Source organism: Oncorhynchus keta, chromosome 14 (genome assembly GCF_023373465.1).
Source record: "Oncorhynchus keta strain PuntledgeMale-10-30-2019 chromosome 14, Oket_V2, whole genome shotgun sequence".
Taxonomy (NCBI): Eukaryota; Metazoa; Chordata; class Actinopteri; order Salmoniformes; family Salmonidae; genus Oncorhynchus; species Oncorhynchus keta.
Genome location: NC_068434.1, coordinates 53,742,211 through 53,803,158, shown reverse-complemented (window position 1 = coordinate 53,803,158; position 60,948 = coordinate 53,742,211). Strand labels below are relative to the sequence as shown.

Sequence of the window (60,948 nt, the reverse complement as noted above, 5' to 3'; positions counted from 1 at the left end):
TCTGTTGCAAATTGGATGGAAACCTTCTCTGATGCCTTGAAGTGTGCAGTTATGCATAATTGATATTGGAATGCTGTTCCCTTCATTCAAGGTTTACAAAATGCCATCATTTAATTTCCCTATCTATCTAATAATATATGCCATTAAAACTCAAACGTTCATTAAAACACACATGCAGGATACTGAATTAAAGCTACACTCGTTGTGAATCCAGCCAACAAGTCAGATTCTTTAAATGCTTTTCGGTGAAAGCATGAGAAGCTATTATCTGATAGCATGCAACACCCCGAAATACCTGAAGGGGACGTAAACAAAATAATTAGCATAGCCGGCGCTACACAAAACGCAGAAATAAAATATAAAACATTACCTTTGACGAGCTTCTTTGTTGGCACTCCTAGATGTCCCATAAACATCACTATTGGGTCTTTTTTTTCGATTAAATCGGCCCATATATACCCTAAATATCGATCTATGAAAAGTGTGTGATCCAGGAAAAAACACAGTTTTAAAACGCAACGTCATTTTTTAACATTAAAAAAGTCGACGATAAACTTTCACAAAACACTTCGAAATACTTTTGTAATCCAACTTTAGGTATTAGTAAACGTTAATAATCTATCAAATTGATCACGGGGCGATGTCTATTCAATAGCTCCATGTCTTCAAATCATGGTCGAAAATTTCTCCTCCAAAACATCCTGTCGGAGACCGGGAGGAATGGGCTCTCTCTTACTCGTTTGACCAAGAAACAAAGCCCAGGCAATTGACAAGACTGGCGACATCGTGTGGAAGCTGTAGGACTTGCAATCTCAGCCCCATGTAATTTGCTTTCCCATAGACAATACATGCAAGTGGCGCATGGATATTTCTCCAGTTTTCGGTGAACAGTTTTTCTTGCGCTTTTCGATGAAACACACGCTCTGTTATAGTCACAGCCGTGATTTAACCAATTTTAGAAACGTCAGTGTCACGCCTTGGTCTTAGTATTTAGTGTTTTCTTTAATTATTTGTTCAGGCCAGGGTGTGACATGGGTTTATTGTATTTTCGTATTGGGGTTTGTAGTATTTGGGATTGTGGCTGAGTAGGGGTGTTGTATAGGCTTGGCTGCCTGAGGCGGTTCTCAATCAGTCAGGTGATTCTCGTTGTCTCTGATTGGGAACCGTATTTAGGTAGCCTGGGTTTCTCTGTGTATTTCGTGGGTTATTGTTCCTGTCTCTGTGTAGTTTCACCAGATAGGCTGTAATTAAGTTTCACGTTCCGTTTGGTTGTTTTTGTATATTACGTTATTTTCATGTATCGTCATTTCATTCATTAAAGACATGAGTAACCACCACGCTGCATTTCGGTCCGACTCTCTTTCTACAAACGAACGCCGTTACAGTCAGAGTGTTTTCTATCCACACATACTAATCATATGCATATACTATATTCCTGGCATGAGTAGCAGGACGCTGAAATGTTGCGCGATTTTTAACAGAATGTTCGAAAAAGTAAGGGGTAACCTTAAGAGGTTTTAAATGTGGAAATCCTGAGCGATCTGTAGTAAAGCACACATTACTTTTTTTTTTAAACAATAGACAACTTAACCTTTACATAGATATTTCAAAAATATTTATGACATGACACTTGGTCAACTGCTACTGAACTGTGACACTAGCATATTTATATGCATATTGGTGTTAAAAAACATATTCACCTAAAAATGTGTGATAATTTGTTAGCTAGCTACCTGTCACATGAACTGTGCAAAAATATGATAGCTAATGTTATCTAGCTCGTCGCTACCAGTCAGTCAGTGGCATTGACATATTGAAACTGATATCAACAAAATGTGTTTCACTCTCTCCCATAAAACATGGCCTTGCTAACTAGGCATCATTTAATTAAATAAAACAATGTTAAAGTTTATTAGGAAGTTTAATTAATATGTTAAGTTATACACTCACCAGACAACTTAGGTAGGTACAGTAGCTAGCTACATAGCTTGGTTTCCATTTTCCAACAGATGTTTCTAATCCCCTTGATTGGTCACCAACAGTTACTGGTCTTGGAACTCATTTGTTCACCAGAAACGGCTTCTGGAAAACTATATGCCACTAGTGGAAATAAATATTATTGCTGCCAAAGGTTTGCCCGCAGATTCATCACTAGTGGCAAACGTTTGCAAACTTCTAGCAACATGTTGTTGCGCACTATTTAGTTTACAGAAAGTGTGCACAAACTTGCGGGAAGTTTGCAGCAACAATTTCATTTTTGTAAGGGTGGTGGAACCAGCTTCCCCCTGAAGCTAGGACAGCAGAGTCCCTGCCCATCTTCTGAAAACATCTGAAACCCTAGCTCTTCAAAGAGTATCTTCAATTGTCCCACAGCATTATTGAGATGTAATGAGATGTGGTTTATTTCCTGATTTGACTGCCTTCCATTTCAGTTGAGCCCCACCCTGCTGTGGATATTGGAACAGAGCTCATGGGTTCAAGTGGATAAATACCATGGTAAGTATATAATAGCGATTTTATTTCAATCATTTACTATATGATACAATACGACTGACAATAATTATGTTGAAATTATATAATGCATAATGTTCTGAAAGGCCTAAGAACTGTGAATATAGGGGAGTGATTGAATATCAGCAAAAACTTGTTTTAAATGTACTGTCTGCAATGATATGGAGCAACTAAAGTGAATCACTTGAAACGAACAGGAAATTACGCAACATGCTCTCACAGTTTCAATACAGAATTAGACAATTATCCAGGTTTCTCCAAACTTCAAATTTCAAAGTTGCAGGTTAAGGTTTTCGATAGGGTTAAAACAAGAATTTCTTTAAATTAATAATATTCCTTTAGAACCCATAGAAGCCGTTGACGGCCTTTCTTGAAATTACGTAAGTGGCTGCAAATGGTATCGCAAAATAACCTGTTGTCATATTCGCATGGCTGTTGTCATCAACTAGAAACCGGAAGCAGGGTATGCCATCATTTGATTTTTCAAAGTATTTTTCACTTCATTACTCAAAGGACAGCACGGAAGCACTCATGACTTCACTTTGGAAGAGGCTGTATTTGGTATTTGTATTTGGTATTGTATTGGTTGGTGAAACAGATTCGGACACATCCTTGGACTTTGAAAGTGATGATGATTTGGAGGTGAGTGAAATAAGTAAATAGCAGATACATGTTTGGTGTTGTCGATGTTTGATGCTGTGAAACTTGGGGAATAGTGCTCAGATTAGCAAATCCTGTCATGATCGATTGGTTGGTAAAGGTGAACACATCAGCGGTGGAGCTCGGATGATTGCTCTCTGTCTCATGGAAATAGTTGTAGTGTTTAGCTTTATATAGTCAACTGATTACCAATGTAATTACTATGGAAATGGCCCAAGCTGAATGCTATAGCTAGTTAGCTAAGCTAGTTTATCTGTCAGGTCAGAAAAGCTTTGTGGTGGTACATTTGGGCTGGGCCTACAAATCGTCAACCTCAGCTGTAACTTTCAAGCAGAAAACCAGCTAACTAGCTGCCAAAATGTACATTTGATTGACAATTTATGCTTATCTGTTGGGTTTAGGCTAAGGTTTGTCATATTTGCTAGGTACAGATATTCATAGGCCATACATTGCCTCATTTTCCTATAATTTGACATCTTAGCTGTTGTGTTATGGTAGAAGCCTGCACAGTGGAGCTCATATGGTATTGAGTTGCAGTGATATTTGTTTGCATAGTAAGCTGACAAGTTGGTTGTTTTTCCTTTTTCTACGGATGCTATTCATTTGGAAACTGTCCCAGCTTCGTAACTAATCGGCTAATATTGGCGAACCCTGTAGTTAGTCTGTTAGTCAAGAAAACAAGAGCTGACTGGAGGCAAAAATTGTGCTTTGCTAGTGACGCTGTCTCACTCCCTCCCTAGACAACCGGCTAACTTTGCCCATTGAAATACATGAAGAGTTATTCTTAACCTGTTTGGCTAAATGGCACATAGTGTCATCTTTGTAATCTTTTACTTTCAACATCCTAAATAAATAAACAATAGTTGATGATGTGTTGAATCTGTAAACAGTTGTGCCACATAAATACTTTGACAGTTGTGCCAAGTACTTTGTGCCACATACTCCTTCCATCTATAAAAAGCCATCTGACCATGGGTCTTGAAGTGTGTGTACCCTATACTGTTTAGCCTTTACGGTTATAATCTGACACCGCTGGACCTCCATGAACATACTGTATTCATTAATGTATTTTTGTGTACTCTATCCTGTCTCGTTATCCGTCAGTCTGACATATAGTACATGTGCACACCATGAACTGAGAAACAATTTGGCCACTAAGGGGTTCATAAAATAATGTTGATTGAAAGTGCTGTATAGCATAATGATGATACTGTTTACTGTGCGTGTGTGTGAGTGTATAGTATCATGAGGATACTGTTTTGAGTGAGTGAGTGGAATGGGAGGCGTAACTGTACCACACAATTGTTTACAGAAATCCCTAAGATGTGATTGTTAGGAAGAGAGTATGTGTATGGTTGAGAAAAAAAGAGAGAGGAAGAAGAGAGAGAGAAAGATGATGTTCTTGACCACAGTTATATCATATTTGCTCTGCTTCTCTCTCTCTCTCTCTCTCTCTCTCTCTCTCTCTCTCTCTCTCTCTCTCTCTCTCTCTCTCTCTCTCTCTCTCTCTCTCTCTCTCTCTCTCTCTCTCTCTCTCTCTCTCTCTCTCTCTCTCTCTCTGTGTGTGTGTGACAGGAGTGATGGGAAGAGTCAGGGATCAGCACCAGATGGCAGGGAGGAGGAGTTGGAGATGATTAGAGGGGGGAGTGGAGGAGGAGGGAGAGCACACCAGAGAGGGGTATCTATGGGGGCAACAGCCCAGCCTACGTTTCCGTGGAGTGTGCCTGCCCTTAGCCTACAGAGTTGTCACACACTAACACACACTATTGCTGACACACACTGACACACAACTATTGTGACACATTAAATCCCAATAGGAAGAATTTCCCGGAGATCATTATGGAGGGCAAGTGCCACAGAGGTCAGAGTCTAAAATGGTCTGCGGATAATGTTATGGCGTGCCACTTGAGGGACAAATGAGATGCGTACATTCTATGTTCTAACAGATCAGGGAATGACACCCTAAAACCAGTATCAAAATACAGGCAGAACAAACTGATATATGTTCCAGAGCTGGTCATGGATTACAACAAGAAAATGGCCATGTTGGCCAATTTAGGGGCTACTGTAATGTTTGATGCACAGGAAGGAAATATTGGAAGTATGTGTTTTGGGGGATGCTCAACATTGCAATTATCAATGCTTACATTGTGTGGGGGACCCTGCAAAGGCCCCTTCCCAGAAACTGCAGCCGTGTGTCCCTGAAGGCATTCAAAATGCAACTTGTGCATTCGCTTTGTGATGGATACAGTGGCAGGAAGTGGGAGCCAAGAGTGTGACACCAGGGGGTGTGGATCGAGTTGTAACTCATGATGAAAGCAGGCCACTCCCTGGTGAAGTTTGAAGGTGTGCCTCCGGAGTGAACGCAGGGCAAAGAGTGGGAGATGTGTAGAAACCTTTGGGTTCTATGTGTTCAATCCCACTTTGCAAGATGGGGCTGTGCTTCCAGAAGCTCCAAAACATGTTGTAGGCTAAATCCAAACACTAAAGTGACAATGTGAAATATGAACAATGAAAGTCTGAACCTGAAAATCTGAACAAAATATGAATCTAGACCAATATTTAGTGTTTTTTACCTTCTCTCTTTATCTGTCTCTAATACTTGTTGCATTTACTGAATTGTTGTCGGTATTACTTAAAAATGTTTTGCCACTTTGTAGAATGGGGCCATGCTTCAACAAGTTCCATGGCATGTTGTAGGCTAATTGCAAACACTCATATGACAGTGTGACGTTCCTTTTTACTACAAATCTTTTAGGGGAATTGTGTGTTTTAAAATAGTCTCTGAACAGTTGTGCTTTTTATCTATGTAATACTAGTTGCGTTCACAAAATTGTTGTCAAAGTACTATTTCTACATTTTGTGTCAGGCCTGGTTTCTAATAAATGGTATTGGGAGAGGTTGTCTACATTTTGAAATGTTGTTTCCATTTTAACATTGTAACAATAATCTTTGACAATTCAATAGAGTACTTTGTGTGGGTTTTGAAAACATTTCTAAATATTGTCCCCTGGTCAACTTTTTGATATATATTCTTTGAATATGCACAGTATATGTAAATAATATTTATAAGTATAATATATTGTAGTTGGTACATTTTGATTGAGTAATTTGGTCAAATGTACTACAATTTAAATACTTAAATACTAAAGTTGTTTGTTGTGTATGGAAAATCTTACATAGGACACCAAAGTCGATATTAAATTAATCACTCTTTGTTGTCAGCAAGCTGGGGAGGTCACAGTCAAACTTATATGCATAAGTACCGGTCTGAAGTGCGCTCTAAAAGAGCATAGAGCCTTATATACTGCTATCTAAACCTACATCAACATGATTCATTGGATCGGTTCACACATGTGACTGGCTCCGTCTATCTTGACTTAAAGAACATATTCTGGGCATTCTGCCAGATGTTCCTCCGGAGGGGGCCCTCCCTCTCCTCTCTCGATCAGACAGACAGGAACCAAAGATTGTTTATGACACCAAAGAGAAGATGCACAAAGTAAATGTAATCCATTACAGATTGTTAATCTTTTTTTTATATTTCCCAATGGGAAACAGATAGGGTTATTCCTATTGAAATGAATGTGGTATCATATTAAAGAAGAGTTTGTGCTTTTTAAAACTGAGTTAACTTGTAATTGTAATTTGTTCTTGGTTTTGAGTGTGTTTGTTTGAAATGTGTGAGGAAATCACTGAGAATTTGTCAAGATAAAACTAATCTACAGCAGCATTCTAGAATTCTACTGGGGTCTAAAAGGTTTAAAACAATTCATTTACATTTGAATTTGAACTAGTTTAGACTAAGAGCGTCTGCTAAATGACTTAAATGTAAATGTAAATGTAAATCAAATTTAGCACACTGGATTTAATAGCAGTAAAACAAATCATTGAATGACACAAGTGACGTCATCAGAGTGTGTAACTGAACACTGTATGCTGGAAACACTTGGTTTATTATTTTTTACTAAAACATAACCAGTATTTGTAAAATATAAATACCAAACTTGTTTTTGCATGGATTCCACGACGCAGTTAGCTTTTAACAGCTATGACCGCTATTTCTTGTCCCGGAATCCCGCTTAACAGACAGGTTGAAGCCTGCTTGACAGAGCCGCTAAGCTGCTAGCCATCAAGCTAGTGAAGTTAGTCCCAGACGAGGTTTGCGATGGAGCCCTCATTGTCTGGAGAAATAAATCAATGGTTCCAGCGCTGTAGGAGCTGTATCTACTATGCTTTGTTTTGGGACAAACCGGATCACTCAGAGTTCCAATGCGGCAATTGTTTGCTTGCCGAGGATTAAAGCCTGCAGTTGGCTTCCTTGATCACGCAGGTCGCCAGCCTACGTAAGAAACTGGGGAAAACACAGAGTGGAATATTTACCTTTTCTACACCAGTGGCTGGATGGCGTTCACACTTGTTGGATGCATCTCCGCCTTGTGGTTTGTCGTTATCCAACTGGCCAGTGTTACCTGGAGCTCCCCCATCTGATAGAGTAGTCGATGGAGCACAGCAAGAGGAGCATGGCAGTCATCGATGGCCGCATATCACGAGCCGTCAAAGCCGAAGACAGTGGTCTCCCACAAAGCTGTCTTCACTCCCAACAAGAGGCCCAGAGTGGATAGAAACAACTAATAGTTTTGCCATCCTTGAGAGTGATCTTCCTGCACCTTTGTCACTGGGGGTACCTGTGTCTGCGGCCGCAGTGCCTACTCCTACAATTACAAAGTCGACATCGGCAACCTTCCATCCCTGCTCTGGCTTGAGGGGGGTTTCTCCATCTGTCGGAGGCCTGCACCAGGCATCGGGAGCAACGGGCTCGCGCCCATCCATAAAGGGTTCTCTGAATCTTGTGAAGCGTGTGTGTGGGCGGATTTCCTCATCCTTCACACCAGCTGTGATTTTGGGCAGCTCCATGGTAAGAAATGTGACCGTTCTTGGTGCAAAAACAATGTCCTATCCCAGAGCTCGAGTAAATGACATTACTAAGCTGCACCCGAAGTACTATGTCAGGACATTGAAATCGATTCTATCGTAGTCGTTGTGGGTTTTAATTACATTATGAAGGGCAGCTCTGAACAGTTGAAACTGGGTTTTAAAGAGCTGATTGACTCTCTGCTAGACACTAACAAAAGACGCCCTGTGCCCTCTCTGAATCATGGCATTGAACGCTTTAGAAGGATTCTTTCTCTTCACAACTTGCTACGCGATTATTGCAGCTCAATGTATTAACTTTTGTTGACAATTTTGATACCTTTGAGAACAAAACATGTTTTATAAGGAGGATGGGATCCACCCAAATCATTTGGGTTCCTGGATCCTTTCACGGCATTATAAGGCAGCGTTGAGACAATGATTTATCAATGACCCAGGCCCAGCTCAGTTAATCCCTACCATTGTGACGCTGTTTTCAAAATGCTTCAGCAAATGTACATTATCCCAGGGGTGTTGGTAGACACAATGTAAGTAACCTAATTTATGTCCCTCTCACTGACCTGAATGTCTCCGCTGATCCTACTACTATTGTATGCAGTAATCATGTACCTATGAACTGGATTTATATTGTTAGCACTGAGGTGGTGTGCCCTAATAGGAAGTCTACTGTGTGCAGCTCACCCTGCACTAACAAAAATGACATGAAAACATCTACTTCTGCTAAGCTTCCCAGTAAATCAATGAAAACAAGTACTCATACCAGAAAAGTGCTACAAGTAGACCACATTAACATTTGTAGTTTAAGAAACAAGGTTCATGAAATCAATAATTTGCTAGTAACAGATGACATTCATATTCTGACTAACTCTGAAACTCACTTAGATAAAAATCTTTGATACAGTGGTAGCAATACAAGGTTATAACCTTTACAGAAAAGACCATTAGGTGTTGCTGTTCATATGCAGAACCACATTCCTGTAAAGATTAGAGAGGATCTCATCTTAATTTAAATAGTGTTTAAGTAATATGGCTACCGGCTCATCTGCCTCACCTAAAGCCCATTCTTGTGGAAAGCTGCTATAGACCACCAAGTGCTAACAGTCAGTATCTGGGTAACATTTGTGAACTGCTTGATAATGTATGTGATATTAACAGAGAGGTATATTTTCTGGGTGATTTATATATTGACTGGCTTTCATCAAGCTGTCTAATCAAGAAAAAGTGTCAAAGTGTGACCTGTGCCTGCAACCTTGTTTAAGTTCTCAGTCAACCTACCAGGGTAGTTACAAACAGCACAGGAATGAAATCATCAACATGTATTGATTACATCTTTATACAAATGCTCCAGAAATTTGCTTGAATGCAGTGTCCAGATCCATCGGATGTAGTGATCACAATATAGTAGCCATGTCTAGGAAAACCCGTTCCTAAGGCTGGGCCTAATATATTGTACAATAAGTTTTGTAGTGATTCCTATGTTGTTGATGTAAATAATATGTGTTGGTCCGTGGTGTGTAATGAGGAGCAAACAGACGCTGCACTTGACACATTTATGAAATTGCTAATTCCATTTACTAATAAGCATGAACCTATTAAGAAAATGACTGTAAAAACGGTTAAATCCCCATAGACTGATGAGGAATTGAAACGTAATAGTTGAGAGGGATGAGGAAAAAGGAATTGCAAATAAGTCTGGCCGATTGACAAACGTATTGCAAATTGAGAAATAATGTGACTAAACTGAATAGAAAGAAGAAGAATCTACACTTATGAAACAAAGATAAATGACATAAAGAATAACAGTAAAAACCTTTGGAGCACATAAAATTAAATTTTGAGAAAAAAGGCAAACTCATCTCCATTATTCATTGAATCAGATTGCTCATTCATCACAAAACCAACTGACCTTGCCAACTACTTTAATGATTTTTTCATTGGCAAGATTAGCAAATTTAGGCATGACATGCCAACAACAAACGCTGACACTACACATCCAAGTATATATGACCAAATAATGAAAGACAAGCATTTTGATTTTGGAAGAGGTGAAAAAAGTTTATCAACAATGACAAGCGACACCGTTCTGACAACTTGGATGGAAAATTACTGAGGATAATAGCGGACGATATTGCCACTCCAGTTTGCCATATTATTTCATTTAAGCCTACTAGGAAGTGTGTGCCCCCAGGCCTGGAGGGAAGCAAAAGTAATTTCTGCTATCTAAGAATAGTAAAGCCCTCCTATACTGGCTCAAATAGCCGACCAATCAGCCTGTGACCAACCCTTAGTAAGCTTCTGGAAAAAAGTGTGTTTGACCAGGTACAATGCTATTTTACAGTAAACAAACAGCATTTTCAGCACGCTTATAGGGAAGGACATTCAACACAGCACCTACACAAATTACTGATGATTGGCTGAGATAAACTGATAATAAAAAGATTGAGTGCTGTTTTGTTCAAATTCAGTGCGGCTTTTGACACTATCAATCATAGTCTGCTGTAGTTTAAGAAACAAGGTTCATGAAATCAATAATTTGCTAGCAACAGATGACATTCATGTGTTATGGTTTACACCCCCTGCTATATTGTGGATAAAGAGTTACCTGTCTAACAGAACCCAGAGGGGGTTCTTTAACCTCTCAAGGGTATGTGGGACGCTACCGTCCCACCTGGCCAACATCCAGTGAGATTGCAGAGCTCCAAATTCAAATACAGAAATACTCATTATAAAAATTCAGCAAAGTTACAACTATTTTACATAGGTTTAAAGGTTAACTTCTTGTAAATCCGACGAAAGTATACCTCACGATTATTTGAGAACATCCCCCAGCAGACAAATCATTACAAGCCGAGTAGAATAGTTACACAAGTCAGAAATAGATATAAAATTAATCACTTACCTTTGATGATCTTCATATGGTTGAACTCAGAAGACATTCATTTATTCAATAAATATTTGTTTTGTTCGATAAAGTCTCTCTTTATATCCAGAAACCTCCGTTTTGTTTGTGTGTTTTCTTCAGTAATCCACAGGCTCAAACGCAGTCACAACAGGCAGACAAAAAAAATCAAAATTGTATCCGTAAAGTTCATAGAAACGTCAAACGATGTTTATTTTCAATTTTTAGGTTGTTTTTAGCCTAAATAATAGATAATATTTCAACCGGACAATAACGTGGTCAATATAAAGTGTAAACAAGAAAGGCAGTCTCTCGGTCGCGTGCATGAAAAAGCTCTGTGACACGGCAGGGTCCACTCATTCCGACTGCTCTTACTCCCTAATTATTCAGAATACAAGCCTGAAACAATTTCTAAAGACGGTTGACATCTAGTGGAAGGCATAGGAACTGGATACTATAATGGCATTGAATAGAAAACTACAAAAACTAAACAAATCCTACTTCCTGAATGGATTTTTCTCAGGTTTTTCGCCTGCCAAATCAGTTGTGATATACTCACAGACACTATTCTAACAGTTTTGTAAACTTTAGAGTATTTTCTATTAAAATCAACCAATTATATGCATATCATATCTTCTGGGCCCGAGAAGCAGGCAGTTTAATTTGGGCACGCTTTTCATCCAAAATTCCGAATGCTGCCCCCTTACCCTAGAGAAGTTAATGGAAGTTAATGAATTCCCAAGGGCAGCTGTCTAGACCCTTTACTTGTTTCAATCTTTACTAAAGACATGCCACTGGCTTTGAGTAAAGTATGCGGATGACTCAACACTATACATTTCAGCTACTACAGCGACTGAAATTACTGCAACACTTAAGAGCCGCAGTTAGTTTCAGATTGGGTGGCAATAAGTAATTTAGTTCTATATATTTTTAAAAAGCTATAAGCATTGTATGTGGGACAAATCATTCACTAAACACTAAACCTCATATAAATCTTAATAATCATGTGGAAATTGAGCAAGTTTTGGTGACTAAACTGCTTGAAGTAACCCTGGATTGTAAACTGTCATGGTCAAAACATATTGAAGTCTGTCCATAATAAAGCGCTGCTCTACCTTCTTAACAGCACTATCAACAAGGCAGGTCCTACAGGCCTTCATTTTGCCGCACCTGGACTACTGTTCAATCGTGTGGTCAGGTGCCACAAACAGAGACCTAGGAAAATTGGAATTGGCTCAGAACAGGGCAGCACGGCTGGCCCTTGGATGTACAAAGAGAGCTAACATTAATAATATGCATGTCAATCTCTCTTGGCTCAAAGTGGATTGATAGATTGACTTCATCACTACTTGTATTTATGAGAGGTATTTACATGTTGAATCCTCAAGCTGTTTGATATACTGGGGAGAGCTCGGACACCCATGCATACCCCACAAGACATGCCACAAGAGGCACTGGGAGGGTGCAGTGCGTCCTCTGCCTGCGCTCCGCCCGTGCCGGGCAAATGTGGGTATTGAGCCTAAGGGAGAGGTGCGAGTGGTATGCACCAGATCTCCAGTGCTCACCCACAGCCCGGTTCAACCTGTGCCTGCACTCTGGAGGGTCCGGGCTAAAGTGGTCATCCAGCCTGGAGGAGTGGTGCCAAGGCTGCGCACCAGAGCTTCAGTGCTCCCCCACAGTATGGTTCCCAATCAGAGGCAGCTGTCGATCGTTGTCTCTCCACTTACAGTGCCTTGCGAAAGTATTCGGCCCCCTTGAACTTTGCGACCTTTTGCCACATTTCAGGCTTCAAACATAAAGATATAAAACTGTATTTTTTGTGAGGAATCAACAACAAGTGGGACACAATCATGAAGTGGAACGACATTTATTGGATATTTCAAACTTTTTTAACAAATCAAAAGCTGAAAAATTTGGCGTGCAAAATTATTCAGCCCCCTTAAGTTAATACTTTGTAGAGCCACACCTATCGAATCCTACTACACAGGCTCTGGCGCTCGTCGGATGGGGCAGTGGTTGCAAACTGTCATGGATTACAAAGGGAAACACAGCCACGAGCTGCCCAGTGACCCTAGCCCAAACACGTCTCTCTGCAACTTGATCCTGATCTTCCTGATGGGCCGCCCCCAGGTGGTGAGGGTAGGCAAGAACACATCCACCACACTGAACCTCAACACGGGTGCCCCTCAGGGGTGCGTGCTTAGTCCCCCTCCTGTGCTCCCTGTTGACCCACAGCTGCGTGGCCGCACATGACTCCAACACCATCATTAAGTTTGTTGACGACACGACGTTTGGTAGGCCTGAACACCAAAAACAATGAGACAGCCTAAAGGGAGGTCAGAGACCTGGTATTGTAGTGCCAGGACAGCAACCTCTCCCTCAATATCAGCAAAATAAAAGAGCTGATTGTGGAATACAGGAAATGGAGAGCCTAGCATGCCCCCATCCACATCAAAAGGGTTGTGGTGGAGCAGGTCGAGAGCTTCAAGTTCCTCTGTGTCCACATCACTAAGGAATTATCATAATCCAAACACACAAACACAGTCATGAAGAGGGCACGACAATGCCTCTTCCCTCTCAGGATGCTGAAATTATTCGGCACGGGCCCTCAGATCCTAAAAACGCTCTACAGCTGCTCCATTTAGAGCATCTTGACTGGCTGCATCTCCGCTTGGAATGGCAACTGCTTGGCACCCGACTTCAAGGTGCAACAGAGGGCAGTGTGTACGGCCCAGTACATCACTGGAGCCGAGCTCCCTGCCATTCAGGAGTTCTATACCAGGCGGTGTCAGAGGAAGTCCCCTAAAAATCGCCAAATATTCCAGCCACCCAAGTCATAGACTGTTCTCTCTGCTACAGCATGGCAAGCGGTACCAATGCACCAAATCTGGAACCAAAAGGACACTGAACAGTTTCTACGCCCAAACCATAAGACTGCTAAAAAGTTAGTCTGAGTAGCTATTTGTTAACTATTTAACTACCTGCATTGATCCTTTTTATTTTACTCATCACATATGCTGCTGTTCCTGTTGATTATCTATCCTGTTGCCTTGTCACTTCATCCTACCTATATGTACAGTTGAAGTCGGAAGTTAAAACATACAGCTTAGCCAGATATATTTAAACTCAGTTTTTCACAATTCCTGACATTTAACCCTGGCAAAAATTCCCTGTCTGAGGTCAGTTAAGATCACCGCTTTATTTTAAGAATGTGAAATGTCAGAATAATATTAGAGATAATTATTTATTTCAGCTTTTATTTCTTTCATCACGTTCCCAGTGGGTCAGAAGTTTTACATACACTCAATTAGAATTTGGTAGCATTGCCTTTACATTTTTTTTTTACTTGGGTCAAACATTTCAGGTAGCCTTCCACAAGCTTCTGAAAATAAATTGGGTTAATTGTGGCACATTCCTCCTGACAGAGCTGGTGTAACTGAATCAGGCCTCATTGCTCGCACATGCTTTTTCAGTTCTGACCACAAGTTTTCTATAGGGTTGAGGTCAGGCCTTTGTGATGGTCAGTCCAATACCTTGACTTTGTTGTCCTTAAGCCATTTTGCCGCAAATTTGAAAGTATTTTTGGGGTCATTGTCCATTTGGAAGACCCATTTGCAACCAAGCTTTAACTTCCTGACTGATGTCTTGAGATGTTGCTTCAAAATATCCACATCATTTTCCTGCCTCATGATACCATCTATTTTGTGAAGTGCACCAGTCCCTCCTGCAGCAAAGCACCCCCACAACATGATGCTGCCACCCCTGTGCTTCATGGTTGGGATGGTGTCCTTTGGCTTGCAACCCCCCCCCTTTTTCCTCCAAACATAACATTTCATCAGACCAGAGGACATTTCTCCAAAAAGTACAATCTTTGCCCCCATGTGCAGTTGCAAACCGTTGTCAGGCTTTTTTTCTGGGGCTTTTGGAGCAGTGGCTTCTTCCTTGCTGGGCATCCTTTCAGGTTATGTCGATATAGGACTCGTTTTACTGATACTTTTGTACCTATTTCCTCCAGCATCTTCACAATGTCCTTTGCTGCTGTTCTGGGATTGATTTGCACTTTGATGAAGGTTCATCTCTAGGAGACAGAAAGCATCTCCTTCATGAGCGGTATGACGGCTGTGTGGTCCCATGGTGTTTATACTTGTGTACTATTGTTTGTGCAGATGAACGTGGTACCTTCAGACATTTGAAAATTGCTCCCAAGGATGAATCAGACTTCTTGAGGTCTACAATTTATTTTCTGAGGTCTTGGCTGATTTCTTTTGATTTGCCCATGATGTCAAGCAAAGAGGCACTGAGTTTGAAGGTAGGCCTTGAAATACATCCACAGGTACACCTCCAATTGACTCAAATGGTGTCAATTAGTCTATCAGAAGCTTCAAAAGTGATGACATAATTTTCTGGATTTTTCCAAGCTGTTTAAAGGCACAGTCAACTTAGTGTATGTAAACTTCTGACCCACTGTAATTGTGATACAGTGATTAATAAGTGAAATAATCTGTCTGTAAACAATTGTTGGCAAAATTACTTTTGTCATGCACAAAGTATAGTATAGTACAAACTATAGTTTGTTGACAATAAATGTGTGGAGTGGTTGAAAAACAAGTTTTAAAGACTCTATCCTAAGTGCATGTAAATATCCGACTTCAACTGTACATATCTTCCTCAATTACCTTGTACCCTTGCACATTGATTCTGAACTGGTGCCCAGTGTATGTAGCCAAGTTATCATTACTTCTTGTGTATATATTCCTTGTGTTGTTATTTTTCTATTATTTATATGTTATTCTTTCTGCATTGTTGGGAAGGGCCCATAAGTAAGCATTTCACTTTTAGTCTCCATCAGTTGTTTACGAAGAATGTGACAAAGGAGCCCACATTTTCTCTAACACTAGGCTAATGTTGAGACATAAACCAATCATAATTTGACTTTTTGAAAATGATTTTATTTGTCCATTTACAATAAATTAATATAAGCCTTTCAAGGAAACATTGTGATGCAATTTGGTGTAAGATCAAACATTTAAGAAAAGCACAAACAATAAGTTAAAACAAATCACAAACAGACCAGTGGGTACGAGAATGCTTTATCTACACAAAACATCCTAGAACAGGTTACTTAAAAGTTCCTTTTCTTGTCTTATAAATGTTAATACCCCCATTTTTCACGTGGCCAACACATGCAGATGAGTCTGATTATGTAGAAATTGGTTTGTTTGTTTCTTTTTCACTCTTCTTTCTTAAAGTCCCAGTGTCTGTCAAAAACGTGATCCTCTGTGTTTTATATATATTCCCACACTATTAGGTTGCAATCATACTGCAAAATTATGAAAATGACCTATTATTGTTAGGGCTGTTTGAAAAAACTGCCTGAAGTTTCAGCCTGTTTTGTTAGAATGGAGTTTTTTTTATCAGCAGGTAGTTAATTGAGTAATTAACAAATAAGACAGATAGTTCCAAGTCTCTCTGCCAATAACAGCAAATGTTCCGTTTTCTCCTCCCAATCATACCACTCCCAGACAATCTTATGCACTCTATGCACTTCCCAGCATAGATGTAAAACAAAAAGATTGCTAGGCCTATATATACCACTTAGAATGCATGACCGGTACATTTCTTCATAGTAGCCTATGCTAGTGTGGATATTGAAAAAGAGTCAGAGTCTACATAACAGTCCTTACACCATTTCCATTCTCTTAAATCCATAAGAAGTGAACAAGTGGGCATTTCGGTAACGAGGCAGCAGAAGAAAAATAGGCTATTTCAGGGGTCAAATCCACTTCACTGCGCATGCGTCAGACCCATTCAAACATGCAGTACATGTGGCATTTAGAAATTTGATTCCCAATTTAATTTAAAGCATTTAACAGCTTAGAAAACAAAGAAATTCACTGACATGATATCTTACTTTCCTACGGCGTGCAACAGCCACACCTAATGAAAAACAGATAATGACAAGGATTTTTGGCCAAATAATTACAATATAATTATGAGTAGGTGATATAATCATTTTTGGGAAAATGGACGTTAAGATAAACAGACATTCTGAGACGCAGGTAAATTAGCCTATTTCTCACGTCCACTTCACCAAATTTACAAGCCAACTTCATTCTGGGTTTTTTATTATGACATCTGAACACAACTCAGACTCCAGTCTGGCCATTCTATTTCATTGTTATTCTCATGAAGTACTTTGAGTCCTGAGTAGTCTTCACACAGGTATTTCTTAAAATGGCGGGGTACAGCTAGAAGCTAAACAAAGGGGGTCATCTTCAAACGTCATTAAGTGAAACTCATGGACACTGTGTGCTCGAGCGCTTTGCGTCGCAGTGAGGCAATGCTTGTCCCTCTCCACATGTCACTGTCCGGAGAGCTACACAGCTGTGGCGAACCTGACACGTTCGTTGGACCGGAGAGGGAGGCGGGCATCCCGGGGAACGGGGGCTGGTAGAGGTGGGACTGCAGGCCTGGGCCATTGGAGGAGAGGCCGTTGGACAGGCCCATGGAGTTGTGCTGCGGGCCGGCCCCGAGGCTGCACTGGGAAAGAGACTGGGCCATCGCCTGCTGGCGGCCAAGGGCTGGGGGGAGCTGGAGCTGGGACACTCCGTGCATCCCAGTGGCCCAATGGGAGTCGTTGGCGTGGAAGGAGCACAGGCTGTTCTCCATGGCAGCCGCAGCAGAGAACTGAGGCAGGCCGTGCGTTGGTAGAAGAGTGCCAGGGGCGCGGAACACGTTGGTGGTCTTCTTACGCTTCTTCCACTTGGCACGGCGGTTCTGGAACCACACCTGGAGAGAAAAAGAAAGAGGGCATGAGAAAGGTTAGGCTACATAACACATTTCAAACATATAGCATTTATTATTGTAGGCTAAACGTGGAAATGAATATAGAGGGATATCCAAAAGTCTTACAAATTACCAGCTTTGTTTTTAACATTTGATTTAGTCAGAGACTAAACCTGGATAAATAAGGTACAATTTCAAAAATTAACATTAGAAATTGGCCCTCATATGCTTTAATATACTTAAATAATGTAATGAACCTTGCCTATGGGTTAACCCTTATTGGAGCAGTAGTTAGCAGTGGTTGTGGGTTCGAGACCTGCAAGGGGCGTTAAACTGAACCTTGTGTAGGTAGGCATCATATATCGGAGCAGTAATTGCACAGGATCTCTGTGGTCTATGGACCGTTCCGATTAAATCCATTACTATAATATGGAATTCGAATCTAAAACAACGTTCTAAACCAACTTCGCACGGAAGCAGCGTCTGACGTTAAGAGTGGTTAAAACTGTATTTACGTAATACAAATACTCAAATCAGTGGTTTAAATAATTGTTAAAACAATCATTAAAGTCTATGAAAAACACACACACACACGCAGTGCGTGGCAGGATACTTGTAGGGTCTTATGGATAGAGCTTTATGAAGATTTCATCACTATACCAGGCATGATTAATGTGTTCACGGGTCCGGGAGTCTGTGCCGCTGTATTAAATCTAAAATCTCGCTCTCATTCCCTTCAGCCAGCCGTGAAACGCCGTGCGAATCCATTACACTCGAGGGGAAAGAAAATGCAATTTCTCATTCCATTAACAAAGTACAATATAGTCTCGCACAGCGTCCTATTAAGACGTAGCTGATAGACCATTCCAGAGGACGGCAACAAATGGGCGAAGTTACACTGCAGATCTAATGCATTGTTTGCAGAAATGTAGGTTTAGATATCAGATAGGCCTGGTTTCCTACTTCTTTAGTGTTTGTTTATAATATAAACGGCTTAATTGTAGCCATGAGTAATGATATACTTTATTGCGATGAGGGTAATTTGCATGAATTTCACATCATTTGTTAATAATCCGTCAATTTATAAACAAGACAAATAGGTTGATAAAAATGTGTTTGGTTTTATTATAGTGTCTTAGAAATCCAGCATACATCCACGTAATTAAAATGTTTTTATGTTATAGGCCTAGACTATGCCATTCTAAATAAAAAACAATATTAAAATAAATGTCAAAATATGTATGAGGTTTTTGACACACTAAAGGTATAGGTTAGAGACAAAAGCCAATGAATATATTCCAATTGATAACATGCAGGCAGCCTTGTAGGTTACCCTTATAAATGTTTCGTAAAGCATTATGGCACCGTGCATAAACTATGGAAAAGATTATTATTTCTCTGTGACGTTCAATGTGCATTTCTAATTGTACTTTGCTAGGTCTTAATACAAACAATGCTTTGCTGAATGAGAAGACAGTTCCAAGGCATCGTTTTTATTTCAAGATGAACTTTCCTCCATTATTTGAGGAATGAACTACTATATATAGACTGCCACAAATTAGTTTTATTTTTTACAACGACTACCCTAAAGAGATATGGCTTTAGGGTAGCTTCTCCCGTGAGCGTCAACAACAAGTATTGTTTAGAAATGAATCGAGTAAATATTATAAATTATAAAATAGCATGTTTCTTATTTAATTAAACTCATTTAAACTGGATTATATACAAGGAATAGCGCTGCCATTGGTAGAACTGTGGTTTGGCATGATATTAGTCGTGCACACGTTGGGCAACAGCAAGCGTTGGGGAGGTGCACCAGCACCATGGACAACGCTTCTGACCCTGATGTCTTTCTACTTTTCAATCACCTACCCCTTAGCCTATAAAATAACGAAATCAATGTTATGCTATTGTGCATCAGTTATTCTGTTCATATTGCTAAATATCAGAATAAGTTTACTTGTTTTCTTATATGGGTGGAACATTTGCTTGGATACATGTTGATACATATTGGACACGTTGTTTTTATGCTCATTGCGTTATTGACACTTTGTATTGCCTAATTCTAACAATATAGATTAAATATACAGCAAGGCTAAATAATTGTTTAAAATGTTGATGGACTATTATCATTTAATTTTAAATGCCTTCCCTTGGCTACAGTATATCAAATAGTGAATTGCATAGTTAGGCTAATAAACACATTTTGTAAAACCAACACATTTGCATATAATTTAGGCTTATTCGTTTTAAGAAATATATAAAAAAACATATGTTTGTATGAGTAGCCTAATCATTATGTGATTTCACATGTTTATGATATAAATGTAACAGGACATTTTGTGGGTAAATGTAATCTAAAGAAACATCAATACCCCAGGACACGGGATTACCTGCACACGGGATTCGGTGAGGCCGACCCTCAGCGCCAGCTCTTCACGCATAAAGATGTCTGGGTAGTGGGTCTTGGCGAAGCTCCGTTCCAGTTCGTTCAGCTGAGCTGGGGTGAAGCGCGTTCGATGCCGCTTCTGTTTCTGCTGGTTCGCAGTCTGACTAGAATTATGCTGCTGTTGCTGCTGCTGTTTCTCAGTGTCCTTACTGTTTACCGGCATGCCCGGCTGGTTGGCTCCACCTGTGGGGATTTCATCCCCGGGCAGCAAGGTGGCCCCCTCCACGGTGTCCGGGCCAGGGTCCATGTTTCCTTGGTCCGCCACCCCGCCGCTCATCCGGCACTTCATCGGGTCTCGGTTCCCCAGCAGCTCCGCAGCATCCTTCATCCCTGCCGGGGGGAGAGAGAGAGAGAGCGAGAGAGATGGCAACACAGTTAGCGCTGCAGAGAACAACTCTGAGACCCTTGAGTGAGGGATAAAACACAATCAGCAATTGCTGAAATTATGCGTTTGAAGAACGAGCTATACATTTGTCTGTATAGGGTAACATCTTAATTCCCTGAAGTGAAATGTAAAATGTTTGTCAAATTACAGGCAATTGTTATTCATCCGAGTCCTCTAAAAGTGTTACACATATAATCCATCCTCTGCTTGACTCACAAATTCCATTTAATCAACATCAACATTTCAGAATTTACACATAACATCATGGCAGGATTGAAATTATTCGTTTTTGAAACAATTATTTTACTAAGATGCAACGGGCTAACATCAAAGACAAATGGGTCAATTTAATTTCATAATACTGTTAGATTAGAAATTGCTCCAGCTTACAGTATAGTTGAAGACCGGAGTTTTGCGATGATAACTCACCGAGCCGAGCATCCAGGAGATCGGTGTGAGAGAGCATGGCGCACCGCTCCAGTGCGAAATATGGTCCACCTTACAAATGTGGTCTACCTTACAACTTTAAATATATATATTTTTAAGTAAGCTATATATCCTCCAAATGAAAGAAAATTCTATTTGTGCTCAAAAAGGAGGACCCTTGCATTATAATGTCCTTTAGAGCGATGGGGAGGCACTTAATAGTTGAAAGAACCCATGAGCTTCTTCAAATAAGAGCCAATCAGAATAGAACTCTGTTTAGATGGCGCTGTCAGAGAAAGGGGGGTTTATTGTAAATGATAGCTGAGGAGATCTCTGTTTCCGTCTGTGCTGGTTTAACATGAACTACAAAGCTCCTTCTCTTCCTCTATCCTAAATAAAAAATGTATTTTCCCCCAAGACATGTGGTTGGTGGAAACAAATCGTAGAAATAAATACATGTGGAGAGATGGATTTAAGTGCAGTTACTGATCGGCTGCTTTATCTCGATCTACTTTTCATCAACACCGGAGCAATTTATGCTATTTATTTCGCTCAAACAAAACCTGACGTAAATCATTTTGCTCATTAAGCTTACCAAGAATTTGAAAGTAATTTACACGTAGCTCAGTGGCAAGTAAAATTATGTGTTTAATATTACAAAAACAGTACTCCTACTGTAATATAAATGCAGTTATCAAAGCAAATACTGTGTAATGACAGTAGGCTACAATACCGTAAAATTGATTGTATTATACTGTAAAAAATGTAATAAAAAAAAGAGTATATACTACCTTAATCGGAATTCATTAATAATGGATTAATTAATGAACATTTGATGTTTTATATCACTTGCACTTCTAGAGGCCTTAACAAAGTCTTCCAAACTGGCTGCAACTACTGGGCAAAACAGACCAAAAGAACAAGGCAAAATGCTCAACCATTTAAGGTTAAGCCTTAAGTGGTTATATTACAGTAGGTGTACTGTAAAAAAAATACTTGCCGACACTCCAATGTGTACCTTATATATTTCAAATTGATAGAGCACTATAGCCAAATAGGAGTTAAATTTGTACAGAAACAAATATAGCCTCTTCCAAGGCACATCTCAAAATATGTTAGTCAGAAACAACAATAACATGTGCCCACTAGTGGTCAGGTTTTTGGACTCCAAAGATATGGTATGGTGCTGTATTCTGTTAAGTGGAATTACAGTACCATTCGAAATAAACAATGCACCATCATTTACAGTATGCTGCAGTAAAACGTTTGAGTGTATTATTGATGATAATACCTAAAATTACTGTATAAATGACAGTTTTCTGTTACAGTGTACAACCTATACTGGAGAGAGGGGGCTTTAGCAGCTCAGCTGTCAGGGGTGGCTGTGTGAATAGACCACTGCCGCCAGGACTAAATGGTTCCTTTACAGACGCACAAAGGAGGCGTCCGAGCGAGAACCCTCACTGCTCAGCCCCTTTCTCCCCCTCTCCGGGATGACACCGGTTCAACTCATCTTTTATGCTGCTGCAATCTGTTAACAAGGCCGGCACTGGTGGCATCACCCAGATGTATACGGATGGGATCGGCAAAGCATGGAAACTCGGGGGAGAAGGTCAGGTGGTCCATTTAATGGTAAGATATAAAGATAGCCTATAAGAAAAAAACGATCTGAGGATCAGAAACACAGAGAGGAGCTTCGATGCAACTGTCTGCAGGATGATCCTCTGTGTGAGAGAGTGGAGGAGAGCTGGGAGGTCTGTAGGCTACAGTCAGAGTTTGCTCCTTATCATTATCAATTAATCTACTGTGAGTGAGGACTTTCTATAACACATGCCTTTGTTGGAAAACGGTGTTCATGGAATTAGTTATAATTGTGTCTAGACCTAATGCAATTTGTAGTACTGTATTGAAAAATTAAGTTATGATGCTGTTTACACCACAAATATATATATTTGAGAACACTTTATATATATATATATATATATATATATATATGCAAATCGGCCCATATTTTACTTGCAGACTGAACCTTTTTTATATATATATATATATATATATATATATAAAGTGTTCTCTGACAATAAAATTTAGTCAGATGACAAAAACTGCTTTCCTCTCTGCAAAGGCATCTCTCCATGGCTGCAAACAAACCCGCCAAAAGGTTCAGTCTGCAAGTAAAATATGGGCCGATTTGCCTAATGGCTTGATAAATTATCCTTAATCCAATCCCTGCATACTATGCAATCCCTGCATACTTGCCTTTGTCTTTTAGCAATGAAATGCACAAATATTTAAGAAATGTTGATTTAATATATTGAACCGAACTTTTTTTCTATTGGCTAAACCCAAATTCACAAGCTTATTGAATTCTGCATTTGAAACTGATGACAAAGAAAAACGTGCATGCAATTGTTCATACCATGGTTGTTAAATGTATTTCAACAAAGTAGTAAACATCTAAGCCTTTGAAGACATGTCTATTGGGAGAATTGCTACAAGGCAAGGAAATATTTGGCTACATCAGAAGAAATCATAAACCTTTCACACGCAAACATGTAGCAAACATTACAAATACCATTAACAACAATAATGTAATACTAATAATATGAAAATAATAATACGAAATAATAAACAAAAATATGGTTTAACTATGGAATTTGTGTTTATAATTTGTGAATACAACGCCGTTAACATTATTTTTATTATTATAAGTAGGTCTATTATTATTATTAGTCAACCCGGATTTAGATTTTGTTAAATGATAAAAGCCCCAAAATATGAATGGTTTAGTTTTATTCCAATATACCCTCTCCATAAATTGCCCAATGAGTTGTTATGGCTGTAATACATATAGGAACCTGATAAAAGGGGGTTTACATCTCACTCAGCCTTTGTAACTGGACCACATCAATCTTCCCCAGTGAAAACGCTCTCACACACACACAATCGTCCCTGTTTAATGCAGCGCATCTGAGGGTGGAATGGATGTTTACATGCGTCCTGCGGATGAGAAGACACTTTTTAATGGAAGCGCAACAAAAACAAATGCAATTCTCTTAAGCTATTTCAGATCAAGAATTCTGTGTCCTCCCTACTCAGATTTTTTTGTAATCGACTGTGTTAAAGGGATACTGTGAGTTCTGCCATTTAAGCCCTTGTTCTACTTACCCAGATTCAGATGAACTCATGGATACCATTTTTATGTCTCGGCTTTGAAGGAAGGTAGTGGTAGTTTCGCCAGCCAATGCTAACTAATGTTAGAGCAATGACTGAAGGTCTACAGGTGTGGTAGCATGCAGTGAGCTCCTAAAGTATTTGGACAGTGACACATTTGGATGTATCATTTCAAATCCAAAGTACTGGAGTACAGAGCCAAAACAACAAAACGTGTCACTCTCCCAATACTTTTGGAGCTCACTGTATGCTGACTAGCGTTAGCGCGATGACTGGAAGCATTGCTATCATACCTGTAGACATTAGTCACTGCGCTAATGCTAGTTATTGGCTCGCGAAACCACCGCTAACGTTCTTCATGCTACACTCAGAGACATAAAAACGGTATTCAATTTGTCTGGGTTAGTAGAACAGGTGCCACACTATCGCAGAAAGCCTACCCATTTAAATCAGGGGATGGATATCCCTGGATAGAACTGCACACATGGAGTGGACTTTGAATACCACCTTTTATTATTAGGCCTATAATAGACGATACATTCTACCAGGATAGTTTTTGTTGACGTATTGTTAGTGAGTGAGCGTGTGTGTGTGTGTGTGTGTGTGTGTGTGTGTGTGTGTGTGTGTGTGTGTGTGTGTGTGTGTGTGTGTGTGTGTGTGTGTGTGTGTGTGTGTGTGTGTGTGTGTGTGTGTGTGTGTGTGTGTGTGTGTGTGTGTGTGTGAATCCGCCTGGCATCTGTATTCACTCAATTACAGACAACTAAAATAAAAATCGATCATCCATCTGCAGAAATGGCAGCTTAACAAATTATATTATTGTTTTGAGCAGCTGACTTTGTAATACGTTTGTAGCGTTTGAGCCCTGGAGAGAGAGATAGACAGAGTGGGGAGCCGTGAAGAGGAAGGCGTGCCAGGAGTGCTCTACTCTGGGCCTCCTGCCCAGGCTGAATCGCCCGCTGCATCTGATGCCGCTATTAGTCCACTGCCCTCCGCCTGGACTCCATTACAGCGTGATATTGATATAGCGCACAGAAATATAACCATGGTTTCAAATAAAATAATCAGAATTGAAGAGCGATTTCCTTAATGAGACAGATCTTGTGTGTGTCACGGAAAAACGGGACTGTATTAAAGCGGTAATGAGAGTTTGGAGGTGAGCGAAACAATTATCGAAATCTATAAGATCACTGTGTGAGTTGGATGTGGAATACTGACATGCACGATTTTTGATTGTGTGTTTTCTGGGTTTTCCATTCAATAATTGATCTTCTGCCTTTGTATTTCCTATAGCCTACTTCATATTTATTTTCTTACTTTAAAAAAATGATCTATAAAAAATGAGAATAAAAGCAATTTTAGCATACAAACTCTTATCTAACTGGTGTGGTAAACGTTTTAAATCCATGAAGGAGAAAGTGTTAGTGTTAACGTGGACTTGACCATGGTTATTATGATCTGACATATCAAGTCCAATACACCAATGCAAGGCCCGGTTAGTCAGTGCATTTGTGCAGTCCAATGTCTGATGTCGGCCTACTAGACTGTACACAACAAGGCATTCTAGTAAATTGAAATGGAATTCAATGAAAAGCAAGGGTTGGAACCGAAATTATATTCCAATTTGTTCGTTCTGAACAAAACCATACTTTTTTCGTTCCGTTCCACTGTTTCGACCAGCAAACAACAACCTGTTCGAAACAAAAAGGTACAGTTTATATCATTCATTTATGTTCCTTTTTAAACCTCTGAAATCGTTTATAAATCGTTTAAATATATATACATTTATCTCGACATTAAATTACTTATCGAATCATGTATTGAGGATAGTGCAGCTTGATATGGAGTTGGCAAGCTATAGCTCAGCGAGTTGCTTACATGTGTCATGGAAAGACAAGTGTAAGGGCGCGAAATTCAAATGAAATGTTGCGGGTGAGGAGGGAGCGAGAGATGGTGGAGGATGAGGCTGGCTTGAAGTGCTGGGCATCTTGTGATGACCTGCGTTATTTAAATTAGGCCCACAAAATTATACCTATAGAGGAGGAACTTCTATGGAGGTACTGTGAATGTCTTTGGCTTAGAGTTGGCATGATGTTGGACCAGAGCTAGCTAGGCTAGCAAGCTTGAATTTTGATTGTGTGTTTTCTGTTTGTTTTTTAAATCGCCTACATTTCCATTAAATAACTTTTAACAAGGTTGTGTGTGCAGAGCAGCACCCGAATAAAAAAAATCCAACGTGAAATGTGATAACTATAGTATCCCTAACTGGCATTGAAAAAGTTAATCCATTCTTCTCTAATTAAAAATCTCTCCCACTATCTTCTGAATCACACTTGTAATGTCAGTAGTAGTGGTGTGTGGGTTGAATAAAGAGAAAACAATACCTTAAAAAATCCATGTTCTTATGCAATTTATATCTATAGGATATATTGAGGTTTTCTTTCATTATTTTAGGCTATACAGCATTAGTGCATAAGCCTAAACTTTAGGGCCTAACTGTACTCGCGCCAAATAGCCTAGAAGCCAATCACCAAAAGATTTTGGGAATGTGCAGAAAGTTAAATTGATCCAAGGAGGCAAAAATGTTTATTTCGAAGTATAATTCAATACGAGAAAAGCTGTGAAATGGAGAGTTGAAAATAAAGAGAAGGAAGTGCCAGAAAAGTAATATTTGGGAAATATTTGGTGAAGTGGTAAAAGATGATAGTAATCCCAGCTATGTTATGTGTGATGATTGTGAGGGCTATACAAATTCGACAGTCACAAGACAGGGACTCCAAATAGCCCTATAGCACGTCAAGGGAACTGGAGCTTACACTGTAAAACTTTTCCCTGTAAATGTACAGCATTATTCTGGCACCACAGTCGCCAGTTTAATACTGTAATTTTTCTCTACAGCAGTGATGTTTTAATATAGTTTACAGTACTATTTTCCTTACTGTAAAACATATTACAGCATGACAGCTGTGAATTTACAGCAGGTATGCTGTAATATGTTTTACAGTAAGGAAAAGTGTTGATGTACATTTACAGGTAAATAACTACAGTAATATACAATTATTTTACAGTAAATCAAATCACATTTATTTATATAGCCCTTCGTACATCATCTGATATCTCAAAGTGCTGTACAGAAACCCAGCCTAAAACCCCAAACAGCAAGCAATGCAGGTATAGAAGCACGGTGGCTAGGAAAAACTCCCTAGAAAGGCCAAAACCTAGGAAGAAACCTAGAGAGGAACCAGGCTATGTGGGGTGGCTAGTCCTCTTCTGGCTGTGCCGGTTGGAGATTATAACAGAACATGGCCAAGATGTTCAAATGTTCATAAATGACCAGCATGGTCGAATAATAATAAGGCAGAACAGTTGAAACTGGAGCAGCAGCACGGCCAGGTGGACTGGGGACAGCAAGGAGTCATCATGTCAGGTAGTCCTGAGGCATGGTCCTAGGGCTCAGGTCCTCCGAGAGAGAGAAAGAGAAAAATAGAGAATTAGAGAGAGCACACTTAAATTCACACAGGACACCGAATAGGACAGGAGAAGTACTCCAGATATAACAAACTGACCCTAGCCCCCCAACACAAACTACTGCAGCATAAATACTGGAGGCTGAGACAGGAGGGGTCATGAGACACTGTGGCCCCATCCAAGGATGGGGACAGTACTAAGCAGCATTGCCAGTTGTCTTAAGAAAGCTCCCTGAAATGTAATACTGTAACAAAAACAGTACTTGCACAAATACACACTACCAGTTAAAAGTTTCAGAACACCTACTCATCGAAGGGTTTTTCTTTATTTGTACTATTTTCTACATTGTAGAATAATAGTGAAGACGTCAAAACTATGAAATAACATATATGGAAGCAAAAAAGTGGTAAACAAATCAAAATACATTTTATATTTGATATTCTTAAATAGCCACTATTTGACTTGATGACAGGTCACCATTCAGGAATGAATGAGTTACCAACACATTATGTTTGTGCAAAGATGTTCCCCGCAGTGCACATGGCTATGCGTTACCGCAGACACTATAGCCGTGATCATTGCGTCTCGAGCATCGAACACCCAAGGGGTGCTGTGAATTGCACCAAATTTCGCCATGCTGTCGGCATGGTTGTTGCCAAGTTTGTCATGAACAGGTGATTTGGTGTCCCTTGACTTTCTTCCAATACACCTGTATGTTGTGTTTGGTTATGAGTTCATATCAAGCTAGAAGGAGCTCTTTGTTTTTCACTTCTTTGCCATTTGAAGTAGTCATGTGCGTTTGTTTCCAAAACGGCAAGTGGCATAATAAGGTGAGTCTGGCATAGTTTGAGTCGGTGCAGATTGCCAGTTCTGACAAGTCATGTTTCAATGCCGTTTGCAGTGTGATAAGCACTTCTGCGAACTGGCTGGTCTTGTTGCCTAGCTGAAATTGAAGTGATTTGCACGGAATGTCGTTGTGCCATACCAGTCCCACACCAGCTTGCAAGTGGTCTAGATGACGGTAAGAAAAGCCATCCACAAATGTCATCGGCATGCCATGACATACGTTGTCTTTGAAGTAGTGATGTTTGGAAGGCAATGGCAGAGCTATGTCACACGGTGCAAAGTCGGTTTCATTGTTTCCACAGCATTGACACCCAGCCAAAATCCCACATAAAAGCAAGTTATTTTGCTTTTGTAGATAACTACCACATCATGGCTCTGCGGCATCATTAGCCAAGCCACTATTCTGCTGTTGTGTACAGCACCCTCACGGATTCGTTTGCTTTTCAGAAAAGTCACAGGCTGGTGACGTGTTTCTATGATCACCTTTCATCTGCCGATATAACTGGTGAAGTGTTTGACTGCCCAGACTGTTGACAGCAGCGTCTTTCGGAGTTTGAGTACTTGTGTTCAGCAGGATTGAGTGTTTTATTCGCATCAACAACCACACTTTTGGCTTGGTTGTATTTTTGGTACAACCTAGCACTAAGGCAGTGCTCTGAAAAAGTGACTTCCAAAAATAATGTCTTGTCTTTGTTTGGGTATACCAGGCAGGGTGTCTTGCAAAGCAAGTTTTTCAAGGAAGTCACAGCTTCATTGTGAGTGGCATCCCCCCTTTCTGAAGAAGACAGGTCAAAGGCTTTGACAAGTTGGCATAGCTTTCGATCAATTGACAGGTGTAATTACATACTCCCAAGAAACTGCGCAACTCATGAAGGTTTGTAGGTGTTTTGATGTTGCGGACTGCTAGGATACTGTTAAGACTGTGGCAAGATACCCTCAGCAATCATCAGAAGTCCTACATAGTTTACCTTGGTCCGGCGTCATTGTCCTTTCATGATGGCCAATTTCCCCCCAGCCGCCCCAAGTTGGGTAAGAACGTGTTCCATCTCATTGAAGTGAATCTCACTTCTCATGAGAACGTCGTCTACATAGATTATCGTCCCCCTGGAGGCTGCGTCTGGCATTACCTTGTGCAGGAAGATGTTGAACTCTGAGGGGGAGTTCACATACCCAAACAGACAACGATTGAACATGAAGAGCTTGTTTGAGAAAGAGAAAGCTAACTTGTGTTGGTCACGAGGGTCGACTGGCATGGTCTAGAAACCATTCGCCACGTCGACAGTGGAGAGGTACCTGGCATTTGTCACCTTTGGCAACTCCTGGTTGAGCTGTGTCATTGGCCAACGAGACAACCAGCTTGTTGAGTTGTCTATAGTCCATGGTAAGATGCCATTTACCCATTGATTTCAAAACGGGCCACACGGGAGCGCTGTTGCATTCCCTGATTATCTGTTTAGCTAATAGGGAGTCGATAATGTCTTGTACCGTTGCGTATGCTGCAAGCAGAATTTTGTATTGTCTCACAAACGTAGGAGCTTCTCCAGGTGGCGTAGGAATACGCACCACATTAATTATTTTAATTTTGTGGTATCCAATTGTCTCATCGCTGCAACTCCCATACGGACTCGGAGAGGCAAAGGTCAAGAGCTGTGCGTCCTCCAAAACACAACCCAACCAAGCCGCACTACTTCTTGACACAATGCCTGCTTAACCCGGAAGCCAGCCACACCAATGTGTCTGAGGAATCACCATACACCTGGCGACCATGTCAGCATGCATGCGCCCACCCCGCTACAGGAGTCCCTAGATCGCGATGGGACAAGGATATCCCTGCTGGCCAAACCCTCCCCTAACCCGGACGACGCTGGACCAATTGTGCACCATCCCTGGAGTCACCTCTTTGCTGTTGATGTTGAGATGGGTGTTTTACGGGTACTATATAATGAAGCTGCCAGTTGAGGACTTATGAGGTCTCTATTTCTCAAACTAAACACTCTGATGTACTTGTCCTCTTGCTCAGTTGTGCACCGGGCCTCCCACGTCTCTTTCTATTCTGGTTGGAGCCAGTTTGCGCTTTTCTGTGAAGGGAGTAGTACACAGCGTTGTACGAGATCTTCAGTTTCTTGGCAATTTCTCGCATGGAATAGCTTTCATTTCTCAGAACAAGAATAGAGTGACACATTTCAGAAGAAAGGTCTTTGTTTCTGGCCATTTTGAGCCTGTAATCAAACTCACAAATGCTGATGCCTCAGATACTCAACTAGTCTAAAGAAGGCCAGTTTTATTGCTTCTTTAATCAGAACAACAGTTTTCAGCTGTGCTGAGATAATTGCTAAAGGGTTTTCTAATGATCACATAGCCATTTAAAATTGTAAACTTGGATTAGGTAACACAACTTGCAATTGGATCACAGAAGATTGTATGTGGGAGGTTCGCGAAAACCAGTAGGTAGTGAGATACTTCCTTGGTTCCAATGCAGAGTGATAGCATACACACCCCTAAGGCAGTGATTGTCGTCTGGGGAGTCGTGCCCAGTGGGAATCTGAACATTTTCGTAACAAGGGGGTAGGAGTTAGCCCTTTTCCGAAATGTCGTTGAACATTTCCAAACTGATTGCAGATTTTTCAAACCAAGTTGTCAGTATGGCATCCTCAACCATAGTGCTGTTTTAGGCGCACACCACCTAAAAGGGGAGGGCAGTATGTGTCGGCTGGTGAAACACCCAAGCCACACAGGAAAACCTGAGTTTGGTTCATTTCCGAGTTTAACTTTTTACCCTGTCATTTGCCACCAATGGCGGACTCTTGACCAAGTTCACCAGGGGTCGAACCCTCATCGTTGCACAACGTATGGCATGTAGCCTTTGAAGAATGCGGTGAAGTCAACAGAGTTGGCATAGTTATTTGTGACCAGACTTGGTTGGTATTCCAATCAATTAAATCTGTCCCAATATGCATCTGTTTGGTGTCAATGCTAGTCACGTACACAGGGTGGATAAGTGACCCGCTTTTGAAGTTCAATTTTAGTAGTATACGCTTGGTTTGAGGCGAGGTAGCTTGAGTGAAACCTTGAAGTTGTGTCGCAATGTTCCGTTTCAACCAACGTTTTGCTGGGTCCACTGCCCTTTTGAGTTCATCCAGCAAATTTTGAGATATGAGGGAGTCAAACCCGAATCTATCAGAGCATCATAGGTCAAACAGTCCTCTAAGACTGCTTTAAGGTATGGCATGTTTGAGTTGGTTTTTCTCATCATATGCCCAACAAAGTGGAGTGGGTTGGAAGAACAGAGCAGCTGATTATCTGTGTCGATTTTCAAGACAGATAACCCACCTTCGTGGCCCAGTGGGTCATCTATCGGAATGGGAGAGAAATCATCTGTGACAACGCTGCCTACCTTGTGTGTCTCGATATCTGTATCAGACTCTCTAAACAAAACCTGTAGGCTCGTGTTTAGATTGAGTGGTCTCTGGACAGGGATTTGAGTGAGGGTCGGGGGTAATGGGAATGTTGACATCCTCGCAAATGGTGTGAATTTTGGCGGACTCGTTCTCCGGAGTTTTAGATCTAGTCATGGTGACTTATCCTTGTCCTCTTTCTCAAATTTCTCATGCTGCATTACATCTCTTATCCTCTTGGAACTCTAGGGGCAGTATTGTCATTTTTGGAAGAAAAAAACGTTCCTGTTTTAAATGGGATATTTTGTCAGGAAAATATGCTAGAATATGCATATAATTGACAGCTTTCGACAGAAAACACTCCAACGTTTCCAAAACTGTAAAGATATTGTCTGTGAGTATAACAGAACTGATGGTGCAAGCGAAAGCCTGAGAAAAATCCAATCCGGAAGTGCCCCAGGTTTTGAAAGTGCTGCGTTCCAATGACTCCCTATATGGCTGTGAATGTACCATCAACAAGCTTACACTTTCTACGTATTCCCCAAGGTGTCTACAGCATTGTGACGTAGTTTTACGCATTTCTGTTGAAGAATAGCCATATGGAGGCACATTGCGTAAGTGGTCACATGGTGGCTCCGAGAGAGATTCTCGCGTAAAATACAGAGGTAGCCATTACTCCAATCGGTCCTAGAGAAAAAGGAATTGTCCCGACGGATATATTATTAATCATTAGACATGTGTAAGCAGAATGAAGGCTGAGCCCATGTGATTGTGCGAAGCTGGATCTACACAGGCCTGGTCATTCTGGGTCTTGTGAAGGCCTTATAGTCACCATTAGACATCCACTTGCATTAGGAGTGTGCATGTCTGTTTATTTTTGTGTCATTGCTATCATGCCACCAATAGAATCTATGCCCTAATGTCTGAGCCAATTAGAGAATAGAAACTAAGCAAGGCAAAAAGATAAGGGTTGCCAAGGCTAAAGGGTATTAATCATCTACATAAAGTGGAGTGACTATGTTAAGTAAGTGTAACGGCCGTCGTCGGTGGAAGAAGGTAAGGACCAAGGTGCAGCGTGGTATCTGTTCATATTTATTAAATGTTCACGGAAATAACAAAATAACAAAGAGAAACGACTGAAAACAGTTATGGCTGGTGCAGACACACAACAGAAGACAACAATCACCCACAAAACACAATAGAAAACAGGCCACCTAAATATGGTTCTCAATCAGGGACAACGATTGACAGCTGCCTCTGATTGAGAACCATAGCAGGCCAAACACAGAAATAGAAAATCATAGAAAAACGAACATAGACAACCCACCCAACTCACGCCCTGACCATACTAAAACAAAGACATAATAAAAGAACTAAGGTCAGAATGTGACAGTAAGGGTAAAACTGTATAATAGGAGAGTGTTGAGACTGGAAAGTTCAGTTGGTCAATGGGCATGCTCGGCTTTGTTGCTTTTTGGGATCGTGACTAATCGTAGAATGGCCAAAGCCCTTACCCTCCGATCCAACAGGTCCCAGACGTGCTCAACGGGATTGAGATCCGGGCTCTTCGCTGGTCATGGCAGAACACACATTCCTGTCTTACAGGAAATCATGCACAGAAAGAGCAGTATTGCTGGTGGCATTGTCATGCTGGAGGGTCATGTCAGGATGAGCCTGCAGGAAGGGTACCACATGAGGGAGGACGATGTCTTCCCTGTAACCCACAGCGTGGAGATTGCCTGCAATGACAAGCTCAGTCTGATGATGCTGTGACACAACACCCCAGACCACGACAGACCCTCCACCTCTAAATTGATCCCACTCCAGAGTACAGGCCTCGGTGTAACGCTCATTCCTTCGACGATAAACGCGAATCCGACCATCACCCATGGTGAGACAAAACTGCGACTCGTCAGTGAAGAGCACTTTTTGCCAGTCCGCTCTGGTTCCAGCGACTGTGGGTTTGTGCCCATAGGCGACGTTGTTGCCGGTGATGTCTGGTGAGGACCTGCCTTACAACAGCCCTACAAGCCCTCAGTCCAGCCTCTCTCAGCCTATTGTGGACAGTCTGAGCACTGATGGAAAGATTGCACGTACTTGGTGTAACTCGGGCAGTTGTTGTTGCCATCCTGTACCTGTCCCGCAGGTGTGGTGTTCAGATGCACCTATCCCGTGCAGGTGTTGTTACACAGGGTCTGCCACTGCGAGGACGATCAGCTGTCTGTCCTGTCTCCCTGTAGTGCTGACTTAGGCGTCTCGCAGTACGGACATTGCAATTTATTACCCTGGCCACATCTGCAGTCCTCATGCCTCCTTGCAGCATGCCTAACGCAGATGAGCAGGGACCCTGGGCATCTTTCTTTTGTTGTTTTTCAGAGTCAGTAGTGTCCTAAGTTTTCATAACTGTGACCTTTATTGCCCACCGTCTGTAAGTTGTTACTGTCTTGACGACCGTTCCACAGGTGCATGTTCATTAATTGTTTGCGGTTCATTGAACAGGCATGGGAAACAGTGTTTAAACCCTTTACAATGAAGATCTGTGAAGTTATTTGGATTTTTACGAATTCTCTTTGAAAGACAGTGTCCTGAAAAAGGGACGTTTCTTTTTTTGCTGAGTTTACATGGATGAAAGCCTCACGGCAGCCTGCAATCCCTTTCATTAAATAACATGTCTTGTGTTGTTTCTGTTTAGTTTGCACAGCTTGCTTGGCCCATTGTGTCAAGTCACTCTGGTTCACACTGACTGTGTGCAATGCCATAAGAATCATAAGATCTTACTCCCTCTATGTCATGGATGCCCTTAGTGTGAAGATCTAATCCGGAGACAGGTGTTTTATAGAACAGTCTTCTGTGTTATCTTTTCTAACCCCTATGCATTTGCAATCAAATGCCAGAATTCTATTAATCTCCTTATCATACTCTGCTTCTACCAGACATTCAACTGATTTCAAACCTCGGTCAACTTCTTCTGTGACATCAACATTTTTGATCGCTGTTTCTTCCCAAACACTGTCATCAGTAGACTCTACAATGTCTTCTTCAATTTAAAATGTTTTTACCTAAATCAGGGATTTCCTCATCGTCTGATTCATTTTCAGAGTTAGAGAGAGTCAGCATGGCACGATACTCCTCCAGAAAGTATTCCACCAACTTTTTCCCACTGACCTTTGTTGATAGCGCCTGATAAATTCAGGGCAGCAATGTTATTGAGAGCAGTAGCAACATATTTCCAGTTCTCCATGGCTAACGTTACATCTTTCGGAAAAACTGCAGTAGAAAGAATTATCTACGCATAACGAGCATCTCATTTTATAGACACGTATATGAAACTCATCTCTCGGCATGTCCAGACCACTCATTATCTCAGCCAAGCATGGCTAGCAGGAAGGTTCCTGACTTTTTCTTTGGCTAAACCAACTAGGCTTGTAATTTAACCTCTCTAGGGGGTGTGGGACGGTAGTGAAATTGCAGAGCGCCAAATTCAAACACAGAAATACTAATTATAAACATTCATAAAACATACAAGTGTTAAACATCGCTTTAAAGATGAACCTCTTGTGACTAGGAGGCAGTATTTTCATTTTTGGAAAAATAACGTTCCCAAAGTAAACTGGATATTTTGTCAGATGCTAGAATATGCATATAATTGACAGCTTAGGATAGGAAACACTCTAAAGTTTCCAAAACTGTAAAAATATTGCCTGTGAGTATAACAGAACTGATATTGCAGGCGAAAGCCTGAGAAAAATCCAATCCGGAAGTGCCTCATGTTTTGAAAGCTCTGCCTTCCAATGCGTCCCTATTGAGCAGTGAATGGGCTATTAACCAGATTACTTTTTCTACATATCCCCCAAGGTGTCTACAGCATTGTGACGTAGTTTTATGCCTTTATGTTGAAGAATTACCCGTAAGCGGCTACATTGTGTAAGTGATCACCTGATGGCTCTCAGAGTGATTCTCGCATAAAATACAGAGGTAGCCCTTTTTCCAATCGGTCCTACTGAAAAACCAATTGTCCCGGTGGATATATTATCGAATAGACATTTGAAAAACACCTTGAGGGTTGATTCTAAACAACGTTTGCCATGTTTCTGTCGATATTATGGAGCTAATTTGGAAAAAAGTTTGTCATTGTAGTGACTGCATTTTCCGGTCGATTTCTCAGCCAAACGTGAAGAACAAACGGAGCTAATTCACCTACAAAAATAATATTTTTGGAAAAAAGGAACATTTGCGATCTAACTGGGAGTCGCCTGAGTGAAAACATCCGAAGTTCTTCAAAGGTAAATGATTTAATTTGATTGCTTTTCTTATTTTCGTGAAAATGTTGCCTGCTGGTTGCAGAGCCTACCATAGCATTATGCCATGATACATTTACACAAATGCTTGTCTAGTGTTGGCTGTAAAGCATATTTTGAGAATATGAGATGACAGTGTGATTAACAAAAGGCTAAGCTGTGTCTCAATATATTTAATTTGTGATGTTCATGAATAGGAAGATTTTATAGGAAGATTTATGTCCGCTGTGTTATGCTAATTAGTTTGAGGCTATGATTACGCTCCCGGATCCGGGTTTGATAGTCGCAAGAAGTTAACTTGTTTTTATCCAACCACTGTGTCAGATTTCAAAAAGGCTTCACGGCGATAGCATACCATGCGATTATCTGAGAACAGCGCCCAGCAGACAAATCATTACAAACAGTTACCAGCCAAGTAGAGGAGTTACACAAGTCAGAATATCAATAATATTAATCACTTACCTTTGATGATCTTCATATGGTTGCACTCACAAGACTCCCATTTACTCAATAAATGTTTGTTTTGTTCGATAACGTCTCTCTTTATATCCAAAAACCTGCGTGTTGTTCACGTTTCTTGTTCAGGCTCAAAGGCAGTCACAAAAGGCAGACGGAAAACCCGAAAATTATCAATAAAGTTTGTAGAAACATGTCAAATGATGTTTACAATCAATCCTCAGGTTGTTTTTAGTCATAATAATCAATACTATTTCAACCAGACAAAAGCTTTGTCAATATAAAAGGAAAACAAGAAAGGTGCGCTCTCTGTTGCGCCCAAGAAAAACCTTCTGGGACACTGAAGTGTCCACTCATTCAGAGTGGGCTTACTCCCTCATTTTTCAGATTACAAGCCTGAAACAATTTCTAAAGACTGTTGACATCTAGTGGAAGCCATAGGACTTGCAATTTGAGTCCTAAGTCAATGGAATCAGTATAGGCAGTCAATGGAAAACTACAAACATAAAAAAATCCAACCTTCCTGGATGAATTCTTCAGGTTTTTGCCTGCCATTTCAGTTCTGTTATACTCACAGACATTATTTTAACAGTTGTGGAAACTTTAGAGTGTTTCATATCCAAATCTACCAATTATATGCATATCCTAGCTTCTGGGCCTGAGTAGCAGGCAGTTTACTTTGGGCACGCTTTTCATCCAGAGTTGAAAATAGTGCCCCCTGCCCTAGTGAGGGTAGGGGGCATAAACAGATGGCATAAACGTTTGTTATTACAGCACATAAAAGATCAGATGTTCGAGAAGGCATTTCTGCCAAAAAACGCATTTTGATAAAAACAGTTTTTTACATTCAAAAGCTCTCCTTTGAAGTCGTGACTTCCGACATATACCTAGTTTCCTGAAATGGGTGACTTATTGTCTCGGCCTCTAAGCCTATATATCACAGTCGCAAGGCATGTGAACTAACACGTTATAGAGCAAACAACAGAATTATCACAACACGTAGGTTGGAATATGGCATTTTTTTCTGGCTTCCTCAGTGATTTTACCTATGCACCACTACTGGTAATAATGACTTTCATTGACTTTGAGTACAACTTACTAGAAGTATTTGAGTTAAAAATGGCCTGGGTTTTACAGTGTAGGAATGAAACAAACTATAGAGAAGGTCAAATAACAAAGATAATATATTCAGGTTAGGTTGAAGATAAAGACAGTTTTCTGTTATCTTATTTATCTTTCATCATCTTCATCTATTTTATTATCTTCTCCCCTCCCCCACCCCCTTGCTACTGTATTTTACACACTTCCTCCAATCTCCTCCCTGACACCTCGACTTTCCCTCCCAGTTCTGGTCTAGCTATTAAAATATGTTATTTCGTAAGTCTGGTTATTAGTCAGGTCTATTATGGCAGGGCGATCATTAGAAACCTGTAATGCCTCATTGAAGGTAATGAGTGTGTTACATTACAGGTGCCAGCGAGAGAAGGAGCCACACTACACTGCTGTCAGAGCAGGATACAAAAGCCTCTGCAAGGGATACAACTATAAGACTGGACTAATACAGGTAGGAGGCTATAAAGTTAAAATGTATATACGTTCCTATTGTAAATACTGTTGAATATTCCACAATTCTAAACAGGCCTTCTGATGAAGTGCTACCAAGGAGCTACCAAGGAGCCTGAGAGTCCAACTTCTGCCAACTAGGGGTCAAGACCATCAGGGGAAGTTTGGATGTCCGAGGCCAACCCTCCTGAAGAGCAACTAGGTTGGCAGGCTTTTGCTCCAGCCCTCCTCTAACATAGCCTGGTCCAAGATCTGTTTGTGCTCTTGCCAATGCCAGCTCCATTGCTGTCATTGTCTGTGAGTTGGCATGAAAGCACCAACAGATTGGAACTCAGGTTACCTCTAACACACTTGACACTAATGATCAGCTGAATTAGGTTTGTTTGGACAGGAGCAAAAGCCTGCACACCCAGTTGCTTTCCAGTAGGAGGGTTGGTCCCCTTTGGTCTATCATCTACCCGATACACCCATGACAAAATAACAAAATGTTTTAGAACATTTCTAAATTGTTTTGATATTCACAGCATTTGTAGAATCACAAAAAAATGAAAATATTCTGTTCAAACCCACACTCATTTCTTGACTTAACTACATCTGTTGTAACAGATAGTATACTGTATCTCGGCACCCATCTGACTCCATACAGTTAGTGATACTGATAAATGCCACAGCATTGTGTAAGGACAGGTTTAAGATATCCCTGACTTGAAATCTGGAAGACAAAAATATAATAATTAAACCAATCCCATCCCTTCCCTTTTCCTCTTAATAAGAATCACAATCTGTTAAGCATTAGTTACACAATGCAAGGATATTTGTTAGATATGACCCCACTTTATATAACATTTTCACAATTTCACAAATGGTACCAAGAATATGCATATTCTTGCTTCAGGGCCTGAGCTACAGGCAGTTAGATTTGGGTATGTCATTTTAGGCGAAAATTGAAAAAAGGGGATCATCCTTTTTAAATGATTCCATATGTGTTATTTCATAGTTGTGATGTCTTTGCTATTATTATGCAATGTAAAAATAAAGCAAATCATGGAATGAGTAGGTGTGTCCACACTTTTGACTGATACTTTCTTAATTAATTTGATTAATATTATGGTGTTTCTATTCGAAGAAAAAGGAAAAACCCTCTGGGTTTCGGTTAGTTTTGAACGGAAAATATGGTGCTGTACAAGGTAACGGTCAGCAGTACAGTACTGGGCTATTAAGCTAAAGAATTCCTGTGTTGTACTTGCAGAGCATGCGGGAGACCAGGGTTCAATTTCCCGATGGGGAGGAAGTCTTACAAATAAGAAATTGTTCTGAACTGACTTGTCTAGTTAAATAAAGATTACACTAAGAGCATAACATTTCTTCACCCTAATTTTCTAATTCTAGTCTAACCAATACCCAAACAGAGATCAAGTGAAAATAAAAATCCTATTGATTTATCAAGACCAGTCCCCGTGCTTGTCTCAGAGCAGCACAAAATTGTTCTAAAATAGTTGTAGGCTTTTGCTTCAAATCCTTTTGCTTCTAACTTCAAATGCTCTTTAAATAAATAAGACCTACACCACTTTTAACAGCACATTAATCAACACTAGTGAGACTCATGTCGCCTATGGTAGGCCTACAGTATATTGAAAAACATGACGTGACTCTCCGCCAATAATTACATATAGAGGATTTTAGGATTCTAAATTAAAACCAAAAGCCACCTCATGGGTCTCCCGGTGGTGGCCGGCACGGGTATTGAACCACCATCTGTAGCAATGCATTTTCCACTGTGGGAGCCCCCCATCCACAAAGTTTCAAATTAAAGAGAGGTGTTGGTAAATGTATATTGTCCTGCTAATAGCCCATAATGGGCTATTATAATATTGTACATGGTATCCAGATCAGGATAACCTAACTTTTATTTATTAAAGACTATCAGAAAGAATGGTGGAACTATTTTAAAAAAATCCAAAGCCATGAATGAGTGAGTAACTCAGCTTTATGTCCGTGCTGGCTATATGACTGTGTCATCAACTTGGTAATATAAAACAATATTTTGGAGGTTATTTCTTTAAAAAAATATGAAAGACAGCAATTGTAATCTGAATAAAGGCCAAAATAATATTTGTAAAGGACAAAACATTTATTTCTGTTTTTAGAGGGAGAGACACGCTGGGCAAATTGTGCTCTGCCCATAATGGCCAAAATATAGCCCTGATAATAGCCATAAAGGCACTGTACAATGTAGCCGTGTGTCTGAAAGAGTATTTTCCAGTAATCAATTTGTTTACCTTCATTAGACAACTTTGTTCCAATATTTCTGTAATTTACTGATATTTATCCCCATAGTAATTTGTTATGGATCCATATCTAAATAAACATCAGCATTTTGAAAGAGTATTTTTATCATTATTTTATTAATGATAGCATAAAGATGTTGAAGAAATACTGTACTGCTGTTTGAGTTAGAAACGTAACACTTCAGAATACTTAAGCATATAATACATTGTAGAGAGGGGGATGTTCACACCTACAGTAGCCGGGCCATAAAGAACCTATTGTCCTGCTTATCAAAATTACACCAGCTGTCTGTCCTTCAGTACTGTAAATAAACACACAGTTGTCTAGGTTAGGGGAGTGCTTGTCCGGCCGGGATGCCCTTGTCCAAAAAATAGGCACAGTGGGCTTTTGTTTTCTCTCCCTCTTTAAAACAGAAATTAATATTTTGGCCTTTAAAAATATTGTTTTATTTTATTTTATTGCTCACTTTCGGTTATTTGAAAACAGACTCTCCAAAATATTGCTATTATTAACCCTACATTATAATTATATAAAAGCCCCATAGATTTTCTCACAGATCAGATTTGCCCTAACAAAAAATGGCCATTAAATATTAATTTGGAATCCTCCAATCCTCTAAATGTAATTATTGGCAGAGAGTCACGTCATTGAAATAAATATTTGTAGATATACTGTAGGCCTATCGTAGGTGACATGAGTCTCACTAGTGTTGAGTAAAAGTGTTGTAGGTCTTATTTATTTTTATTTAAATCTTTATTTTACTTCTCCTTCCCTCGGTGCAGGGTTCTGGGCCGGGAGGGTAGCTTCATCCCATGTTCTTATAAAAAAATATTGAAGACTTTCAAATGTTTCTCAAAGATGCCTTCTGGTGGTCAAACTAGCACTAATTAGCATCGCAACAATGGCTGACAATTAAATAACGTGCCATAGAATTCTGAGGCAGCCCACAAGGTGTGTTGCAGTATGACACAACTTTTACTGGAAGAACCACTGTAGGATTAGCATTGCTGCTGAAGTCAATGATCAATCTTGCCATTGGTGGGGGTTTACTCATTAGTGGGGGAATTGGTGGCAACCCATCTAGCTTGCTCATTATTTCGATGATCAGTTATTTCTATTTATTTAAATTTTAGGGTTTAAGTTGGATGCTACACGATTTAAATCAGTTTATAAACATCAATGAATCATCAATACTGGATCAGTAATGTAGGAGTTGGTTTATTAATGAAATTGCAAAAGCAAATTTAATTGATTAATCCATTTTTTGATTTTATTTTAACCAGGCAAGTCAGTTAAGAACAAATATTTACAATGACGGCCTACCGGGGAACAGTGGGTTAACTGCCTTGTTCAGGGGCAGAACAACAGATTTTTACATTTGTCAGCTTGGGTTACTGGCCCAATGTGCTAACAACTAGGCTACCTGCCCCCACAAATTTGATTATAAATCAAACCTGTATAGACTATATGGGGATTACATTTGAATTAACCTGAAAGTGTTGCTGTATCTAGGTTTAATGTGAAAAAGTTTAACAATGTCTCATTGTTTGGAACAAATCAGTTTGTGTATTATCCCAATAAACAACCCGAAAGGTAGTATGGCAATTGAACGTATTTATTAAATTGAACGAGACAATGATATTCAATCAGTTGAGATTGGTTGGATACACAAACGTGGGCTTTCGGTTGTTATCATAAGAATGATTTTTAAATGTATTATTAAATTACTTGCGATTCATTCATCACCAGCAGAGGTCACTTTCCCCTGAAAGCTGAAATCACACTGGATTCTAGCAAAGGTGGAACTTCAAAGTAATGTGGGAGTTGGCTCTAATGAGCTAGCGAAAGCAAATTTGATTGATTAATCACTGATTAATCAAACCTGTAAAGAATATTTGGAATTAAACTTGAATTAACCTGAAAGCATGCTTTATCTAAGAAATGTATCAAAGTTTAAAATGAAATCATACAGTGCAACCTGAATTATTTAAAAACAATTACTGCCGATTCTTCAGCACCAGAGGTCACTGATAGTACCAGCAGAAATCACACGGAATTCTCGCATGGCGCGGGATTTCTCTTTGAACAAAGGGGAAAACAAAACTGTCTGTTCCCTCTAGTTAGTTTAGCATTTGGTGCAATGCTTAGCTTCAATTGTGCGGAATCTTACTTTCCAGCACAACAAATGTCCCCTCCAACAAGAGAACGGGTTTACTAAGTGACGTCTCACGTTCAACCTTTCAACGGTATTTTTCACAATGGAAAACACAGAAATATACCATTGGTCTACTCGCACTACAGAAAACACAAGAGACGGAGAGATAATTACTAGCTTGGTCAAGCCTATATATACCCAAATTTTAATCGTATGGTGTCGTGGAAATTTCCTCTATTTACCAATTCATGAGCGCCAAACCACACACAAGTCAGAGTTAGTTATCAAAGTCCATCTTTAATTATATGAGCTCTATCACAACCCTGTGACTCTCAGATCAATTCAGTGTCTATCCATGAATTCTCTGAGAGCCCCTTACACATTGCAGCTGAGATCCTTTAATAGCAAAAAACACACATAGTCAGACAGCATAGACATAATAAATCGTTCAGTTTTGTCTCCTTACTCAAACCCAGAACCATAAACCAATCCTCCATATCAACAGGCATGTATATCAAATTGTCATTTAGATACAACCAATTCTAAATACAACCAATCCTGGACAAGCTCACGGGGAGCATAGAATGATTCCAGACACTGCCATCCTCCTCTCCCCGATGGGAAAAGTAGAGAGTGACTGGCACACAGACACAGTGGAGCAAAAGAGCAAAATATATGTTTACACATGATGACACCTTGACCTCTCCCCTCTCTGCGGCCCATGCAACTTAGTCTTGACATAGAACAGATAACTGCCAATGGCCACCACTATAGTACAACAAAATACATTCTTATGAGAAATAACTCATAAGCATATGATTAATATAAAACATCTTATCTATGTTACCCACCAATTCGGATTATTCCCCAACAATGGTCCTATGTCTAGCTCGAGAAATGTATTCTGACCGAGTCTACTCGCTCCTGAAGGCGACAGACAGAAATACACCACGTTGGGCCCACTAGTGTTTATCTCAGAACGCCTGCATCGGCTGGTACATATGCCCTAGCTTGTAGCATTTAGTAAATCCCCTACACACTGATTTTCGTCGCATATACAATCATGAGGAAATCTCTCTCCACTAGTATCTGGGTGAAAAATAACCATACACCACTCAACAATAATCCTGCCCATAGCTATTGGTGTATACGTATCTTGTTACACAATTCCTGTGGACTGAATTCAATAGTGAGGCCTAGTTTTATCTTAGATTCCTCGCATGGGGCATCAATATGACGTGACGTACTATCATTAACCCTTTCACACGTACCATCACACGGGTGTGATCGTTCTACAGTGGTCCCTGAAGCGTACGATCACACCCCGTGTGATTAGAACACTCATTTAGAATTCTCGTTTAGAAAGGCCAGTTTCAAATGACGCAACAATCAGCGTTTGAGCTGGCCACACTTTTTTCAGAAACTATTTACACAAACACAGTCCTTACAAAGTTATGTCCAGAATGTGAGCAGTTTATTTTTGGATGGAATGTTCAGATATTCACAGAAGTGTATATATAGCATAACACAATCATCCTAACTGGAAAAATGTAGGCTACATTTGTCCTAGCGCTAACTGAGGAAAGATTGATCGAACACAAGCAGTCATATTTTCTAACTCTCGGCTGACATAAACTACAATATGAATTAGCTAATAGCAATTACTATGTATAATTAATCACATCACGGGTGAGCTCACCATTGATCGAAATAACTAGGTAAAACACTTTATAGAAATCAAAAGTAATGCAATGATTAGTTTCAGCGCGCAGCCATGCATTTTTTTCCTCATAGAAACCGAAGATAATAAGAGAAGACGAGATGAGTTTGGTCTGTTTATAGTATGCATGTTGAAGGGGTGTGTCATCTACCATCATTCACATCCCAACATTAATTTCTGGAAGTCCTCAAAAAAATGGTGAACTCTTATTCACCTCATTTTGTTATAACATATTTGGTCAAACAGACATGAAACACAGAATGCATTTTATGTCAACAAACATGGCTACACAGCTGGGATTAGCTTAGCTCATCATAATCAGTACAACCTTCAAAAAAGTATTTCACACATAATATGTGCCCATTACAATCTGTGCAAGAATCGGAATGCATGATTTGTCACCTAGAATTGAAAACATGTGAATAAAAATCAGATTCTGACAGTGACAGTGAGGAGATGCCCCCCAACCTTGTAGCCATTGAGATCCATGAATCTGAATTTCCCTTGTCCACTGAAGAAGTACCAGGTCCCTTTGAAGATGCTGGTGGTGATGGAGGCAGACCGACAGTGGATGAAGTGCAGGAGTTCTGTTGTAGCTGGAAGGCCACCAGTCATTTCACCCCTCCTGGTCCTGCTGTTGAGTCCCAGTCTGGAGTGCAACACCCCTTGCCATTTCCAACTGAGGCAGTGTGCTTCAAGTTGTTTCTGACAGAGGAGCTGGTGGGAAACATAGTAGAAGAGACCAATCGCTATGCCTTGGAGCTACAGGAGAAGAGAGAGCCAGGAGTGAGGGGGAAACTCGCTAAATGGGTGACAACCACAATTAGTGAAATGTATACCTTCCTGGTGACAGTCCTCCTCATGGGGATAGTAAAGAAGAACTCTCTAGGGGAATTACTGGAGCACAGATCCTGTATTTGCAACTCCCTTCTTTGCCACCCTCTTTTCCCAAGACCGCTTCCTAGTTCTGCTGCCATGCCTGCATTTTCGTCAACAATGCTGCTGCCATCCTAAGTGACCCGTTATACAAAATAAGAAATGTTCTCATCAGCCTATCATCAGCATTTGGTCGGGTCTTTGTGCCATACATACCTATGCATTTATGAATCCCTGATGTTATGGAAAGGTAGGCTGGCGTTCCGTCAATATATTCCCTCCAAAAGGCACAGGTTTGGAGTCAAGTTCTTTGTCATGTGCGACGTGAAGACAGGATTTGTCCAGGATATTATAGTTTACACAGGGTCCACCACTGACATCAAACATTATGAGGGGCTCCTCATCTCGGCAAAGGACACACTTTGTACGTGGAGAATTGGTACTGCAATCCAACTCTCTTCCAGCATCTGCTCTCCAACAGCACAGGGGCATGTGGCACAGTCGAACAGGAAGGGGATGCCGGCATTCGGATGCAGGAAGATGCAGAGAGGGGAGGTGGAATTCCAGGAGAATGGTCAACAGCTGGCAGTAAAGTGGCATGACAAACGAGACATCCATGTCTTCTCCACTGTCCATACAGCAACCATGACGGCCACATGGAAGGTGGACCACTTGACGGTGTGCTTGATTATAAACTCAAAATGGGGGCCGTGGATAAGGCGGACATGATAAACAGCTTTGTGGAATGCACACGGAAAACGACCAAGTGGTATAAGAAGATATTTTTCCATCTGATCGACACTGCTGTCCTCAACGGCAGCATAGTTCACCGCCAAGTGAGATGATTACTGAACAAGGTATTTTTGTAATTGGATGTACAGTTCACATACAAATCCATTATGCAATTAAAGTGACAATATCTCACCCACCTACCCACTGCCTCATCATCCTCTAACATTCCTCATCCACCCCACTCCCTCATAGGTAAAGTAATTACCTACCAAAAATACAGAGAGAACCTCATGAGAGAGCTGCTGGAGGAGCACCATACCCCTCGGCGCCCATCCACTGGGGGTCATCCTGCTGTAGACAATCCCCTACGCCTCACTGCACGGCATTTTCCCTGCAAAGTCCCTCAAACTGCTTCCCAAGGTAGTCACACACGGAGGCATTGCAAAGTCTGCCTGTCTGGCACCAGGAGAAGTAAGCAGAGGAAAATGACAAAATACATGTGTTTAGATTGTTATACACCTCTATGTATTTCACCATGCTTTGAGGATTATCACATGCTCAAGCATTATTGAGCACATCTGCAGCAATAGTTGACTGACTAACCTGACAGGTGACTTGCCATGTGTCAGGCATATGTGTATAGGTGGCAGGGAAGTCAGGCGCAGGAGAGTCAAACGGAGTGTAAAATGGAGTCTTTTAATAATGTCCTAGTAACATGCTCCATAACACTAAACAGGAAAATAACATAAACAAAATATGGGTACGAAGACCCGTCGCGCACCTATACAACAAACACTACACTGACACTAAACAATCTCTGACAAAGACATGAGGGGAAACAGAGGGTTAAATACACAACAGGTAATGAATGGGATTGAAAACAGGTGTGTGGGAAGACAAGACAAAACCAATGGAAAATGAAAAATGGATCAATGATGGCTAGAAGACCGGTGACGTCGAACGCCGAGCACCGCCCGAACAAGGAGAGGCAACGACTTCGGCAGAAGTCGTGACAGTACCCCCCCCTGACACGCGGCTCCAGCAACGCGTCGACACCGGCCTCGGGGACGACCCGGAGGGCGAGGTGCAGGGCGATTCGGATGGGAATTCTGATAACATGGAAGGATCTAACACGTCCTCCACCGGAACCCAGCATCTCTCCTCCGGCCCGTACCCCTCCCAGTCCACGAGGTACTGAAGGCCCCTCGCCCGACGTCTCGAATCCAAAATGGATCGAACAGAGTACGCCAGAACCCCCTCGATGTCTTGAGGAGGCGGAGGAACATCATGCACTTCAGCCTCCTGGAGCGGGCCAGCCACCATCGGCCTGAGGAGAGACATGGAACGAGGGGTTAATACGGTAATTAGTGGGCAGTTGTAACCTATAACATACCTCGTTCACTCTCCTCAGGACTTTAAACGGCCCCACAAACCGTGGACCCAGCTTCCGGCAGAGCAGGCGGAGGGGCAGGTTTCGGGTCGAGAGCCAGACCCTGTCCCCTGGTGCCAACACTGGGGCCTCACTGCGGCGACGGTCTGCGCCAATTTTCTGGCGCCTTATGGCACGCTGAAGGTCGACTTGGGCTGCCTCCCAGGTTTCCTCAGCGTGCCGAAACCAATTGTCCACCGCAGGGGCCTCGGTCTGGCTCTGATGCCAAGGAGCCAGAACCGGCTGATACCCTAATACACATTGAAAAGGAGTAAGGTTAGTGTAGGAGTGACGTAGCGAGTTCTGAGCCATCTCTGCCCAGGGCACGAACTTCGCCCACTCCCCCGGCCGATCCTGGCAATAAGACCGCAGAAACCTACCCACATCCTGGTTAACACTCTCCACCTGCCCATTACCCTCGGGGTGAACACCTGAGGTAAGACTAACCAAGATCCCCAGACGCTCCATGAACGCCTTCCAGACCCTTGATGTGAACTGGGGACCCCGATCAGACACTATATCCTCAGGCACCCCATAGTGCCGGAAAACGTGTGTAAATAGGGCCTCTGCAGTTTGTAAGGCCGTAGGGAGACCGGGCAAAGGGAGGAGATGACAGGACTTTGAAAACCGATCCACAACGACCAGGATCGTGGTGTAACCCTGTGAACGTGGAAGATCAGTCAAAAAATCCACCGACAGGTGCGACCACGGCCGTTGAGGAACGGGTAGAGGTTGTAGCTTACCTCTGGGCAGGTGTCTAGGAGCCTTGCACTGGGCGCACACCGAGCAGGAAGAAACATAAATCCTCACGTCCTTAGCTAAAGTGGGCCACCAGTACCTCCCTTCAAGACAGCGCATCGTCCGACCTATCCCAGGATGACCAGAGGAGGGTGACGTGTGAGCCCAATAGATCAATCGGTTGCGGACAGCAGACGGAACGTACAGGCGCCCAGCTGGACACGGGGGGAGAGGGCTCAGCACGTGACGCCCGCTCAATGTCCGCGTCCAGCTCCCACACTACAGGCGCCACCAGACACGAAGCTGGGAGTATGGGAGTGGGATCCATGGATCGCTCCTCTGTGTCATACAGCCGAGACAATGCGTCTGCCTTAACGTTCTGGGAGCCTGGTCTGTAAGAAAGAGTAAACACAAAACGAGTGAAAAACATGGCCCACCATGCCTGGCGAGGATTCAATCTCTTCGCCTGCCGGATGTACTCCAGATTGCGGTGGTCAGTCCAGATGAGAAAAGGGTGTTTAGCCCCCTCAAGCCAATACCTCCACACCTTCAAGGCTTCTACGACAGCTAACAGCTCTCGGTTCCCCACATCATAGTTTCGCTCCGCCGGCTGAGCTTCTTGAAAAAGAAAGCACAGGGGCGAAGCTTCAGTGCGTGGGCGCAGCGACCATTAGAAAAGTACCCGAACGCTGAGAGAGCACTGCTCCTATCCCAGCCGGATGCGTCCACCTCCACTATGAATGGCAAAGAGGGATCCGGATGAGCCAGCACAGGCACCGAGGTAAACAGAGTCTTCAGGCAAACCCCAAAAAACGCTGCAACTCCTATACCGTGGTTGGAGTCGGCCAATTACGCACGGCTGTAATGCGGTCGCTCTCCATCTCCACTCCTGAAGTGGAAATCCGATGCCCTAGGAAGGATATGGGTTGTTGGAAGAACAAGCATTTCTCAGCCTTGACATATAGATCATGCTCCAACAGGCGACCAAGCACCCTGCGCACCAGGGACACATGCTCGGCGCGTGTAGCAGAGTATATCAGAATATCATCGATATACACCACTACACCCTGCCCGTGCAGGTCCCTGAAGATCTCATCTACAAATGATTGGAAAACTGATGGAGCATTCATCAACTCATATGGCATGACAAGGTACTCATAATGACCGGAGGTGGTGCTAAATGCCGTCTTCCACTCATCATCCTTCCAAATACGCACCAGATTGTACGCACTCCTGAGATCCAAGTTTGTGAAAAAACGTGCCCCGTGCATTAACTCAATAACCGTATTGATCAGAGGTAGCGGGTAACTATATTTCACTGTGATTTTATTAAGACCTCGATAATCAATGCACGGGCGTAAACCGCCATCCATTTTTTTCACAAAAAAGAAACTCGAAGAGACGGGTGAAATGGATGGCCGAATGAACCCCTGATGCAGGGATTCAGAGACATATGTCTCCATAGCCTCAGTCTCCGCTTGCGACAGGGGATACACGTGACTCTTGGGATATGCAGCGTCTACCAGGATATCTATCGCACAATCCCCCCGTCGATGAGGTGGTAATTGAGTCGCCTTCTTTTTACAGAAGGCGAGAGCCAAATCGGCATATTCGGGGGGAATGCGCACGGTAGAGACCTGGTCTGGACTTTCCACCGTAGTAGCACCAACATAAACCCCTAAACACCTACCTGAACATTCTTGCGACCACCCCGTGAGATCCCTCTGTGGCCAAGAAACAGTGGGGTTATGGCAAGCTAACCAGGGTAGGCCTAGCACCACAGAATATGCAGGAGAATCAATAAGGAAAATACTAATCTTCTCCTTGTGACCCTCCTGCGTTATCATACACAAAGGTGCGGTTACCTCCCTGATAAACCCTGACCCTAATGGTCGACTATCTAAGGCATGAATAGGGAAAGGCATATCCACAGGAACAATAGGGATCCCTAAACTATGAGCTAGACTTTTATTAATGAAATTCCCAGCCGCACCTGAATCTACTAGCGCCTTATACTGGGAATGCATTGAAAAATCAAGAAAAGAGACTGAGACAAACATTAGTGCAGCAGAGGGCTCTGGATGAGAATGGTGCCTACTCACCTGGGGTGATGCCAGAATGCCCTGCCTGCCTTCTCTATTCCCAGAGGAACCAACCCGGCACCGACCAGCAGTGTGCCCTCTGCGACCATGAATGGTGCTCGAGCGAGAACCCCCTCCGGTCTCCCTGCGCACCATCCCTCCCAATTCCATAGGTTCGGGAGAGAGGGTGTGGGAGGATGGAACAACTAGACCCCGATCTAGACGTCCACGAGTAGCCAGCATGTTGTCCAGCTTGATGGACATGTCCACCAGCTGGTCGAAGGTGAGGGTGGTGTCTCTACAGGCCAGCTCCCGACGGACATCCTCGCGTAGACTACAACGGTAATGGTCGATCAGGTCCCCTGTCGCTCCATCCAGCGCCGGCAGCCAAGGTCCTAAACTCCAAAGCAAACTCCTGTGCAGTCCTCGTCTCCTGCCTCAGATGATAGAGGAGCTCCCCCGTTGCTTTGCCTTCAGGTGGATGATCTAATACTATCCGGAATTGGCGGATGAACTCCTCAAAATGGTCCAACGCCGCATCCTCCCTTCTACACACAGCGCTGGCCCATTCCAGGGCTTTCCCGGTGAGGCATGAGACGAGGGCGTAACTCTTCTCACGGTCTGATGGTACTGGGGAGGCCGTGGCTAGATATAAGTTCAGCTTAAGGAGGAAACCCTGGCAGCCGGCAGTATCTCCGTTGTATCCCGTGGGTTGGGATAAATGGATCTTCGATTCCGAAGAGGACAAAACGTTCAAGGGAGATTCCGGTTGTGGTGGTGGTGGCGCTGGAGAAACTCCCCGTCTCTCCCAGCGATCCATATTCTGGACAATGCGATCCATGACGGAGCTTATACAGTCAAGCTCCCTCGCTTGTTCCTGAACGCGTTCCTCCAGCTCCATGAGCATAGTGTCCTCTCCTGCTGACTTCATATTGTAGGGTCAGAGATTCTGTCAGGCATATGTGTATAGGTGGCAGGGAAGTCAGGTGCAGGAGAGTCAAACGGAGTGCAAAATGGAGTCTTTTAATAATGTCCTAGTAACATGCTCCATAACACTAAACAGGAAAAGAACATGAACAAAATATGGGTACGAAGACCCGTCGCGCACCTATACAACAAACAACACTACACTGACAATAAACAATCTCTGACAAAGACATGAGGGGAAACAGAGGGTTAAATACACAACAGGTAATGAATGGGATTGAAACAGGTGTGTGGGAAGACAAGACAAAACCAATGGAAAATTAAAAATGGATCAATGATGGCTAGAAGACCGGTGACGTTGAACGCCGAGCACCGCCCGAACAAGGAGAGGCAACGACTTCCATGATACTATGCCTTAGAGATGGGGGTGGAAATGCAGTTGTTGTTCAGTCACTGCATGTATATTAAATATGGGTTATGCTAATTCAGATTTTTGGCCTCTAGTAAAACAAGTTGTTTGACCAACTATCAATACTGCAATAAAATAGATGACTATTACATATTGGCATATGTGTTTTCTTGCTGTGTTTTCATCCAGTACAACTGTCAAGGAGTGTAGGGTAGCATACAAAAGCTGTCCTCATTCTTCAGCTCCAAAGATGTCCAGCTCCAGTTATGATATTGGCAAATAATGTTTGTGTTTTCTGAAAGTACAGAATAAAGAGGAATTATTCATTAGAATACAATATAAGGATATAGCAATAAAACAATGCTACAAAGAAGTAACACGATAACCACTGCTATAAAAAATTGTTTATTGCATTGACAAAATCACAGATTTGAGTTATAACAGTAAGAAACTAACTTTTGAGCTCCACAAGGGGGCAAGGCAGGGCAGAACAGAGCTATGCTGAATAGACCAAAAAAACAAACCATGGTCATATTTTTATTTGATTTATTAATGATTATTTACAATGATGGCCGACACCGGCCAAACTCGGACAACGATGGGCGAATTGTGCGCTGCACTATGGGACTCCCAATCACAGCCAGTTGTGATACAGCCTGGATTTGAACCAGGGTGTCTGTAGTGACACCTCTAGCACTGAGATGCAGTGCCATAGACCGCTGCACCACTTGGGAGTCATAAGGCCATGGTAGCTTCGAAATACAACACAAGCTAATAGTTCTCTGACGCAACTAGCATTGTTTTACAGAGCTAATAGAATAATGTAGCTACGTAAGCACGATTGACTATAACACCATAAAGGTTATAAAATGTGTAACGTTACCTCACGTGTCCGCGGTTATATAGAATATACACATATATTATGCTCCATACATACAGTACGCTACAATAGAAATGTGGAATGGAAAATGGAAAATGTGAAGACGTGTGCAGATCCTGTTCTGACGGGAGATGAGCAAATGTCTGCAGACGTGAACTGCACAAACAATTGGGAAGTGCTTGGGGAATTTTGTCCGTGTCAGAAAAGGGTTAATGTGATGACATGCTATTTATTGAATAATTATGTGATTAAATTAATCACGTTTACCATTAACTCAGTAACCTGGGGCACCACGGGAAAAGTTTAATGAGTTACCGTTTCAAATTAATGAATATCAGAATATTGATTTCATAGCAGCCACAAATTAATTAATTTCCTCATAAGTCTCATTCTGAACGTCACATAATTCATAAATCTGCACAAACCCGGGTCTCAATAATCATTTCATACCACACAAATTGAGTTGATTATTTATTTACTAAAAAGCTAAACGGTAACATAAGATACACATACACAAACAGTCCAGGTTATTGGTTACAACTTAATGCAATGGTAACAGGTCCCTAGCGGACCAACACAATATGACACATGTTACACAAGATGGAGATTTAAAGAAAGAGAAAGAGGTAGAGAGAGAGAAAATGGACAAGTGAAAAGCTGACTTGGATACAAGCAGAACTTAATATTTGACACAGAAACGTTTGTTTGCAATTACAGAGATCATATGTTTCCTGTAGTTCTTGACCAGGTTTGCACACACTGCACACACTAAAGCAGGGATTTTGACCCACTCCTCCATACAGACCTTCTCCAGATCCATCAGGTTTCGAGGGCTGTCGCTGGGCAATACGGACTTTCAGCTCCCTCCAAAGATTTTCTATTGGGTTCAGGTCTGGAGACTGGCTTAGGCCACTCCAGGACCTCGAGATGCTTCTTACAGAGCCACTCCTTAGTTGCCCTGGCTGTGTGTTTCGGGTTGTTGTCATGCTGGAAGACCCAGCCACGACCCATCTTCAATGCTCTTACTGAGGGAAGGAGGTTGTTGGCCAAGATCTCACGATACATGGCCCCATCCATCCTCCCATCAATATGGTGCAGTCGTCCTGTCCCCTTTGCAGAAATGCATCCCCAAAGAATGATGTTTCCACCTCCATGCTTCACCATTGGGATGGTGTTCTTGGGGTTGTACTCATCCTTCTTCTTCCTCCAAACACGGCGAGTGGAGTTTAGACAATAAAGCTCTATTTTTGTCTCATCAGACCACATGACCTTCTCCCATTCCTCCTCTGGATCATCCAGATGGTCATTGGCAAACTTCAGACAGCCTGGACATGTGCTGGCTTGAGCAGGGGGACCTTGCTTGGTGGTTGACAGTCATCTTGAACTTATTCCATTTTCTAATAATAGGCTGCTTGCCTATTGTCCTGTAGCCCATCCCAGCCTTGTGCAGGTCTACAATTTTAACCCTGATGTCCTTACACAGCTCTCTGGTCTTGGCCATTCTGGAGAGGATGGAGTCTGTTTGATTGAGTGTGTGGACAGGTGTCTTTTATACAGGTAACGAGTTCAAACAGGTGCAGTTAATACAGGTAATGAGTGGAGAACATTTACATTTACATTTAAGTCTTCTTAAAGAAAAACTAACAGGTCTGTGAGAGCCGGAATTCTTAATGGTTGGTAGGTGATCATATACTTATGTCATGCAATAAAATGCAAATTAATTACTTAAAAATCATACAATGTGATTTTCTGGATTTTTGTTTTAGATTCCGTCGCTCACAGTTGAAGTGTACCTATTATAAAAATTACAGACCTCTACATGCTTTATAAGTAGGAAAACCTGTAAAATCGGCAGTGTATCAAATACTTGTTCTCCCCACTGTATTTACGTAGATGGTCACCGCTGGGTATCTATTCATGAGAAAGGTTTGGCCGACGCCTTGTACTTTCGTCTTCAGGTGTAAGTCTCTGATTGTCCACAAAATGTTACAATGTCCTTTCTCTTAGTCGTCTGTTTCATTGCACTCATTCTGTGAGAGTGGTCTTCTCAGGATGGCTAATCAGACATGTCAACACTCCCAGCATGGGTAGGAGGGCCGTGTAGACACCCCGTGACTTGAAAAGAATAGCCGGAGGGTCCTGCTTCAATTCACCTTCCTAGATTCAACACTTAGAATAGCTACTCCACCATAAAATTGATTCAGAGATTATCTTTGAAAACTCTTCAAGTTACAATGTTTTCGTTATAACATCTTCATTTAACTTTTAATAAAATAACAAAATCGACATTCATTTTCATATTCCATGTACCATTGTTTCCACCACTTTGGCTGATGAAATATGATGTCCCAAAGTCCATTTATTTGATGTTCTGTAGTTTTGGGCTTTAAACTCTTCCTAAGGGACACACATTCTAGTCTCTCACATTAGAGACTAGGATGGAGTTGGGCTGCTGCCTTATAATTTACGATGGGTGTGAGGCCATAAAACCTCCCCTCATCAATCCCTCTATACCTCTCCCCCTCTGTGGGAGGGAGAGATATCTCTCTTGAACCGTGATGTATTAATTTCTAACCCTACCACCCCTCCCCTATTTTGAGTAAACTAGTGAACAACAACACTTAGGCTTCTACTTCCAGTTTATACATGCTATCTACATTTTACAGGCACAGTCTATTTTACAGCAGTTATATTGTGTTTGTTTTTATTCCTGTCCTTCATCTAACCTCAACCACTGACATCTATTTCTTTCACAAAAGTTCTGAACATCAATACATTTTACGGACAAAGTATGTTTTACATTAGTTATCTTGTTAGTATTAGTTGTTATTATTCCCAACCTTCAGCCCCATTGAACCCCTCCCATCGATATCTTAACACCAGCCATATATTTTTCAACTGTGCTGTGATTTTTCTCAAAAGTTCTGAACCTTTCTATTTCTACAGATTGTAAATAAATAAAAAACATTTTGATAAAAGTATTATTATGTTATTGATCAATTGACTTGGACTTTTCAGATCACCCATTAGTGCTATCTGCAGAGTTAGCTGCAGGTAAATGTTGCAAATCTATATCCCTTCCTGGGCCTCCAATGTTTAAATGGACTGGATCTTTATTTTTACCACTTGTACCCTGTTTCAGTAATAATAAAATCAGACCTTCTTGTTTTGTGTCCGATAATCTACCATTTACATAGGTTTGGTTAAAACATGCTATTAATGGTGGATTGGTTAATTAAAACATGCTATTAATGGTCCTCTGAGTATATCAAAAAAAGTTTGGTATAACTCAACTGGTATGCCATCATAATTGCATCAAGATGTTCCACTTCTGTAATTTCGCCTTCACACAAGTCTTTCTGTACAGCTGTTAATTTTACATTATTAATATGAAAAGAATACATACAATTACCTTCGGTTAGAAGAGATGGAGGAGACTGAAAGGAACACATATGCTTAAAGTACTTAGGTTCCTCTTTCAACATATAATTTATGGGTGGCAGAAATAAAGCCTGTCTTAAAAAGCCAAACCTTGACCCAGAAAATATAAACAACTATTGGCCTATATCGAATCTTCCATTGCTCTCAAAAATGTTAGAAAAAGCTGTTGCACAGCAACTCACTGCCTTCCTGAAGACAAACAATGTATACGAAATGCTTCAGTCTGGTTTAAGACCCCATCATAGCACTGAGACGGCACTTGAGAAGGTGGTAAATTACCTTTTAATGGCGTCAGACCGAGGCTCTGCATCTGTCCTCGTGCTCCTAGACCTTTATGCTGCTTTTGATACCATCGATCACCACATTCTTTTGGAGAGATTGGAAACCCAAATTGGTCTACATGGACAGGTGCTGGCCTGGTTTAGGATCTTATCTGTCAGAAAGATATCAGTTTGTCTCTGTGGATGGTTTGTCCTCTACATCTATAAATGTTGGTGTTCCTCAAGGTTCCGTTTTAGGACCACTATTAGAGATAAAATGAATCACTAACCTTTGATAATCTTCATCAAATGACACTCACATGACATCATGCTACACAATACATTTATGTTTTGTTCGATAATATGCATATTTATATCCACAAATCTTGGTTTACATTGACGCCATGTTCAGAAATGCCTCCAAAATATCCGGAGTAATTACAGAGAGCTACGCCAGATAACAGAAATACTCATCATAAACTTTGATGAAAGATACATGTTTTACAAATAATTAAAGATACACTGGTTCTTAATGCAACCGCTGTGTCAGATTCTTTTTAAACGTTATGGAAAAAGCCTACCATGCAATAATCTGAGACGGCGCTAAGACGTAAATATATTTCTCCGCCATGTTGGAGTCAACAGAAATACGAAATTACATAATAAATATTCCCTTACCTTTGATGATCTTTCATCAGAATGCAGTGCAAGGAGTCCTAGTTCCACAATAAATCGTTGTTTTGTTCCATAATGTCCATTACTAGTGTCCAATTAGATGCATTTGCTACCACTTTCAGCTCACGTGCCCAAAAGGCGAACTCGAACGAAAACTTCAAAAGTATATATTCCAGGTCGAATAAACTGGTCAAACTAAGTAGAGAATCAATCTTCAGGATGTTATTTTCATATATATCCAATAACATTCCAACCGGAGAATGCGCAACAGGGAAATTGCATTCTGCCAAGACAGTGACTCATTCCCCTCCCATTCGGTCAAAGTTCACACCAGAGGCTCCATTCCACGTTCTACTGAATGAGGACATCTAGTGGAAGGCGTAGGAAGGGCTAACAGATCCATATCTTGTGTGGAAGTGAAGAGGCGATGACTTAAAATTAGACCCGCATTCAGAATTTAACTTCTTGTTTGGAAGATTGCCTGCCCTATGAGTTCTGTTATACTCAAAGACATATTTCAAACCGTTTTAGAAACTTCAGAGTGTTTTCTATCCATAGCAATCTAGGACAGAGTAGGATGCAGTAGGATGCAGTTCACTATGGGCACGCAATTCATCCAAAGTGAAAATACTTCCCCCTATCCTCAACCAGTTTTAACACCCCATGGTTTCCCTTATACAACAGTTGGTAGAAAAATCAACTTAATAAGTGTTGATAGATAAAACACCTACGTTCTTCCGACTGGTATGGAAGTGGCTAGAGTCTTCTGAGGTTATAAGGATAATTTGGAGTCTGCACAGGGAGCAAATAAAATGAATGCAGATTTACCATATCCGTAGTGATCAATGGGACCTCGAGAGTTAGCTATCTTATGATTGGGTCTGGTGACCCGTATCTCTGTAATTTAAGTTGTGACAATATTTTCATTTTTGGAAAAAAATGTTCCCGTAATAAACGAGATATTTTGTCATTACAAGATGCTAGAATATGCATACAATTGACAGCTTAGGAAACACTCTAACGTTTCCAAAATTGTAAAAATATTGTCTGTGAGTATAACAGAACTGATGTTGCAGGCGAAAGCCTGATAAAAATCCAATCCGGAAGTGCCCCATGTTTTGAAAGCGCTGCGTTCCAATGAGTCCCTATGCAGCAGTGAATGGGCTATCAACCAGATTACTCTTTCTCCATATTCCCGAAGGTGTCTACAGCATTGTGACGTAGTTTTACGCATTTATGTTGAAGAATACCCGTAAGCGGCTACATTGCGCAAGTGGTCACCTGATGCTGCCAGAGAGATTCTCGCGTAAAATACAGAGGTAGCCATTACTTCAATCAGTCCTACTGAAAACGAATTGTGCCGATGGATATATTATCGAATAGATATTTGAAAAACACCTTGAGGATTGATTCTAAACAACGTTTGCCATGCTTCTGTCGATATTATGGAGCTAATTTGGAATATTTTTCGCTGTTTTCGTGACTGCAATTTCCGGGCGATTTCTCAGCCAAACGTGAAGAACAAACCGAGCTATTTCACCTACAAAAAATACTATTTTGGGGAAAAAGGAACATTTTCTGTCTAACCGGGAGTCTCGTGAGTGAAAACATCCGAAGCTCATCAAAGGTAAACAATTTAATTTGATTGCTTTTCTGATTTCCGTGACCAAGTTACCTGCTGCTAGCTGGACAAAATGCTATGCTAGGCTATCGATAAACTTAGACAAATGCTTGTCTAGCTTTGGCTGTAAAGCATATTTTGAAAATCTGAGATGGCAGGGTGATTAACAAAAGGCTAAGCTGTGTCTCAATATATTTCATTTGTGAATTCCATGAATAAGAATATTTTCTAGGGATATTTATGTCCGTTGCGTTATGCTAAATAGTGCCAGGCGATGATTACGCTCCCGCATGTGGGATGGGGAGTCACTAGAGGTTAATAATGAAGTAAGGTATGGCACTTTTTAATGGTACATTTACAAACATATATTATGATGAATAGATTTGAAACTTGTGTCTCATCATGGTAATTGGTGAAAGAAGCATAGCCAGTTAAAATTGTAATGGCTCAGCAGATAATAAGAAAAGACAAACAATGTTTACCTGGCTTAAAGAGCAGAGAGACTATAATATATATATATATATATTTTTTTTCTACAGGAAACTCATTCAACAATTGTAGATGAAGATGTGTGGAAAAAGGGAGTGGGAGTAGGCCCATTGAGAACAAGTTCTCATTTACAACTGCGACCTGGCCAAGATAAAGCAAAGCAGTGCGACACAAACAACAACACAGAGTTACACATGGAATTAACAAAGTTACAGTCAATAACATAATAGGAAAAAGTCTATATACAGTGTGTGCAAATGAGGTAAGAAAAAACTAGGCCGTAGTGGCGAAGTAATTACAATTAAGCAATTAAACACTGGAGTGATAGATGTGCAGAAGATGAACGTGCAAGTAGAAATACTGGTGTGCAAAGGAGCAAAATAAGAAATAATAATAACAACATGGGGATGCATTTAATCAGGTGTGCCTTGTTGTGGAATTCCTTTTCCTCTTAATGCATTTGAGACAATCAGTTGTGATGTGACAAGGTAGGGGTGGTATACAGAAGATAACCCTATTTGGTAAAAGACCAAACAGAATATGGTACTGTCTACACTCGGTTTGTTGTTTATATTAAAACATTGTCATTAACCAGTTGAAGCTAGGGGGCGCTATTTCATTATTGGATACAAAAACGTGCCCGTTTTAAGCGCAATATTTTGCCACAAAAAGATGCTCGACTATGCATATAATTGCCAGCTTTGGAAAGAAAACACACTGACGTTTTCAAAACTGCAAAGATATTATCTGTGGGTGCCCCAGAACTGATCTTACAGGCGAAACCAAGATGCGACCTCACACAGGAAATGAGCAGGATTTTTGAGGCTCTGTTTTCCATTGTCTCCTTATATGGCTGTGAAAGCGCCACGAATTAGCCTGCCCTTTCTACCGTTTCTCCATGTTGTCTGCAGCATTGTGACGTATTTGTAGGCATATCATTGGAAGATTGGCCATAAGAGACTACATTTACCAGGGGTCCGCCCAGTGTCCTTTGTTGAAATTTTTGCGTAATCTCCATGCTGCTCCCATTCATCCATGTGATTGAGACAGAGAGGAGACTTCCAGGAATGATATATCATGAAGAGATATGTGAAAAACACTTTGAGGATTGATTCTAAACAATGTTTACCATGTTTCAGACAATATTATGGAGTTAATGTGGAAGAAAGTTTGGCGTTTGGATGAATGAAATTTCATTTTTTTTTGGTAGCCAAACATGACGCAGAAAACGGACCAATTTCTCCTGCACAACTAATCTTTCAGGAAAACTGAACATTTGCTATCTAACTGAGAGTCTCCTCATTGAAAACATCCGAAGTTCTTCAAAGGTAAATGATTTATTGAATGTTTTTGCTGGTTTTTGTGAAATGTTGCCTGCTAATGCTAACGCAAAATGCTGATGCTAAATGCTAACGCTAAATGCTAACGCTAAACGCTAAATGCTAGTTTGCTATGGTTGAGAAGCATATTTTGAAAATCTGAGATGACAGTGTTGTTAACAAAAGGCTAAGCTTGAGAGGAAATAGATTAATTTAATTTCATTTGCGATTTTCATGAATAGTTAACGTTGTGTTATGGTAATGAGCTTGAGGCTGTATTCACGATCCCAGATCCGGGATGGCTCGACGCAAGAAGTTAAATTGATTTTAATCCCGAACTAAAGTTTTTTTGCGAAGGATTCCACAATGCGGTTAGCCTTTATGGCTGGGACTGCAAGTTTGTGTTCCTTTTTTGTGTGGATTCTGCGAGTGCTAGCTGGCTGTACTACAGACACCTGTCATCGTCGTGGAAAAGACTCATTGTTATCTTTTCATAAAAGAACTGGTTGCAGTAAAGAGACAATCTGGATACTAAGGAGATACCGAGGGAAATTGACGAGTACCAACAGCTTTACGCTATGGAGGAACAACATACTCCATCATGGAAAGATCCGACCACCTCACAAAATAACTTTAGCCCGACAAAAAAAGAAAAACAG

General features: G+C 41.2%; 1 protein-coding gene across 2 annotated transcripts; it reads right to left on the bottom strand.

Annotated features, from left to right (window-relative positions):
- Positions 1-15,948: 15,948 nt before the first annotated feature.
- LOC118394289 (homeobox protein orthopedia B-like) lies at positions 15,949-21,207 on the bottom strand. 2 transcript variants are annotated; one of them, XM_035787493.2, is made up of 3 exons: positions 21,016-21,207; positions 20,185-20,570; positions 15,949-17,794 (listed from the first exon to the last, which is right to left on the bottom strand). In XM_035787493.2, exons 1-3 carry the CDS (start codon positions 21,089-21,091, stop codon positions 17,291-17,293), a joined length of 966 nt encoding a protein of 321 aa, XP_035643386.1. In that variant the 5' UTR covers positions 21,092-21,207; the 3' UTR covers positions 15,949-17,290. The 2 variants fall into 2 exon arrangements, with proteins under 2 accessions (XP_035643386.1, XP_035643387.1); XM_035787494.2 differs by having other exon boundaries at positions 21,055-21,207.
- Positions 21,208-60,948: the final 39,741 nt, after the last annotated feature.

Coding starts and splice junctions, on each gene's coding strand:
- LOC118394289 (XM_035787493.2), bottom strand. CDS start 21,091: ATGCTCTCTCACACCGATCTCCTGGATGCTCGGCTCGGTGAGTTATCA. Junction 20,571..21,015: donor CTCCGGTCTTCAACTATACT/GTAAGCTGGAGC, acceptor TCCCCCCGGCAG/GGATGAAGGATGCTGCGGAG. Junction 17,795..20,184: donor TCACCGAATCCCGTGTGCAG/GTAATCCCGTGT, acceptor TTTTCTCTCCAG/GTGTGGTTCCAGAACCGCCG.